Source organism: Eubalaena glacialis, chromosome 15, assembly GCF_028564815.1.
Source record: "Eubalaena glacialis isolate mEubGla1 chromosome 15, mEubGla1.1.hap2.+ XY, whole genome shotgun sequence".
NCBI classification, from domain to species: Eukaryota; Metazoa; Chordata; class Mammalia; order Artiodactyla; family Balaenidae; genus Eubalaena; species Eubalaena glacialis.
This window is the reverse complement of record NC_083730.1, coordinates 7741622-7813710: the sequence shown is the minus strand read 5'-3', so window position 1 is coordinate 7813710 and position 72089 is coordinate 7741622. Positions and strand designations below refer to the sequence as shown.

The 72089-nt window shown below is 40.6% G+C and overlaps 1 protein-coding gene across 4 annotated transcripts; it reads left to right on the top strand.

Annotated features, from left to right (window-relative positions):
• The first annotated feature begins 12462 nt into the window (after window positions 1-12462).
• SOCS6 (suppressor of cytokine signaling 6) lies at window positions 12463-44692 on the top strand. Of its 4 annotated transcripts, none has more exons than XR_009697325.1 (3): window positions 12463-12560; window positions 17644-17832; window positions 18609-18902. XR_009697325.1 is itself a non-coding variant. In XM_061169188.1 (3 exons), the coding sequence occupies exon 3, from the start codon at window positions 41641-41643 to the stop codon at window positions 43246-43248; it is 1608 nt and encodes a 535-aa protein (XP_061025171.1). In that variant the 5' UTR covers window positions 12463-12560; window positions 17644-17832; window positions 41512-41640; the 3' UTR covers window positions 43249-44692. The 4 variants fall into 4 exon arrangements, 3 of the variants coding, with proteins under 3 accessions (XP_061025171.1, XP_061025173.1, XP_061025172.1); XM_061169188.1 differs by lacking the exon at window positions 18609-18902 and adding an exon at window positions 41512-44692; XM_061169189.1 differs by lacking the exons at window positions 12463-12560; window positions 18609-18902 and adding exons at window positions 13092-13224; window positions 41512-44692.
• The last annotated feature ends 27397 nt before the right edge of the window (window positions 44693-72089 follow it).

Here is a 72089-nt window from a genome sequence, read left to right as displayed (position 1 = left end):
ATTTGAGTGGAAAGGAGAACAAGCAGCTCAAGTGATCCGTCTAAACCAAAATGGCCTCTTTCATGAGCAAATATCTACATCTATATCTATACAGATATTTGCTTATCCTACTGAAGTTACAACCCATAACAGACTTGTGTAAATATTACTAAGGTTGACAAATTCCTGGGAAATACTAAATTACTCAAAAGATGTTTGTTCCTAAGGGTCTGTTTCTCTACCATCATGGTGTTTTGTTTTTTTTTTTTAGTTTAATTTTTATTTATTTATTTATTTTTGGCTGTGTTGGGTCCTCGTTTCTGTGCGAGGGCTTTCTTTAGTTGTGGAAAGCGGGGGCCACTCTTCATCGCGGTGCGCGGGCCTCTCACTATCGCGGCCTCTCGTTGCGGAGCACAGGCTCCAGACGCGCAGGCTCAGTAGTTGTGGCTCACGGGCCCAGTTGCTCCGCGGCCTGTGGGATCTTCCCAGACCAGGGCTCGAACCCGTGTCCCCTGCATTGGCAGGCAGATTCTCAACCACTGCGCCACCAGGGAAGCCCAATGGTGTTTCTTATTTGCGCTTTGATGTTGTGCCCCCTCAGGTACTAGGACACTTGCAGAGCAAGTGCAGAGCAAGTGCAGACCCTCACGGTTGCCCCCTCCCCCTACTTGGTGCGAGTGTAAGTCACCGACTGTTGGGTCCCCGCTACCTCTCCAATCCCTCCACCCCTCACCCTCCACCATGTCAAACCAACGCGCCTCGCCCGCATTGCCGGGCAGTAGAGGCAGCATCTCTCCTGCCCGTGGGTCTGCTGCCTCTACCCAAGGCCAAGGGTATTGCAACTTCCGCTGAGGGACGCACTACGTACCTGGAAGGAAGGAGGGCAAGAGCGACGTCCTGCCTGTCATCCAGGACGAGACAAGGCGCTGCCGGCCCAAGGTGAGCCACGCCCCAGGCCGAGGCGGTGCGCATGCGCTTCTGGCCCGGTCCCTGACCGAATCAGCGCTCAGGTGGGCCCTAGGCAGGGACCAGGCGGGGGTGAGCCGGTGGGCCTGGAGCCGAGCTCATGGAGCAGGGGACTTAGAACCTGACGGGAAGGCAGGGGAGCTGGGCTACGTGTGAGCTGAGGCTCCAAGCCCCCAGAGCATGCTCCGCTTAACAAAACTCAAATTCCAAAAGAAAGCCATTCAGAATTCCACCGCAGAGCATTAACCCACAAAGCATTAAACCCTCTGCCTGTGGGACACCGAGCATCAGCGCTGGTCCCAAGCCCATGAAGCGAGCCCAGGGAGGGTTTTAGAGTATTTTTTTTCCTAGAAATTCTCTCAGGGATTTTAACCATGGTTCAAATGAAGCCAGTTTCCTGAAGCGATCTTGTGTGTCTGGAACATCTTGCAAAAATATTCATGAAGCGAGGCATAATTGTTGAATTGTTGAATGCCTTAGACCTTGAGGTAAAGTTTTTCTGTTCTTTTTTTCCCCCTAATTTGGTGATGGGGTTTTCTATTTATTAATTATTCATTAAGTGATGTTTTCTTATAATCTGGCTATATTTTCAGTAACAAGAAATTTTTAATACTGACGTAGGATGAAGAGAATTTTATTTTGAAAGACACTCAGGATTCTTTGAACCCAGGGTAGCTTTGATAAGCAGTTAGAAGATATTTTACAGAGCTACAATTTTAATTCCCACTTCTAAAAAAACTCACTATTTTGCTTCTTTCTAGATGTTAAGATTTTGGATTTTTTATTCTTTCACCGATAAAGTGCATTACTACTCTTGGACAAATATTTGAATCTTTTTTTATAGAAACACGAAAAATAGAAGATCTTGTGCAAGCATTTCTACAACCTACCTGAGTTTCTCAAAGCTGAGCTATTGGTATCAATTAATTTAATTAGAACTGAATGTCAGTTTCAGTGTCTGTTTCCACTGATTTGATAAACAGAAAGGAACTGTCAAAATTTTTCCTAGTGTTCTTCGATTTTTAGTTAGTTTAAAAAATTAACAGGAAATCTCTGATCTTGCCTTATAAAGTATGAATTAGCGTAAAATAATTTGAATTTTTTTCTTTCCTCTCTTGGAAATTACTTAGGAAATAAGTAATAATAACTATTACTTAGGAAATACTAAATAATTACTTAGGAAATACTTCATTCTTGTAATTCAGTCTTGAATTACAAGATTGGATTATATATATATATATATCTCAGGTAATTGATTTAAAAGCCTCTGATGTAGGAGACTAGAAGGTATAAATAAGATTAGAGAGGAAAATGCCTTTTGGATTCTTCTATACACATTTAAAATAAAACAAAATTAAAATTCAACCAAAATATTTTGAAACAATGAGTCATTCTAAATGGGCAGCATTCATGTTAAAATATTTTATCAGAGTATTTCTGAAAATTAGCTGTTATTTAAACCTGCATTTGTATTTCTTAATTTTTACTATATGGATCCTCACCTCCTCTTTCAAAATAAGAAGGTACACTAAAGTGGATAATCAACAAGAAGCAGTAAATAAGTTTAGAAAATATAAAGAGAATTTATTTCATCTCGTAGAAAATGTCTGAGTTTTGTATTGCTTTACAACTGTGTTGGGGTAAAAGTTTTTGCCATGTTAAAGCTTTGAACTATGGGGCTTCCGTTACTTGTCGGGATGACAGAGCAGAGGTAAGATTGTTAAGGGTTATTTTGACCCTGCCCTCAAGAAGGCCCTGGGACAACCTGGGGACCAACATAGGAAGAATCTTCTATTCAGCTCTATCCTCATTTGCTCCCTCAACTTTCCACTGTGTGTGTCTGGCCTGGCCTCAACATTTCCAAAAGTTAAGCCTATTTCTCTGCACCAGCAAGAAATAAAGACTTAAATACACGCCAGCCACTTGCTGGGAATAAAATCTGTATCCCGCTCCCTCTCAAGCTTAGCAGGAACTAAGTTGAGAGATGTATCTGTGGCGGTGACCTGTCAGGGCTCCAGTGAGTCCTCTGGAAAGGAGCGCTAATTAGTTGGACTGCTATTGTTTGCTGCACCATCCCAGGAGAATTGGTTCAAACAAAACTGAACCTGAAAATAGTCAGTGACAGAAGGAAGTGTGAGTCACACTGATGTTTCCTTAATAGCTCCCCAGGTCTTCTGTTGCTTTCTCTTTTCAAGTTAAATCCTGGAGGTGCCAGATTTTTCCTGAGTTTACGGACACTCAGCAGTATTTTAAAGAGAGAGTCTGTGAGGAAACTATTCCCAGAGATCTGTCAAAATTATTCATTGACTATTTTTTTAAAATTATTTATTTATTTATTTATTTTTTGGCTGAGTCGGGTGTTAGTTGCGGCAGGTGGGATCTTCGTTGCGGTGCGCAGGCTTTTTGTTGCGGCACTCGGGCTCTCTAGTTGAGGCGTGTGGGCTCAGCAGTTGTGGCGCGCAGGCGTAGTTGCCCCGTGGCACGTGGGATCTTGGTTTCCTGACCAGAGGTCAAACCTGCATCCCCTGCATTAGAAGGCGGATTCTTTACACTGGACCACAGGGGAAGTCCCTCATTGACTATTTTTAACAGACGTTAGTTTGCTACTATCATAAAGTACACACTATATGCTAATGAAAATATAATATTCAAATAGGTATTTATTGCTAGACATTTACGTAGTTCCTTACGTAATGAAGAATTTTTTGCCAAGTGCTTTTCTTAAGTGAGTGCACAGCCTTTTCTACTTCTGGGTTTCATTTGAAGTCATACTTTTTCATGATGACCACCAAAGAGTAAGAAAGGGAGAGAGGAAAGAAGTGCGCAGGTGGCTGACTTAGCATTTACCTTGTTGTGATCATTATTAATACATAACTACACGTTAACTCTCCTTTCCAGTTATTCCCAACTCCTCGTGATCAAAAGTTTACCAGTGAGATGACATTGAAACCTGGTTTTTTCGTATAATTGTTGCATCATTTCTTCCCTACAAAATATGGTTACCATGGGAACGGCAAGGGGATAATCCTGATGTCAAGAGTAAAGAGAAAACAGGGAGACAGATTAGAACAAGAACACGGTCAGGGTGTGCCTTTTTTCTTTCTTTTTTTTTTTTTAAATGAGAACATGCGGTTAAGTAAGCAGTTTATATATTTTGAATCCTCACGAGTGGATGTTGAATGCTATTTTCTTAAAATGTTCATATTTCATTGGGTTATTTAAATTAAACATCCAGTCTATTACAAATTAAATTTTATAACCCAGGTTCATATGAATGGAGAAGGGAGGTAAATCAGGGTAAAAGAAATATATTCCCTCCACAAAAAATTTTTTTCAATGAAAAGAGCACAGAAGAATCTTTATTATAAAATATTCAGTCATTATCAGCTTCTGAATATGTTCATATACATGCAAAGCCTTGATGGTTAAAAAATAATCAGTATTTTCTTCTCTAAAAAATAAAGTTTATTTAGAATTCTGAAAAACATCATATAATACAATAGTATCATTGGGATATTCAGGTACCTATTAGCCACTTAGAAATCCTATTCATCCCCATGGTGAACATCACACTTCACTTTCTTTCAGTGGCAGAGAGATTGTATGTAATGGTTAAGGAAGGGTGCTAAACCATATTATTAAACAAAAGAAACCCAGTTTCTTTGGGTCAAGGATTCAGAAACAGCTTAGCTGGGTGATTCTGGTTTGGGGTCTCTTATGAAGTTGCAGTCAAGGTGTGGGCAGGGCTGCAGTCATTCAAAGGCTTGTCTGGGACTAGGGTTCCCAATAAAGCTTGCTCATGTGGTGTTTGTTTTGGGCAGGAGGTCTCTGTTCCTGCCCAACTTGGGCTTCTTCTCCTTGGGTTGCTTGAGTCTCCTCACAAGATGGCGATGGTTTAGCAAGAATCCCTCTGCCCTTCATGATTCCTCTTAGTAATTTTCCATCCACTGACCCCCTTCACCCTGCTTGTTATAAATAAATCCCTATAAATCCCTGGCTGTCTTTACTGTTTCCAGAGTTAAGCCCCATCACTTTCCCCTATTGCTATAGTCTTGACCCTACCAAAATAAAGTCTTCTTTACCATGTTAACAAGTGTCAGAGTACTTTCTTCTTTAATACCCTTTAGGACAGGAAGAAGTCCTTCGTGAATTTCCTGGTTCCAGCTCGCATCTACAGGTCCACAAAGCCCACGGGTGGCTCCCTTGTCCTTGGCCTGCCATGCTTGGTTGGGGGGTGGTCTTGTCTCTTCTTTCTGCTGCTGGGTCAGGGCAGCTCTGGTCAGGCTATATTCTTCAGCATTTTCCTGTGAGAGTCTGACACCAGGTCTTCCACAGCTCAAATTCCAAGGGCATAGGTCAAACACTCTGGTTTTCTTGAAGCTTTCCATTACTTGGCTTAAAATGGGGAGGAAACAACTCCTTCCCTCCCTCATTGGAAGATGGGACACACAGCCTCTTCTCTTCTGTACCCTGAAGTTAGGTAGGTTGGCAAATTCAGGCAAAACAGGTTTTGAAGCCACTCCTTTTGCTAGTCTGGCATAGATTAGCCCTTAATGTCAGGGTATTTAGCATGTATGGTTCCCAATCTCTGCCAAAACTCAAGGTCAAGGGGGCATGAAAATGGATCCTGATGGAAAGCCATTCACTGGAAACACTTCTATGGCATGTACTGTTTCAAAAAGAGTGCCTTTTGGTCTCAAGTTCTTTGTCAGCCAGTGCTAAGATGTGACTCAGGATAAGAAATGTATGCATTACCAATTCCAGATATGTTCATTATTGTTTTGTGACATGGCATTTGAATAACAGATATTTTTTCTTGCCCTAGGAGAAATCTCACTTTTTAAATATGTCTGCTGTTAATTGAAGAGAGTAAAATTAGTTCAATATAAACTATAGGTGAATGGGGAAACACAGATATGAAAAGTTGAAAATGATGCAAGAATCAAGTAACAATGTGATAGCAATATATAGGTCACAGAGTAATAAACAACTGATGACGTCTAAAAGTGCTATTGCTTCTAGGGAGCTATTTGTGTTTTTTTTTTTTTTTCAGCATAGTGTCTAACCGCTGGACCACCAGGGAATTCCCAATATTTGTTCTTTAATAACTCCAAATCTAAAGGAACAAAGCTCTAATATAGAATTTTAATCCATGCCATAGAAGGCACAGTATTTTTTTCTTTTTTACAGATTGTCAGGTCTTCCTAATGCTTTAGAATCACAAACATGGGTAGACGTTTACTTTTCTGTAAAATCCTACTTTGGATTTCTAGCTATTGAATGCAGAGAGTTATCTTGCTGTAGAGAAGGGTTCTTTAAGACATGGGATTCTACCCAGCTAGAAGTCTCAAAGCGAGGGAAAGTAGTGATGGTATTTCAAGACCGCCCTGAACTTGGCCATAGGAGTTCTGACTCTCTGCCCATTAGGGAAGAATTCTGATTCCTTCTTCCATTGTTGGGTTCATTGTGAGGGTGGGGGTGTCTATCGTGTTATTCTCTACTACAGGACCTATGCATGCCATCAACTCCTCATAATAACGGCTATTTGCTAGATTTTTGTTTGCACTAAATCAACAGGGTTACCTTACAGAGTGAAAGACCCCCTAAGCAGTCAGCGGGGCTCTGGATCCTGGAAGTGGAAAGGGCAGGCATGAGTGAGGTATTTCTTTTAATTGTCTACAAGTAGGAATCTCTGATCTGAAATGGAGAATAATGGGAAGCTGAGCCTACGAGGGACTCTTACCATGTAGGAATGATATTTTGCTGAAGTGCTACCTTTCTCAGCAAAGAAACACGTACCCAAGTACCTTCTGCCAGGTCTTAAAAACCCTCAGAACCCCTTGTTCTGAGAGGTAGGCACCATTCCTTTGCTGTCAGCGTGTCCCCAGCGAGCAGAATCTAGCTGCTGATTGAAATAGCCCAGACATTTTCCCTTAATAATTGTCGACTGAAGAAAATTGCGCAACCTAAAAGTTGAGAATTATGTTTTATTCGGTGGCCTACTGAGGACTATAGCCTGAGGTTCAGCCTCTCAGATAGCTCTGAGGAACTGCAGCAAAGAGTTAAGGGAGGAGCCAGGATATGTAGGAGTTTTTGCTGCAAAAACCTGTAGTTGAACATCAAAATATTACTGCTAATCACACCGAAACACCCAGACATCCCAAGATACTGATTTTAGTGCCTTTCTGTATACGGGAAGATGCAAGTGGCTGGACGCATTGAAATTATTCCTTTGATATGCATCTTAACTATCTAGGGGCAGTACCTTGTTTTTCTCCAACCTGAATTTCCCTCAGGGTGCACCGTCAGGGCTGCAGCTGTGGGGGAAGGCTTGATGGTGGGTAACGTTCATTGTTTACTGAAGGGCCAGGCAACATTTTTTTGTCCACATAATTCTGCTCTGGAGATCAGGTATTTGTCACTTCCCAAAGGACAAACCAGCCACCCCTATATCTTAAAGTGGATCTTTTTTTTAAACAAAATAATTAAATAATTAATTAATTTTTGGCTGCGTTGGGTCTTCGTTGCTGCACACGGGCTTTCTCTAGTTTCGGCCAGCAGGGGCTACTCTTCGGTGCGGTGCACAGGCTTCTCATTGCGGTGGCTTGTCTTTGTTGCAGAGCACGGGTTCTAGGCGCATGGGCTCAGTAGTGTGGCACACAGGGTTAGCTGCTCCCCGGCATGTGGGATCTTCCTGGACCAGGGCTCGAACCCGTGTCCCCTGCATTGGCAGGCGGATTCTTAACCACTGCGCCACCAGGGAAGTCCTCAAAGTGCACCTTTAAGGACTATTCTCAGAGGGATGGAGAGAGGAATGAAATATTCATACTTATTTATCAAAGGTGTCTTGAGTCCCTATTGTATGAAAAAATCTCATTCAAGGTACTAGTAGCATAATACGAAGATGAATAAGACAAAGTATCTGCATTCAAAGGAGAAGAGAGAAGAATTGTTGCAATTCAGGGTAGATTATGACCTGTGCTGTAAAACCCAAGGTGGGGTTTCTGTATAGAGTGACATCGTTTCTGACGGGGTGGATCTGAACATTGACTGATGATGAGTAAGCTTCTCAATACATAGAAATAATCAGAGCGTGTGTGTGTGTGTGGTGTGGGGGGGGTGAGATGGAAGAACATTCTAGGCAGAGAGAAAAGCACGAGTTAAGGCACAGGGTGGGGACTGTCTGGAGATGGAGTTCCCCAGCTTGGCCGGGCAAAGTGTGATATGAGGAAGCAGTGGACTGCAGGGCTGGAGAAATGGGTTGGGTCCAACTCTCTCTTTGAATGCCAAGTAACTGAGTCACTCTTTTGTACTTTATGGGGGAGGCAGGGTGAACACAGAATTTGTTTTCTGAACAGGAACAACTTTGGGATGAAAGGTGGCACTATTCACATTTGTGCCGGAACAATAGTTATAACCTGGTACTGTCCTGGGCAAACTGGAACCATGGTGACTCTAGTAATTGGGGAACTCTATAAGGAGGAGCTTTGATTGGGAGGAGACTTCAGTGACTTCATTCCAGAGAACAGGCCCTCCGGGTGGGTGGGTGGGTGGATGGGAGGGATGGGAGGGGTGGGAGGGGTGGGGACGGAGGGGCGGGCAGGCCTAGGACTCCTGCACTAGTTCCCTGTGGCTGCCACAACAAAGCATCACAAGCTGGGTGTTTAACCCAATAGAAATATCTCCTTTCCTGGTCCTGGAGGCTAGAAGTACAACATCAGGGTGTGTGTAGGGCCATGCTCTCCCTGAAGGCTGTAGGGGAGGATCCTTCCTTGCCCGTTCCACCTCCAGGTGTTGGCAGCAATGCTGGCAATCCTTGGCTTGTGGGCACATCACTGCCATCTCTGCCCTCCTGGGGTTCTCCCTGATCGTCTTTACACGGTCTTCCCTCTGCATGCCTGTCTCTGTGTCTGTTCTCCTCTTATAAAGACAACAATCAAATTGGATGAAGGGCCCACCCTACTCCACTATGACCAACTTAACTACATTTGTGAAGATCCCACTTTCAAACAAGGTCACACTCTGAGATTCCAGGAAGGACATGAATCTCTGGGGGACACTCTTCAAGCCAGTACAAGTACCAAACAGGGAACCTCGAATGAGTGGAGGACTTCTCCTGATCCTCAAAGGCAGGAAGGCAGGAGGCAGCAGAATGGCAGCGGGAAGGTGAGAAGGATGTTGAGAGTGTGGAGGGTTGCTTACTTGGACAGCTTTCCCGCAGGGGCCTAGAGGGTGCTTTTAGCACCGAGGATGTACATGAAATATCAGGACAAGGTTGGAAGGCTGCCTGCCGTATCCCATCCTGCTTCCACCCAATTTTCTCCAGTCTGAGCTCCTCTTTTTCCCTCTTCTGGAAGAAGGAAGACGTTTAATACTAGAAATCAAACCAGACTTGAATTTGGGAGATGGCAGTTCAAGTCATGACTCAACTATTTTTAACTTTGTTGCTTGGGCAAGTCAGATGATTTCTGAGTCTGTTTTCTCCTCCATAAAATGAGGATGCTGAGGATGATCCAGAAAGTTCTTTCTGGCTCTACAAGCTATGACTTTAGGAGGAAGAGGTAGAACTATGCTCTTCTGCCCCTGTTAAGGGGATAGACTTTCAATAGGACCCTTTGCCATCACCATCTTTTTTTTTTTTTAATTTATTTTATTTTTGGCTGCATTAGGTCTTCGTTGCTGCGCGAGGGCTTTCTCTAGTTGCGGCGAGCAGGGACTACTCTTTGTTGCGGTGCGCGGGCTTCTCATTGCGGTGGCTGCTCTTGTTGCGGAGCACAGGCTCTGGGTGCACAGGTTTCAGTAGTTGTGGCTCGTGGGTTCTAGAGCTCAGGCTCAGTAGTTGTGGCGCACAGGCTTAGTTGCTCCGCAGCATGTGGGATCTTCTCGGACCAGGGCTCGAACCCATGTCCCCTGCATTAGCAGGTGGATTCTTAACCACTGTGCCACCAGGGAAGCCCACCATCTTTCAGCAAGTGTATCTATCAGACAGCGTTGTCTGCAGCCAAAGTATTGGAATTCAGCCAAGCATGGAGATTTTAATGGTATATTTAGCCACTAGTATCTCTACACTAAAGTTGTTATATTATTCATATAGTTATCACTATTATTTCAATTTAGTGGTTAAGAGCTCATATTGTGGAGTCAGAGAGATCTAAGTCTGAATTCCAGCTCTGCCCCATAGTAGCTGTGGGACTTTGATAAAGTTATTTACTACTTATACACAAGAAGCCACAGTTTCCTCACCTGTAATGTGGGGATGATGATAATACTGACCTTACAAATAGATTATTGTTAAAACAACGTAGATAATATACACCAAAAAATATTTAAATGCCTTGCCTGTAAAATACACATTACCTAGTAATAACAATCATTATGGACCAGGTTTTGTGCATTATCTCAAGTAATCTTCACAACTATTTCATATACTTAATATCAAAATATCAAAAACCCCTCCCCCACTCCCACCCCCCTCTTCAAAGACATTGAAGTTACAACTGAGAAACTTAAGGTCACATAACTATATGAATTGTCAAAGCTGAGATGCCAGACCAGCTCTGCCAGACTCAGAAGCCCGTGTCTTGATCCTGTCTCCTGGAAGAGTCAACTCAGCCCACTGCTAGCTTAGTGTTTACTAAGCCCTGCTGATGGCCCCCAGCTGGCCTTCTTTAGATCATATAAGGAGACACCAGCCCCCTGATACTCCAATCTGTCCCATGTCTTTTCCTTCTGAAGGGCTTACAACAAGGGTGGGTTGAAAAGTTTGCTTCTTTTCTAATTACCACTTATGATTATCACTGAGCTCTCGGACCATTCTACTTCAGTCAACATTCACTGTGATTAGATATTTGAGAATTGAGTTGTATCTAAATCAGGGTAACAATAATGGTAGGGGTTGAGTAATAAATTCAACTAAGAACTGAAGATGACAGAAGGTCTGGTGAATCACATATAAAAAATGACATCAACCTTATATATACTATTCAGTCATACAAACCAATTGAATCACCTGACAATCCAATTTTTAAATTATTAATCATTTTGTGTTTAGATGAGAATTATATATTCAACATTTATAGGAATTAAGATCAATTACTTGAACTTTTTTAAAGCTAACAGCTTAACTGCGGTATAATTCAGCTACAAATTCACCTTGGAACAACTTTAAGACTTTTTTCCCTAGCCTTGTTTCCTCCTTAAAAGGTCCATACTATTCAAGAAATACAAGTTTTAAAGCCAACAATTATTAAGTTAGATTTTTTTTTTTTCCAACAAAAGGTTTCACATATTTATTACTGAGCTACACAGTGAGCAGTGGTGAGGAAAGATCAAGAAAAGAGGAGAGAGCCATTCCATGTCTCCCATCAAACACAGGCAGCTGTTCCAGACACTAGTGATGTTCTGATACGGTAAGACGCAATTGACCTTGATAGCGTAAATGTGTGCCACTTCATATGTGAGGCTCCTTATAGACCCAGCTTGGTTCTTCTCCAATGCCTTCTCTTGGAGTTGTACCTGATTTTATTACCAGTTTTCATTGGAATCCACTGGAGAATGGGACGATTCTGCTTTTGTTTCTTGGCCAGGAATCGCTTGATCCTGAAGTCTTGTAAGAAGACATGGCGAGGAACAAATTCAACCGCACATAGGATGGCGGACAAGAGAAAAGAGCTTAAGTTAGATTTTAATGATACTTATCTTTAATCACTTTTCTTGGATGAAAAGAGAAATAAAAATGTTTCTGTTGCTTCTCATTGGCAAAAATCCAATCTGCTGTTATTGCTATATGTTGGGACGGTTCAGCCAATTTCCAAAGAAGTGAGTCAAGTCACCAACACGCAACTTTACGTCACACTACCTTGGAATTCGGCGGCGCAAACAATAGTGAACTATTCCTGCATAAAACCCCACTAACAAGGCCTAAATGGAAAAGCAGATGGCTTGAAACAAGGAATAAGTTTTCTTTTAATAAGCACATTCTACGGTTAAGCTAGACAAGGTGTGGGGAAGGGCTTCCCTCCCTGGCCCTGCTCGGGCGCGCGTGCTCGCCCGTCCCTCCGTCCCCGCGGGGACCGGGCCCGGGTCACCGCGCCAGGTGAGCGGACCTCGGCCGCGTGGAGGCCGCCGCCCGACCGCAGGGACAAGGGCAGGGCCGGCGGCCGAGGGCCGAGGACATCTTCCTTTCCGCGTCGGCCCGGCCGCCGAGGAGGGGAGGCTGCAAAGGCAGAGGCAGCACCGGACAAGCGGCCGGGCCAGCGGGCGCGGGCGGGGCGCGCCGGGCGGGCAGATGCCGGGACTCCGACTCCAGCGGGGGACCGGCCCCGCGGCCCCGCGGCGCCCCTGGCCCCGCCCCGCGCGCCCCCACCACCGCCCCCGCCGGCCCGCCCCCCGCGCCGACGCCCGCCGGCGCCGCGGGCCGAGTGGTGGGCGCGGAGCGGCCGGCTCGGCTACTCGGCTGCGGCTCCAGCTCGGGCCGGCGCCCGGCGCGCCCCTCCTGGAGGAGGAGGAGGAGGAGAAGGAGGAGGAAGGAGGCGGGAGGAGGAGTTGCGGGAAGGAGGGCCGAGCGCGGCAGTCGCGCCGGCGCTGGGCGAGGAAGCGGAGCGGGCGGCCGCCGGGTGAGCGTCTGCGGAGCCGAGTTGGAGGCTGGGTCCGGGCTCGGCTTCCCGCCCCCTCTCCTCGGGGGCCCGGGGAACCGGCCGCGGCGGTGCCCCTTCTCCTCCGGCCGGCGGGGCGGCTCCGGCGCGGAGGGGGTCGGGGAGGCCGCCCGGCGGGGAGCGGCGAGGGTCCCGGCGGCGTGAGGCCCTGCGCGCCTCCGCGGGTCCGCGGGCGGGGGCCGGGCCGGCGGGGAGCGGCGTCCGGGAAGCCGGGCCGGGGAGGGCCGAGGCCTGCTTCCGCCGCGCGCCGGCCGGACCCCTCGGCCTCTCGTCCGCCGCGCGCGCCGGGCCCGGGCCGCCGCCTTTGTTGCCCGCAGTCCGCCGGGGAGAGGCCGGGGCTCGGCAAGGCCTGGGGCGGCGGCGCGGGGCCTGCGCGCTCCGCAGCCCTTCGGCCGCGCTCGGACCCCCCGGGCTGGAGGCCGGCGGCCGCAGGGCGGGCTGGGGGCCGCAGGCCGCGCCCGTGTCGTCCCCGGGGGGTCGCGTCGGGCCGAGACGCCGGTCTGTTCCGCGCGTGGAGGCGCCGCCGGACCCTCGCGGGCTCGCGCGGGCGTGGGGACTGGGGATGTCAAGCCGCCCCCGAGACGGGCCTTGATTTTCAGTTTGCTTCAGGTGTTGACAACTTCAGGTACACCTTTGTGGTTCATTCTGGGTCAGAACTACTGACATTTCTCGGGGGCAGGTCCTGGCGCAGAACTTGGAATGTGTGCGGTCGTCTGTAGGCCACCGTAACATTTAGTCGGAATGTGGAATTTGGGGTTGCCATCCGTACTTTTTGGAATTCAGGGCCAGGTGGGAATATGTGGCAGAGCTCAGGCTTCCGGTAATGAAATATATAATGTTGAATTCAGTTCAGCAGATGTTTCTTGAACGTCTACCCCGGAAAAGGCGATATGCCGCTTTACTGGGTATGAGGACGGAGAACGTAGTAATCACAATTATAATGTGAATGGTTTCCGAATATGTTCTTCGTGGACCGTGTTCCTTGGAATAAAGATCTATGTGTATTCAAGCAAAAGTAAACTGCCATCTACTTCAAGATGAAATGTCTGAGGTTTTCTCAACTGTAGTAGGTGTACATTTATCCTATTTTTGTTAACCTAACAAATATCACAACATAAAATCTACTTAGCTTACTTGAATGAATGAATTTTAAGTGGACTGTTTAGTGCTGTGGGGAATCAGTTTTGTTTAGAAACACGAACGGCGGTTGTTTATCAAGTTTCACAGAGAAAACCCGAAAACATAGCCTGTGATCCGTTCCCCATGCTTTCTTATTTGTTTCTCAGTGCCGCATCAGGTAGCATGGATATGGTAAGTTTTGGAAGCCATTCCAGAATATACAGAACAGAATATGTGGCCTCAACCCTCTGGTTCCGCCATTGTCCCTAATGTTTCCTTGTTGTCTTTGGGGAAGCTGGCCCACTGACCTTGGGCTTAACTAGGATACTTAGAAGAACTCACCTGTGACTTGGCAAGTGCTTTCCACTGGTCTGGGTACGATCACCCAGATTATTCACCTGAACCTTTACCCTTTTTAGAGCTCCCTTCATCTCTTCTGAAACATTTTTTCCTTTTTTTTTTTTTTATGATCTTTAAATACCTCCTGAATTGATGGGAAGTACATGGCACTGCCCCTTTCCCTTCTTTTAGTGGGAAGATAGGCAGGCCTTAAACACGGCCTCTGCAGGACCCAGGGGCACACTCTTGGTGTCACCTGGCACCCTCCCCATAGCACCTTGCAGGGAGTGGCAGAGAAAGGGTTTGGGTGCCACTGACCTGGGCTGCAGCCAACCTGGGCTGTGCCATGACCTGGGAGGGAAACTCAGCTGTACTGAATGGATTCCTACTCATCTCATGGTCCTGAGTGCTCCTTTTAAAAAAAAATTTTTTTTTAATTTATTTACCTATTTGGTTGCACCGGGCCTTAGTTGCAGCAGGCGGGCTCCTTAGCGGCAACATGCGAACTCTTAGTTGTGGCGTGCATGCGGGATCTAGTTCCCTGACCAGGAATTGAACCCGGGCCCCCTGCACTGGGAGCACAGAGCCTTAACCACTGTGCAACCAGGGAAGTCCCTGAGTGCTCCTTTAATGGCCCTCTTCTTAGGGAACAGAAGGAAGCATCTTCTTAAGCCTGTCTTGTTGGGTAATGTCACTCTTCAGAGAAAACTCTGGTAGTTTTCTCCATTGTGGTCAGTTTTCAGGAAACTTTTGTGTTACTAACATTATCTCTTATTTTGCTCATAGAAGTGCCTATGTGATCTTATTTAAAAGTCATAACATACTCCAGAAAAGGGAATTGTTACGCCTATTTCTGAATTTGTGGCAGTTACTGTTATCACTCGCTTAAAAATACGCAGTCATGCAAAATGGATCAGTGCACACGCACATACACACACAAATATACTGAAGTATGAGGTCAAATACCCCACGTTATTTATAATCTCGAATAACTAATGGGTGTGTATGCATCTATTTTGATACTTAATAAGGGTAGGTAGGTAAATGACCTAGAGTTAAAAAGATCACCTTTTGCTGTTTTCTGCTTGTTGCATTTTATGGGAAATGAAGATTGTCTATTTCAGTTCTCTGTCCTCATCCCTGACCTCTTCCACTTTTGGAAATGACACGTCTGTGGCGCCTGGGTAATTCTGTAAAATTATTGCTTTTGCAAGGGAGAAATTTATAATATTAGTATGTGTCATAAAAAGGGGAAACTTTCTCGTATGACGCTTGATTGAAAGAGTTGTCCAGGTAGAGGAAGAGAGAAACAGCAGTGGGACATGTTTTAAAGTGTATTGAGGGCTTCCCTGGTGGCGCAGTGGTTGAGAATCTGCCTGCCAATGCAGGGGACACGGGTTCGAGCCCTGGTCTGGGAAGATCCCACATGCCGCGGAGCAACTAGGCCCGTGAGCCACAACTACTGAGCCTGCGCGTCTGGAGCCTGTGCTCCGCAACAAGAGAGGCCGCGATGGTGAGGGGCCCGCGCACCGCGATGAAGAGTGGCCCCCGCTTGCCGCAACTAGAGAAAGCCCTCGCACAGAAACGAAGACCCAGCACAGCTATAAATAAATAAATAAATAAATAATTAAAAAAAAAATCTTTAAAGTGTATTGAGAGTGAAATTGTCATTAATATTTTTATGGTTAATTTATTCTGCTGCACAACATGTTGGTTTAGCTAGTAAGTAGGGAAGGCTTTTGGACTGAGTGCACATTTTACCTTAAACCAACTTCCGAGTCATCTTTGATGATTCATACAAACACTACGTTTTACTTTGTTGTGACGTTTGTTTTGGGTGACCGTTGGTCTCGTTAATGTTTGAAGAATAGACAGACTTAGATAAAGTCATTTAAGACTTCCATTCTCCCTTTGCACACAGAGGACGTTTTAGAGGTGTTAGATCTTTAGGGAAGAGTGTACATTACTAGCTTTGTGACCTTGAACCCATTATATAACCCCTCTGAGTCTTATTCCTCATGTGGGGCTAAGGTGGGGATAATCTGTATCTGTCAGAGTTACTGTGAATACATGTATATTTGTTTAAAGTAAAATCCAAACTCTTTGCATCGACCACAAGACTTCTGCCTGGCTCTTCAGCGCACTTTGAACCACCTTCTCTCTGCCTTAGCACAAAGGTGTGCTCTAGCCTTTCTGTTCCTCAACATTCCAAGCTGCTTCTGGCTTCCTCCCCTTTGACACTTTTCCTGGACTGCTCTTCGGGGCTCCCCCTGTGGTTGGTTCATTCTCAGGGTCACCATCTCCGAGAAGCCTTCCCTGACCACCCTTCCTTCCAGCTCCTTCAGTAATCCCATTTTATCAATTCGTATGTTTCTGATACAACATTCATCACTAAGTTCCTTGTGGAGGGCGTGGGCTGTGGTCTTTCTCCTTTGTCTCCCTCGCACATGGCATGGAGCCTGGCCACTGAGTGGGGATGTGGTGTACAGAAAGCGCCTGTAGCTTTTACACGGTTGTCTGCATGTTAAAGGCAGAGATGTGCTGGCTGGATCTTAGACATCCGTTGGGTTTTTTGTGTTTTTTATTTATCCCTGGCTGAGTTGATCTGCTCGGCTGAATAAATCATAGCCCTGATAAGGCCAAAGTTCTTGAAACTACATGGCCCCAAATCCCCACACAGGGAGAACTGCATCTTCTTGTAGAACTGCGATGTGTGTCTGAATTCACTCACATACTCCACTGGCTGGTCGTGAAGGTGCACAGGCCTCTTGTCGCTTCTGGAAGCACGGTTAACTGGAGTGTGAGGAGAGTAACGGCCCCAGAGCACATTTCCCTTGATGTTGCCTTACAGAGCTTAGTAAGGTAAAACTTCAGTTGTCTGGAACCTCTGGCATCCTCAGAATTAAGCAGGAAGGAAGAACTCGTTAGGAATTAGACAAGCCAGAGACCTGGGCGACTCTGACTGCAGCTGGTGAAGGCAGTCTCTCATAGGGTTGCAGATCGAAGTTTGAATTTCAGCACTGTGATTTTATAGGGTAGGTTTTTAAAATAAAATCAAAGTCTTATTTGTCTTATCTGTAAAATAATCATGGTGCCTTCCTCAACATTGGTGTAATAATTGAGATAATGCATGTAAATGTATGAGTTCAGTGCCTGGCCTATAACAGATGCTAACAGTAATAATTAGTTTAAAAGGTACTGTGATTAGTTAAAAGGAGTATTCTGGTTAATCAGCAATATCTGCATAAGACTTGGTTTTTCTTGTTGAGGAAGCCCCGTGTGGGGAAGGGGTGTGAGACCAAAGAGACGAGAAAAATGGAAATAAAAGAGGAAGGAGAATGGGAGTCTACAGAAGTATGACTGGTGCAGCTACTAGAATTGTGAGGATTGCACACAGGTGCAGTGTAAGTAGCGGTGGGTTGACTGGCTCTGGGTCAGGGAAGTCAGGTGGTGGGAAATCTAGACCAGAACGGCATGTGGCCACCTGCAAGGCCCTGGGCGCTTGTTCTCCTACTGATTGTTTTAATATTGTCTTACAACTCTCAACAGCCATCACACTGAAATTTTTTCTTAAAATTATTAAAAGGGCATCACACTTGGAGACTATGTTTGGGGAGCGGTGGCTATCCCATTGTCCTTGGGAGCCGACTCTTGAGTAGTAGAGAAGAAGGAAAGAAGACAAGACCACATCTCTCTGAAGGCCTGGGAGACCAAGTTTCCTGAGCATCAGTAAACCCTGCAAGCGTCGCTATGCCGTCCTGAAATCTTCCAACAGGTAAATTTGATCATGTGAAGAGGTGTCTGTCTGTATACAGCATGAGATTATATTTAATGTACACACTTGTGTTTAAAGTGTCTCTTTTAAGAAGGCAGAGGACTATATGGCTCCTATTAGATAAAATTTCTATCAAAAACAATTTTAAGACTTTAATGTTACTCTTTAGAACGATTTAGAAAAGATGTATTCAGCATGTGCTCCAGATCACCTATTATTCAGTACTTACCGTGATAGACATTATTCTGGCCACACCAATGACACACTGGGTGGTGGAAGCAACAGGGTTAACACACTTTTAAAGTAAGATGAATTCTTACTGGTAGACTTGTTATTTCGTATGAGTTTCCTTTTGTTTTGATGTTTATAATAATGAAGGTGTTTGTTTTTAAACCTGAGTTTGGGTTTTAAAGGAAATATCATCATCCCTCTGACAGTAGTCATTTTTGTCTGTTGACATTGCTTTTAAAGTAAAAAATATATATATATTTAGGGAATAACATTATTACCAAATATCACTGACTGTCAGAATATGTAAGCATGTACCAAACATAGAATTGTATTAGGATTTAGTGGTTTTGTACATTGGCAGAACTACTGCCTTTTAGAATTAGAAGGAACCTTCTGATAACCTCATCCTTATGCAGATGATGAGGAAATTGAGCCTAAGAGTGGTTACGTAATTTACCCGAGTCACAAACCACATTGCTAACAGATTTTAGAATGCAGCTCTTTTCTTGCTATTGATGCAAGATGTTTTCATTTACTTCTGGTAGCCAGGAAATTTGGATTTCTGTCTTCATGGAGGACGTCACCGTTGAGCTGACTCTTGGAGGGTGTTTGGGAAGAGCTACAGACGGCAAGGACAGTATCCCAAACAGGCTGAGCTGTAGGAGCTATACCATCAGCCGAGAGATTCTTTTCTCTCCTCTCCTAAGTAGGGTTACCTGTTCTCGATTTCTTGGTTTACTTCCTTGATTTGATGGAACTTAACCTCCTAGTAGCTTCCTAGTAAGGTGATGGTGTGTGTGTGTGTGTGTTTGTGTGTGTGTGTGTGTGCGCGCGCATGTTTGAGACCTTGCATGTCAGAAAATGTCTATGTTCTAAATATTTGCTTTATAGCCTGACTGTATAGAATTCTAGGTTACTGTTTTAGTCAGCATGGAATAGGTTATGCTGCAATGGCAGATTAACTCTGAAATCTCAGTGCGTAGATAAATGCTTATTGCTTGGTTTCACCAAGTCTGCTGGGGGCCTGGGGCTTCTCTGGCATCTTCCTGCAGTTCCCCATCGTATCACCCCATGGCTCCGGGTTACCGCAGCAGGTGCAAAAGAGAGCTGACGGGTCACAAGCTGGCACTAAATATTTGGCCCAGAAGTGACACATGTCACGTGTGCTCACACTGCATTGGCCAGAACCGGTCATATGGCCCTGCAGGGGTGCGGGGAAACGTGGGGTGCTCAGAAGAGTTGTTGACGTGTGCCACATTGGAAGCAGCCTTCCTCCTGGAATTTCGAAGACATTGCTCCACTAACTTCCAGCTTTCAGTGTTATCACTGTGTCAGTTGCCATCTCTTTCCCAATCATTTGTATGTAAATTTTTTCTCTTTCTGGAAGCTTTATAGTATCTTTCTGTTATTGTCTAAATCTTAAAATTTCACCATGATGTGCCTGATTATTATTTTTTCTTCTTTGGGTGTACTGAGCATTCCATGGATTCTTCAGTGTGTAAACTTGTGTTCTTCAGTTCAGGGGAAAATTTAAAATTTTCTTTTGTAATGCTTTCCCCTTCATTTTCTTTCTTTTCCTGACTAAAGCTCTTTTTTTTGTTGGATGTGGGACCTCCTGGATTGATATATTAATTTTTTTTAGCCTTTTCTCAAATATTTAAGTCAGTTAATTTTCTGGTTCTTTTTTGGGGGGAGGAGTTTTTCAGTTTTTCTTCTGTTGAAGTTTTATTTTGGTTTATAGGAGTTTTTGTTTTCTAACTGTTCTACCCCCACTTTTTAATAAATAGCATCTGACTCTTGTTTCAGATTTGCGATATTTTTTCTTAGGCTTGTTTCTGTTGCCTTCCCTTCCAATAGGCTTAGATTTCAGCTTTCTCTCATTTGTTTAAGCCAGTTAACTCTGTTGTCATTTGTTTTCCAGTTTTCATTGTCCGTGTGTTTTTGTGTGCGTGTGTGTGGAGATAAAAAAGTATATGTTTCATTAGAAGCTCATCCAAAGTTTTTTTGTTCTTTTTAATAGTTTTTGTTTGTTTTGCTAGGATCAGTGAATATTAAAGTCTTTTACTTTGGGGGAAACCCAAATCTAATTTTTCTTTAAATAAAGGTTTTCAGTGTGTTTTCAGTTAGTGCTGTCATGAAGCCACACCTATGTCACTGAACTTTGTGTAACTTAATTTATGAAATGCCTGCTGATCTATGGTGGGTAACATGAATTATTTTTAAGTTGGATCATTTTAAAAGCGTCAAGAGATCCCCTGTTTGGCAGCCTATAATAAGTGATTACTTTTGACAATTAAGTTATCATTTTACAGTGTGTATAACCTTTTCCATTTTGTAAGATTTTTATATTTGCTTAATAGGGCTGTATCGTTCATTTGAATAATTATTGCACTGCAGGATGCCCTTTATCGCTAATGATCAGTGAATGTGGTTTACATTCACTCTTACTATACATTTAATAAATCTTCTGTGGATTACTTTTTGTACCCCAAATCTGCTCTTCTTTATTAGGTATACTTATATAAAATGAAGAAAAGATTGTTTTAACTAAAATCTCTTATTCTCTAATGCAGATTGAATGAAAAACTCTTACATATTCTATGCAAAAGCATTTGAACACATAATTGACACATTACATTTTAAATTGGAGCTTTGTGTTAAGACCTAAAGGCTGAAAGCAGTCAAAGCAATTGCTTTACTTTTCAATTATTTTTATGTGCATGTTGCCATTAGGAGTTAAAATTTTTTGCTTTAGTAGTTCATTATATTTAAGAGACTTTATGTATGAACAAATTTTGAAGAAAGAAAAGTAGAGAAGGAACTCCATCATTATACTGTTTGGTACAGTACCCCTGTCCCAGAATAAAAATAAACAGCAAACAGATATTTGGGCTCTACTTAATTGTCAACAGTTTGTCAAAAAATTCTCAAAGGATCTTACCTACTTCGTAGTTTAACCAATAGTTTAATACTTTCTTATAGGCAGTGGAAGTGGTGAGACTAGGGATTTACTATGGTTTTAGCTAAAATATTGGTAAGTTCCTGGAAAGGTGTAAAAATGTATACATTTAAAAAATTAGCATGTATATACATAAAGACAGTAATGAATTGGTAATAGGTGTACTACTTTTTAAATACAACATGTTAAAATCTGAATCAAAAAATTGAGAGTGAGTTTATTTCATTAATCAAATCTTATAAGCCAGCTCCATTAACAGTTTAAATGATTGAATTTATGAACATTTGTTTTATATTCAATTTAATAGGAATGTGTTGAACACAGTTATAGGAAAAGATACTTAGAAGTGCTCACAAAGAAGTTCTCTACAGGTTAAATTTCTAAGTCTCTGCATATTTTTGTTTTCATTGAATCAGATAATTTTAGAGCTTGATGTGTTTTAGAGATCAACCTCTTTATTTTATATGGGGAATCTGAGACTCACTCAGTGTCACATAGCACACTTAGTGCTACATTGTATTTTTGTATCTAGCCCACAAAGTGGGATTTGAATCACTTGAAAATTTATTAGGCCTAGAGTCTGTCATACAGAGTGAAGTAAGTCAGAAAGAGAAAAACAAATACCATATGCTAACACATATATATGGAATCTAAAAAAAAATGGTTTTGATGAACCTAGGGGCAGGACAGGAATAAAGACGCAGATGTAGAAAGTGGACTTGAGGACACGGGGAGGGGGAAGGGTAAGCTGGGACGAAGTGAAAGAGTAGCACTGACATATATACATTACCAAATGTAAAATGGATAGCTAGTAGGAAGCAGCCACATAGCACAGGGAGATCAGCTTGGTGCTTTGTGACCACCTAGAGGGGTGGGATAGGGAGGGTGGGAGGGAGACGCAAGAGGGGGGAGATATGGGGATGTATGTATATGTATAACTGATTCACTTTGTTATACAGCAGAAACTAACACACCATTGTAAAGCAATTATACTCCAATAAAGATGTTAAAAAAAGAAAATTTATTAGAGCGTTTGCTGTAATTATAAATTCATTCTTAATTTTAAATTGTATGGCAACTTTAAGTCCACTTTTCTTAACTTAATTATGTTTAAATGTCTCTATCTACCTTTGTAGCCATGCAAATATTCATATTGCTTTTTTAAAAAATAAATTTATTTATTTTAAATTTATTTTTGGCTGTGTTGGGTCTGTTGCTGCGCGTGGGCTTTCTCTAGTTGCGGTGGTTTCTCTTGTTGTGGTGCGCGGGCTTCTCACTGCGGTGGCTTCTCTTGTTACGGTGGCTTCTCTTGTTGCAGAGCACGGGCTCTAGGTGTGTGGGCTTCAGGAGTCGTGGTACGTGGGCTCAGTAGTTGTGGCTCGCGGGCTCTAGAGCGCAGGCTCAGTAGTTGTGGCGCACGGGCTTAGTTGCTTCGCGGCATGTGGGGTCTTCCCGGACCAGGGCTCGAACCCGTGTCCCCTGCATTGGCAGGCGGATGCTTAACCACTGTGCCACCAGGGAAGTCCCCATATTGCTTTTTAAAATAAAGCTTATTGTGTGAAGATCCAGAGGATCTAAAAAAAGTGAAAGCAATTCTATTACATTTAGTACATTTCAGTTATTTAGCGAGGAGTTGGAGATTTTACCCTCCTTGCAAGCTATCAAGTTAGCCAGGAACAGTTTCATGGTTGCTGCCAGAAGACATGAGACTCCTGGGTCAGAGATAAAGGACTTTGTTACTCAGGATAGTGACAGGCATGTCATGCCAGTTCCCTGAGCACCAGTGCAGTGTTGAGAGAAGACTGGGGTGGGGGCGGGGACAGAGGGGAAAACAGGGAACTAATTAGAAGGCCGTTGCAGTGATGCAGGCAAGGTAGGACAGCAGCTTGGTCCAGTGTGGTGATTGGACCCCAAAGTGATTGGATTTTGCGTATATTCTGAAGATAGGAATTGAGATTTTGTGACCTATTGCAGCGGTCCCCAACCTTTTTGGCACCAGGGACCGGCTTCATGGAAGGCAGTTTTTCCACGGACGCGGGGCTGGGGCTGGCGGTGTGGGAGGTGTTACGGTTCAGGCGGTGACGCGAGCGACGATGACGGGCAGCGGCAGATGAAGTGAAGGCAGATGAAGCTTCGCTCGCTCGCCCACCGCTTACCTCCTGCTGTGCGGCCCGGTTCCTAAGAGGCTGAGGACCGGTATCAGTCCGAGGCCCGGGGGTTGGGAACCCCTGAGCTATTGGATGTGGAGTGAGAGAAAGAAAAGCCATGGGTGATTCTGAAGGTTTTGATCTGAGCAGTTGGTAGAACGGAGTAACCATAAATGAAAGTGGGAAAAACTGCAGGTAGAGCAGGTTTGGGGGTGGGATGGGAAAAATCCAGAGTTTAGTTTTGAACATGCTAAGTCTCAGATATCTGTAAGATAGCGCAGCAGCGAAGTCGAGAGGGGAGTTGACTATGACTGGGCTAAATAAAGAGATAAAAGTTTGGGAGTGGATGACGCATCGTTATTCCGTGCATGAGAATGCGTGACGTTGCTGAGGGACGTGAGTGTAGATGGAGAAGAAATGACCGGGGTCTGAGTGCAGGGTGCCCCAACATTAAGAGATCAGAGGCTGAGTGTCTGAGGGGTGACCAGCTGTGTCAGATGCTGCTGGTAGAGTGTGTAAGATCAGGACTGAGAGCCGGTGCTGGATTTGCAGTGGAGACGTTATGAGTGACCTTGGCAAAAGCAGGTTCTGTGTAATGGTGGTGTACTAGGTCTCTGGCTTGGGTTTAAGAGAAAATGGGAGAAAAGGAATTGTAGGTCTCAAGTATGCATGATTTTCCCAAGGCATTTTGCTGCAGGGGGGATTGAAGAGGTAGAACCATAGATTGTGGGGAAAGTGGGGTCAGGACAAGTTTATTTGTATCCGTGAGAAGTGACATTTTTAGGAGTGATCCCGTAGAGGGAAAGTTTTGGAAGGGGAGGGAGACCAAGCGCACCAGTGGAGGGGGCCCTGTAGAAAGGTGCGTGGATGTATATAATCAAAGGATGGATATGGGATGATGTGGTGTTGGAGTCTGCAGTTTTCTTCTGAAGTTCTTCATTTTCTCTGTGAAATAGGACACAGGGCCACCCGCTGAGCTTGAAGATGGGGGAGTAGGTGTTGGAGGTATGAGGAAAGATGTGACTTGGTCGGCAAGGAAAGCGAGAGGTGAATGGACCAGGGGAACGTGGTTTGCTTTCCAGGCGGCATTAAGGCTCCCTCTGAGGTTCATGGTGATGACTACAAAGTGAGACCAGCCAGAGTGGTCACGTGTTTCTCCAGCCATGTTCCCTGTAAGGGTGCAGGCGTGGCGCAGGGAGAGTCGGATTTAACGGGAGTTGTGGTTTTGCCAGGGGAGTTTTTCAGAGTGAGAATGGGGGAAGGGAATTGAAGGGACGAGCTGGGGAATGATGGTTATTAATCATGGGATATAAGCTGAAGTAGGGAGGGAGGAGGGTCGTTGAAGAGCCTGGTGGGGTTATCACTCTTAGCATTTAAACTTTGACTATTTCATACACCAAATAAAAAGTAGCGTCAGATTTGCAGAAAGTTATCTTAAGTGGGCTGAGGAGGAGGGGGCTGTCTAGTTTGTAATAAAACAAAAATAACGCAGTATTCTTATCTATTGATTTACTTCTCTGTTTGGTGGTCATGCCATGTACGAAAGCCAAGAAAAGACCTTGCATTCTGCTCTGACCTGATGGATCTACTCAGCCATTCCCTTTTAAAAAGTACCTTAAGAACAAACAAATATACAGACTTTATTCTTATAAAAACACTCCATGTTTATTATAGAATATTTTGAAAATAAGGTATTGAAAATAATATTTACAGAGTCTTCTATGATCCAGTTGACAGTTATGCTGTATTTCTTTCTGGTCTGATTTTCCTCCCTATTCTTTCTACATAATCGAGGCCACACTTTACATAAGATTTTGTTTCCTGTGTTTTTGCACTTAACAAATGAACAATATGAACTTTTCCCCCATGTTATTTTTAACTGTATAAGTATCAATTTTAGTGGTTCCCTAAAGTTCCATTGTGTAGATGTGTAAGAATTTTGTTTACGGTTCTCATAATGTTGGAAATTAGAACGTTTCTGGTTTTTTAAATTTAAATTTATTTTTCACCACATAATCAGGGGACATTGTTATGTTTTGTTTTCATAGTCAAGATTTATAAAAGTAGCATTATTGGGTCAAAGAGTATGAATATTCTTAAGAGTTGCATATAGCCAAGTGATTTTTTACAACTATATTAAGACATTTTTAAGTAGGAAATATCATCATTTAGAAAAATCTTTGCTGATTTGACTTGTGAAAAATCACTACTATTTTAATTTGCATTTCTTTGATTCTTATGAGGGTCAGTGTTTTTCTGTGAATGTGTTGAGCCAATTGGTTATCCCTGTGGAAAATGCAAATTAATCCCTACCTCACACGTAAGTCAGTACTAACCAAGTATTAACCAAGGACTTACATGTGAAAGGCAGAACTTTTAATACTTTTTTATAGGAAATAACAGGAGATACATGCTTTCATTGTTGGCAGAATTTCTTAAGACAATAGAAGCGGCCTACAATGAGGGAAGACTTACAAATTCGACTAAAATACAGTGAGAAACTTAAGTTCTTCAAGACACCACAAAAAGAATAAAACGTCAATGCACAAGTACTATACAGCGGTAGAAAGAAGAAAGTAGATGATCTGTATAAACTGATATGGAGTGATTCCTAGGGGTCTGAAATTACCTGCCTTTTCATAAATCTTTGTTTTCTGTATATCTAGTCAAGCATTTTAATCATTCTTTCCTGTAATAAGGAAAAAAGAAAAATGTTTAAAAGCCAACTCATTTTACGTTGCCACCAGTGATGTAGGAGGGTTCCAGTTTCTCTACATTCTTGCTAAGGCTGGGTCTTGTCCTTCTAGTGGGTGGGTGGTGGTATCTCATTGTGGTTTTCATTTACATTGTCCTCATGACCAGTAGTGTTAAGCACCTTTTCATGTGCTTACTGGCCATTTGTATGTCTTTGGTAAAAGGTCTTATTTAAGTCTTTTGCCCATTTAAAAACAGGTTATTTATCTTTCATTCAGTCTTAAAGAGTTCTTTATGTATTTGTTTTGGGTACAAGTCCTTTATCAGATATATGGTATGCAAATATTTCCTCCCAGTCTGTGGCTTTTCTTTCCTCTTAATGATGCATTTTGCAACACAAAAGTCTATAATTTTAATGAAGTCCCAATGTTCACTGGTTTTTATGAATAAGCTTCTCAGTTGTATGCTGTTAGTTTATCTCCAAAATGCTGAAATGGTTGCTTTTGACAGTTTGGCCCAGCTTTATAGTTGCTTTTTACAGAGGGGATTTATTAGCTTCCCTTTCCATCATGCCAGAAGTGGATCCCCCTTGGTATATACTTTTTAATTCCTCTTTTCAGATGAGGAAACTGAGGCATGGATGCCCAAGATCATTGGGCAGTGGTGGCTGTGATTTGAACTCGGGCAGGATGGCTGCAGGGTCTCTGCTCAGAACCACAAGGCTCTGTCCTCCCAGGCTCCATATTGTGTTAACACAGATAAAGTGACACGTGACAGGAAACTGCCAACGGTCAGCTCTTGTGTCTATTGCTTGGCAACTTCCTTTGTGACTTTGGGCCAATTGTTAAACATTCTAAGGTTTCCTTTACTCTTCTATAAAATGGAGATAAAGATAGGACCTTCGAAATAGAGTTCTTGTGAGGATTCAAGGAGATTAGTGTGCATTTTAGCGCATAGTAACCTCCTAGTGGGTGGTGCTTGTGGTGGTGTTAGTAGCCGTAGTGACAGGACACCTCCCCTCTTCCTCCTGGTGTGAGTTAGGTCTCTCTGAATGATGGATGCATCCTAAATGTGTTCCTTTTACAACCCTTCTGCAAATGCTTGCTTACTTAAATTCTCTACTAGAATCTAAGGGCCTGGAGGGTAAGGACTTTATCTTTCATCCCTGTGTTTTTACTGTGGTTTGTAGCTATCTCCTTATACTGTTCAAGGAAGTGCAGTGTTTTATCAGTGTCAAGACAAGTATGTGAGCTGGAGTGATAAATACTGTAGGAGAGGGAGGCAAAGAGGTGGGCATAGTTAAGGAAGCATACAGAAATTGTAGTGAATGATGAGAACCACTTGTATGGAGTGAACTCAGTGGTACCGAGGTTGTTTGATGTCAGGGATTTGGCTGGATCAGGTGTTCATTCCTGGTGTTCGTAGGGATCAGAGCTGCTGGGAGAGTCTGGGTTGTGAACAGGAAGCAAAAGACTGAAAGAAGAGAGTGCGGTATATGGAATGAGACAAGGCAAGGTGCAAAGGGGAAGTTGGATCAGGAGATTAGAAGCTGGGGAGAATTGGGAACAGTTTAAGCAGGTTTAGAGAGATGGATGATTAAGGAAAGCTGTTGAGACCTTACCTTTGACCCTGAGGGCATCAGAGTCCCGCTTTTCATGACACCAGGTGGCTGAAACACACAGGCACACATTCCTTTACACAGGCTGCAGATTTTCTTTTGTAAGGGGAGAGGGTGGCCATTGTTCTGTCGTAAAGTGAAACCTGCTCCATTGCTACAGGAAGATCTACTGTAGAAAATGTATGTCTTGCATGTAGGGCTTCCTGATCCCATTTCCTATTCACTAGAAGTGTAATCACTGATACTTGGGTATTCTTTGAGACATTTACTGTACATATTTAGGCATATAAATAAATACACAGGGCTTCCCTGGTGACGCAGTGGTTGAGAATCTGCCTGCCAATGCAGGGGACACGGGTTCGAGCCCTGGTCTGGGAAGATCCCACATGCCGCGGAGCAGCTAGGCCCGTGAGCCACAACTACTGAGCCTGCGCGTCTGGAGCCTGTGCTCCGCAACAAGAGAGGCCGCGATGGTGAGAGGCCCGTGCACCGCGATGAAGAGTGGCCCCCACTTGCCGCAACTAGAGAAAGCCCTTGCACAGAAACGAAGACCCAACACAGCCATAAATAAATAAATAAATAAATAAATAAATTAAAACTTAAAATAAATAAATACACAAATGGGATCATATTTGCATTTTATTTTGTAACTTGCCTTTTTCCAACAATATATCTTAGACCCCTTTCTTTATATAATATTCCGTCGTATTGATAGATTAAATTTATTATACTAGTCCACTGATTTTTGATGTGTATTTTTATTGTTGCTCCCTGATATTTAGATTAATTCCACATTTTTACCAAAATGAATTATGCAGCAAAAGTCTTGTGTAGTGATTAAGTGGACTCGTTCTGTAGAATCAGTTGTGTGATCTTAGGCAAGTGCTGTGATCTCTGCCTCAGCGTCCCCATTTATGCAATGGGAATGTTACTATTGTTACGACTGCCTTTAGCTGCAAGCACCTGTATAGCTTACTGTGTGGTAAGCATTTTTTAAGGACATCACATTTATGAACACATTTAAATCTCACAACTAACTTGCATGATTGATACTGTTATTTCTAAGATAACACACTGATAAAAGGTGGACCTGGGATATACGTGAACTCGTGCATTCTGGTTTCAGAGGAGTGCTTCCCACTGTGCTATACTTCTTGTGCCTAGTACCAAACTCACTGGGTTATCAGGATTAAACGAGATGCAATGTATTCCAAAGGCTTAACCCAAGGCCTGGCACATATTAGGCCAATATGCGGCCTATATTTACCAATAGTAGGCCATTACTAGGTAAATGATCAAGTAATATTAGTTTTTTTTTTTTTTAATTCTGTAGAGAACATTGTTTTCCATATGTTCCTGTTTTTGGCATGAATATGGATCCAAAAGACAAATTCCTAATAGCATAATTATTGGTTAAAGCATATGTGAATTTTAAAATTTTGATAAATATTTTCAAATAATCCTCCACAAGTTGTACCAATTTGCACTTCAACAATTAGTTATCAGTGCTAGTTTCCCACACCTTTGCCAACGTTGTTATTTAGTCTTTTCAAACTCATTGGTGAAAGATATTATCTTGTTTTGCTTTGAATTTCCTTTTTAGTGAATTTTTAAGGTTGATATACAGTTTACGTACAGTGAAACTCACCCTTTATAGTGTACAGTCTGTTGAGTTTATACAAATGCATTCCGTCATGTAACCACCATCACAATCTCATTGTAGAACAGTTCCCATCACGCCCAAATTCCTTTAATTTCTTTGTGGTGAATGAGTTGAGAATCTTCTAGGGTGTTGATTGGCCACTTGAATTCATTTTCTCCCTCTCTTGCTTGCTTGATTTCTCTCTTGTTTTCTTGACTTCTTTTCTTCCATCGTTCTTTTTGTGTGAACTGTTCCTTTGTATATTTTGCCCGTTTGCTTATAGGATTGTGTGCCTTTCTCTTACTGATTTCTAAGAGTATGGTCTATGTGACAGAAATTAATCCTTGGTCATATGTGTTGGCAGTTTTCCTCCAGTTTGTTTTTTGGCTTTATTTATGCCATTTTTTGGCTATCCAGAAATTTATACATTTTGCATTGTTACATTTGTCGATCTTTTTCTTTATGGAGTCAAGGTTTTATGTTGTGCATAGAAAGTCTTTCTTGCAGTGCAGGTTTTTTAAGAGTTTCCTTCAACTTTCATTTATTTATTTATTTTGTTTGCATATTTGATCCTTCTGGAATTTATTTTTACGTAAGAAATAAAGTCAGAGTCTTGCTTTCCCCATCACTCCCAAATGGTTTTCCAACCTACTCTCATCGTTTCTTTAATAACCCACCTTTCCTCCGGTAGTTCAACCTGCCTTCTTAGTTACAGAGCCTTTCCTATGTGTCTGGTCTGTTTCTTGACTTCTAGTCTTTGTCTCTCCAGGTTTAAGCGCTCACAGTGTGTTCTGACATCCAGTGAAGCTCATCCTCCTTCATTTGTCCTTTAGGATTTTCCTTACTCTTTTCATTGTTTATATGTCAGAGTTAACTTCAATATCATTTTGTCAGGTTTCTTGCAAAGACATCGTTGATGTTTTCATGGGATCTTGAATTAATATTTTGACAGAATTGAATTGTTTTATTGAAGAACAAGATAAGTCTTTCTATATATTTAGATCTCTTATGATCCTCTGAGGAGTTTTAGAGTTTTTCATGAAGTTCTGGACATTTAAAAAATTAATTTCATCTTTTTAAAAACTGTTATAAGTAGAATCTAGTCTTTTATTATATTTTCTTACCAGCTTTTAAAAAATATAGAATTACTAGTGATTTTTACATGTACATTTTGTAAGCAGTTACTTAACTGAGTTTTCTTCTTTCCCCCCTAATAGTTTCTCAGCTGCATCTGTTGTATTTCCAGATATTCATTCAATCATGTCACTTGTAAATAATGACAATTTGTCTCCTCCTCTCCAATATTTATACTTATTTCTTACTCTTGTCTAATTAATTGGCTAATATGTTAAAAATAATGCTAATTAATAGTATTGATAATTGGCATCCTTGTTGCTGGCTTTCAGCATTTCTTCATTATTCATCATGGCTCATAGTTTTGTTATATGTATCATGTTAAATGTCCATCTATTTCTACTAATAAATTTACAAATATACAGCCATGCTAGCCATCCTGGGATGTACCTTATCTAGTTGAATTGTTTCCCCCCACTACTCTGAATGTTTGCGGATGTTTAAGATCTCTGTTTCGGTGTTCATAAGTGAGATTGGTGTTTTGGATTTTTAGAATTTGTTGCCTTTGTCCAGTTTCTGTATCAATGTTCTTTTGACTTCAAAAATAAATTTGGGAGCCTTTTTTTTTTCCTTGCTATGCCCTGAAGTAGTTTAGTGAGTATTGGACATATATCTTTAGTGACTTGTCACTTTTTCTCCCCAAGGGAAGAGAGGGCCATGGTAGTTCTTGGATAGCTTTCTCAGGTTCTTTGACAACTGTTAGCCTCTTTTGGATTCCTACCTCTTCTGATACAAATTTTGGTAATATATATTTGCCATAAAATTATCCATTTCATCTGAGTTTCAGGTTAATTTTCATAGCATTTCAAAGTACTCTTATATATTTTGATTTCTCACAGATCCATAGTTATTGCTCTTTCTATTTCTAATTTTGTGTAAATACATTTTCCCTTTTTTCTTGATTATGACAGCCAGTTGTTGTTAGCTTATGCCTTTTTTCATTCTTTTCTTTTTTTTTTTTTTTAATCAGTCATCAATTTTATACACATCATTGTATACATGTCAATCCCAATCTCCCAATTCAGCACACCACCATCCTCATTCTTTTCTATTAGAGGATTTTTTCCCAAACAATTAGGATTGGTATTTATCAGTTAATGGAAAAACTGCACTGAAACATACACTCATGTACTTTTAAACATTTTATTTTAAATTAAAAGAAGTAAATATGCACTCTCATTCATTTCCAAGTGTAGGACCAATGTCTTTTCTTTAAATAATCAGTGACTAAAAACTCTATCAGTTTGAATTATGTCATCTCTAACCTTCCATAATGCATCATCTATGATTTCCAGTTTGGCACTTCTTTTAAGTAAAATTATAATCACACTTGCAAAGCAACCTTCGTACAAAGGCCGAGATATTTTTTGAAGTAACGTTTTCATAGTCCTTTAGAGTGGTTCTGCTTACACCTAATTCCACAGAAAATTTTTTTAGCCGTCTGCATTTATTTAGTGTTTACAAATAGATTAACTTTTTTTTGTAGAAAGAACTTTAAAAAAAAAAGACTCTAAGTTCAGAAAAGTTTGGATGAGCATCAGCAGTGCCCAGGAACTATTTCAGTTACTGGGGTCTAACAAGTGACCAAGTGATAGTGTTCCTGATCTCAAATAGAATACAAGTAGATATAATTCAGCTGATAGAATAAGAAAATCACAGGAATGCTGAAGAAGAGGAGAATCGGAAAGAGGTGGCTAATAGAAATTTTATGATGTTTTGAAACTTTATGAGGCAGTTGGTTTTAGTGTGTTGTTTTTATGTAACATATGATTGGATTTTAAAAACCAGATCTGAAAGTCTTTTTCTTTTTATAGTTGGGTGTATCCCATTCATATTTATTGGCATAACAAACATTGGGACCTAAATTTCATCTCCTGTTATATTGGCCATTGACCTTATTTTCTTTTTTTATATGGTCTGTTTCTTTCCCTCATTTCTACTTCTCCCTTTATAGAAAGGCTTTAGTATCTCTTTTTTATTTTTCCTTTTTTATAAAGGTAATGGCAGGTAGTGATCTGACAGATTCAGGAGCAGTGGAGTAGAATCCAAGGAGCTGACCTGGAAGGGCATGAGCCATGTCATGCTCAGAAACTGGCTGGAAATTGAAATGCAGAGAGATGGTTACAACAGTGAACCTCCTATCTTGCTGACTTTTAATGTGGATGCTTTGCTTACATTAAAAGTCTTTCTTTGTTCTTTTAAACTGTCTTCACAGATAGTTTAAGCTATCAGTTCTCAAAGTATGGTTTGTGGATCCCCTTTCATAATAATGCTAAAACATTATTTGCCTTTTTCACTGTATCGCCGTTTTTGCCCAGGGTACAAAAGCAATGTGAATAAAATTGATGGTGCCTTACCACGAACAAGGCAATGGCACTAACTGTGTAATAGTATTAAACTTTCATAGGAGTCATATGTTCTTCACCTCCAAGCACTTGTAGTAAGAAGAAAATTCCAGTTACATTTAAGAATGTCATTGATGAAGCTATAAAAATTATTAATTTTATTACATTTTGACCTTGAGTATACACCTTTTCAAAATCCTTATGATGAAATGGAAGTGCATAGGAAGCACTTGTACCACATACTAATGAAGGTGTCTTGAGCGAAGCCTTGTGCCATTGTTTGAGTTACTTACTGAACTAGCTGCTCTTTCATGACACGCCACTTTTACCTAAAAGAACAATTGACAGACAAACTATGGTTAATCAACTTGAGTGTTTAGTCGATATTTTCTCATAAATGGTCAAAGTAAAGCCTTTCTCTTCACTGACAATATCGTTGCCCACGTTAAAATTCAAGCAAAAATTAGAACTGTGGAAAACTTCTATCTACCACTGTTTGCTTAACTGCTTCCCAGTACTTACAGACTTTCCTGATGAGGTCATTGGTGATATTAAATGTAATTTTTTGATATTGTGTAATGAAGTAACTAATACATGATGTTAAAAAATCATGCATGCATAAAAGATTCATTCAAAATGTCACCGAGACCAATGGATTTAAATATAGTAGAATAAAAAAATTCTTGATATGGCTGTAGATTTCTTAGCACTACTAACTTTTAAGAAACTAGCACTTGATTTTGTTCTAGTATCACAAGAAGACTATCCACAGTTATATGAAGAGGTTATTAAATAAAATATCCTCCCCTTTCCAGTTCTATATCTGTAGGAGGTTGGATTTTTTCTTACACTTTAACTGAAACAACATATTGTAACAGATTGAATGCAAACAGAGACGAGTGCAGTTGTCTTGTCAGACAGAGAAAAGATTTATAATAACGTAAAACAGTACTACTTCTCTCACTGAATTTTTATTTTATTTATTTTTCTTGAAAAGTTATTTATGTTAACATGTAATGAGTAAATTGTTTAAAAATGAATTAATATTTTTATTAAATCTCTAATTTCTAATAGGGATTAAATGTAATAGAGTAAAAAAATTCTTGATATGGTTTCAGATTTCCCAGGGCAACTAACTTTTTTTTTTTTTTTTTTTTTTTTTTTTTTTTGCTGTGTTGGGTCTTCATTGCGGTGCGCAGGCTTCTCATTGAGGTGGCTTCTCTTGTGGAGCACGGGCTCTAGGTGTGCGGGCTTCAGTAGTTGTGGCTCAGGCTCTAGAGCGCAGGCTCAGTAGTTGCGGCACACGGGCTTAGTTGCTCCGTGACATGTGGGATCTTCCCGGACCGGGGCTCGAACCCGTGTCCTCTGCATTGGCAGGTGGATTCTTAACCACTGCGCCACCAGGGAAGCCCAGGGTAACTAACTTTTAAGAAACGATTTCAGTAGGTATAACCCGCAAAGACAGAGCTTTTTGTGGTCTTCAATAATTTTTAAAAGGACAAAAAGGTCCCGAGACAGGAAAGTTTGGGAACCGCTGAATTAAGCACTAGCATGACCAACAGGGCAGCTTGTTATAGGGGAAACGTGAGCTTTGGCGTCAGCAGCCAGGTTCAAATTCTGGATCTGCTAGTTTTCCTAGTGGCAAATTATTTAACTTATTTGGGCAAGTTCTAATCTCTCTGAGACTCAGTTTCCTCACTTGTAAAATGGCAATAATAACACTATTTTGTTTGTTGAAGGTTAGGTAGTTGTTTTGATGTTGTCCTTTTTTTTCATTAGGTGTTACAATGGCAAGCATGACTACCTCCAATCATTCCTTAAAAAAGAGATTGTGAAATTATTTGAAGATATTTATCTTCTGCCAGTATGGATAAAGTATTCATGTCTAAAACTTCCCCTTGAACCTTTATACACATTTTCAAGTATATGTGTAAACTTAAAATTTTACAATTAGAAAAGCAGTGAAACTAATTCAGAACATTTACTTCGGCATGATGAGACAGATGGTAATCCTATAAAAAGATGGCATATATTTTTAGAAGTGCAAACAGAAAAACAGATACTCTTAAAAATTCCAGAGTAATCTTTGCCTAGAAAATGAAGGGAAGAGATAAAAGACCATATGGCCTACTAGAACTTTTTGTAGTTTCTAATGTTTAGGATTGAATTTTGTTTATTGAATGTTATATTAAGTTGCATATGGGTTGGTAGTTGAAAAAGGAATAATTATCAAGTAGATAATTACCAAGTACTTTTACTGTGGTTATCAGTCTTGTTTTCTATGAAATGGATGTGATAGTGGGAAGTGGAACCATTTGAACCCCAGATCTACTAAGGGTAACTTAAGTGTAATACTTACCACATCAGAGGCAGTTACCGATTCTGCTCTTGAGGCAGTTATATACATCAGCATCAAGTCTGTCATTGTGGACCAGTGTTCTCATTCATTTTACTTTGTTGTTTATTCAGCAAATATTTATTGAGCGCCTTCTTTGGTCCAGATACAAGCTAGGTGCTGCGATAACATGCTGGGAAAAAAAATGGACATAGTCTCTGCTTTTGTGTCAATCATAGTCTGATGGGGTGATAGGTATTAATCAAATAATCATACAAACAGATGTAAGCATACATCCCAGATAAAAATCATAGGCCAGAGAGGTATGCAGTACTCTGAGATCATGTAATTGGGGGATTTCACCTAATCAGGAAGAGTAAGGTATGTTCCCTGAGGAACTGACAGATGAGCTGACATGTGAAGGAATTAGTCAAAGAGGAGAATGGAAAAAAACAAACAAAAAAAACACAGTTCAAATCAAAGGAGCAGTATGTTAAAAAGTTGTGTGTTGAGTGAAAATATGGTGAATATGAATGGAGCAGAAATCAACCAAAATAGCCAGATTGTGTAGAACGTTATTGACCATGTTAAGGAGTTTTGTAACTTTTTCCTAAATGATGGTAAATTATTGCTTGAGGTGGGGAGTGAGGAAGGTGGAGATGGGCAGGGTATCTGTTCACCATACCTGATTAGGTTTGCATGTCTAAAATTTATTGACTCATAGTTACTGAGCACCTCCTGTGCCCGTGCTATGGTCCTGGATGCTTGGGACACATCAGTGAGTAAGGCAGAGTTAATATCCCTACTTTTGTGAAGCTTATGTTCTTTAAAGAGGGGGGAGAGTGACAGAGAACCTACTAAGACAGTTCTGTTGTCTGCCAGAGAAAATGAATGAGCATGGTAAGAGGGTTGTGTTGCAGCCTAAATGGCACGATCAGGGCAGGTCTCATTGAGAAAGTGACAGTCGTGAAGACTTGAAAGAAGTGGCGGGGGAGGAGTTGTTTGGGTAATGTTTGCAGCCAGCACCCAGGCCCTAAATGGCAGCATGTTTGTAGTATCCTTAGAGCATCAGGAGGCGAGTGCAGAGGGCAAGGGAAGAGTGGTATAGGAATGGGAGCGTCACATCATGTGCGGCCTTACAGCCCACTGTAAAGACTTCTGTTTTTCACTGGGTGAGATGGAAAGCTCTTTCGGGTTTTACTCTCCCTGCAGTTTGGCAGTTGGATTCGAGGAAGACCAGAGTGTATGTGGGCAGATTAGGCTGTTGCCTTCTTATAGGCTGCCTGGATCCTGCAGTGTGTTCTTTCTTCTTCAGGCCTCCTTTCCACTTCATGTTCTGAATCTTTCTTCGTCTTCTGAACCTACTTTTCAGAACTTACCTAGTTATGAATCCCTAAAGCTTGGGCACGTGCTGCAGATGTTTTCCACGCAACCTGGGGATGAGTCTGTATGTGTTCCTAGCTGCATTAACTGTGTCTACACACCTACACACACACACCTACACACACACACACACACCCCTACACACACACACGTACATGCACACACCCCTACACACACCCCTACACACACCTACACACACATCCCTACACACACCTACACACACACCACACCCCTACACACACACCCCTACACACACACCTACACACACCCCTACACACACCTACACACACATCCCTACACACACCTACACACACACCACACCCCTACACACACACACCTACACACATACCTACACACACACACCACACACACACCTACACACACACCCCCTACACACACCTACACGCACCGACACACACCTACACACCTACACACACCCCTACACCCCTACACACACCCTTACACACCTACACACACAGACACACACCTACATACACACACCTACACACACACGCCTACACACACACACCTACACACACACACACACATTTCTGATGACTGGTATATCCATAACTGGTGGACCCTGAAGGGTTTGCAACTACAACTATTTCCTACCAGAATTGAAATTGAATGTAATTCACTAAAATTATATCACAAAATTGGGGCATTATGAAGAATTGCTTGCAAATGGAAACTAGCTATGAATAAAACCTTTATATGCAGTTGACTCATGTTTGAGTCTCTCCAGTGCTTTATGTTGAACTTGAACTCTCCCCACCCATCCATTGTTAGAAAAATTTAAGAGGCATGTAGCCTGTTAGGAAAACTTGGATAGTCCTCCCCTACATCTCCAAATGGCTTCAAATGATTAACATCTTACATTTTATTCAGAAACTGTTCATCTGTTTTTCAGATGAGGCAGTTTGAGACCCCCTGGGTTCTTTGTGGGCTTTTTTGGTTTGTTTTATCAACAAAGTTACACTCCTGATGGGTTTGTGTCTGTGTTGGAGAGGATGATGTGTGGTCTTAAAACTGGGAAGTGCATATATAAACTAGACCATGTTCATATTTGAAACCTTTTAGTTCTCATTGCACTTCGAACCAGACCCAGGTACCTTTCTGTGCCTGTCTTGTGCCCACTCTTCCTTCACGCCTTGGACTTCGGGCACACTGGGCTTCTCAGTTTTGCATCTGCAGTTTCCCACCTCAGGGCCTTTGCACATGCTCTTCCCTCAATCTAGAAAGTTGTTCACTCAGCCTTCCTTTGCATGACTGGCTCCTTCTCATCATTCCAGCCTTAGCCTAAATATTTGGCTGTCAGAGAGGCCTTGGATACGTGTCTTATGTGTTTATGGAGCCTAAAGTAGGAACCCTCATGTTCTCTGATAGCCTCCCTTTCCTTCATGGTATCTGTCACAGTTACCAACGATCGTGTCCTCCTTGCTTTACTTGGTTTGTGTCTGTACTGCCCAGGCAGCCTCTCCCAGGAGATGGTGAGCACCGGGACCTTAGGGCCACTGGCTCTGTTACCACTAAGGTGCATTCTTCCCACTTACAGAGTTTTCTCTGAAGACAGAAGACCTTTTTTGTAGGTCAGGACTCCTTTGAGGGTGTGAGGAAAGTGACAGGTAGAGAAAGGAACATAGAGTATTTGGTCTGTGAGTTCAGGGGTTGGCAGAACCAGTTAAGACCCACTCGTGGATTTTACCCACACCCTAGCATGCAGCAGGTTAGGGTGCAGCTAGGAAGCAAAATCAGGAATCACTCTACCCTCCCCTGTGTCTCTGTGTACAGTCTAGTCTGACTTAGAGCTTTTAATCGTTGGTCATGTTCATAGTTGACTGCTTAAAGATTCTCTATCAGATTGTGTCTGTCCAGTCTCTTCCTATCGTTTTTTTTTCTTTTTTTGAATTTTATTTTATTTTTTATACAGCAGGTTCTTATTAGTTATCGATTTTATACATATTGGTATTCCTGTCGTTTTCTTTCACCCATCTTGGAGCTCACAGATTTCATCTCTTAGTTTTGAATCACACATCTTAACTCCTCTTGGATCCAGTAGAGTATCTTACAAATGGGAGGGGGAAAGGGCAGTAGAGGACTTTATGAAAAGCAGCTTACAAGCAGAAAGGACAGTCTGTAGCACCTACTGTAATATTCTGAGACTGAGGACAACCTTATGTTTCTTTTGGATCCTGATGACAGCATAGTACTTATATAGGTAATGCCATTGTTACGCTACTTTTCACCCAGCCTCCACTTGTGAGATCAAAGATACTTTTTATTTTTAGATGTACTTATACAACTTCATGGTACTAAGTATTGGGGGGGGGTGTTATTTAGTATATTTACTTCCTTCTCTTTACTAGTATTTATTTGGTGGAATTTTTTCAGTAGTTTTTACATGCCTGAACACATACCATGTGAAGTATGGGAGTAGATACCCGTTACCCGTATGGTAGAGCTTGCTAACAGACAGACACATGTTTTTCTGTGTGGCTTTTTTTACGTGGAATTGCCAATCCTTGATCATTTGTAATAATGACTTTTGATTCTCATAGGAGATAGAGTGCTTTATTTTTTATTTTTTTATTAGATCTTTATTGGAGTATAATTGCTTCACAATACTGTGTTAGTTTCTGTTGCACAACAAAGCGAATCAGCCATATGGAGTGCTTTATTTTGATAAGAGGAGATTTAGCCAGTTTTGCACAGTGTGGATTTTTCTATCCATTTACTTGACAGCTAAGGAATATTTATTTGGTATCAAAGAGTTTAAGCAGTGTATATTAAGTATCTAATGATAGTTCCTGGTTAAGAATATAAAAAATGAATAAGACATGGTCTCTATTTTTTAGTACTACAATCTGGTTGGAGAGATAAGACATGAATAGAATACAAGCAGTTCTAAGTCACTATGTGACATTACTATTAAAGAGGTACAGGTTGAGTATTTGGAGTCCAGAAAAGGGAGGGAACTCCTTTCTGGCTGGGTGATCAGAGAATATTTAAGGAGGAAGTATATTTTTTTAAGGAATTCCCTGAAAGGTGGATTAGGAAAGAAGAAGAGAACATTTATCAGGAGCAGGAAAATAGCATAAACGAGGCACAGCAGTAGAAAAACAAAAGACTTCATAATTAAGGTTGAAACTGAACTAACTTTTTTTTTCTTTTCTTTTTTTATTGAAGTACAGCTGATTTACAATGCATTAATTTCTGCTGCACAGCAAAGTGATTCAGTTATACATATATACATTCTTTAACATTTTTTTTCCATTATGGTTTACCATAGGATATTAAATATAGATCCCTATGCTATATAGCAGGACCTTGTTGTTTATCCATTCTATATATAATGGTTTGCATCTGCTAATCCCAACCTCCCACTCGATCCCTCCCCCAACTCTCTCCCCCTTGGCAACCACAAGTCTGTTCTCTGTGTTCATGAGTCTGTTTCTGTTTTGTAGATAGGTTCATTTGTGTCATATTTTATATTCCATGTATAAGTGATATCATATGGTATTTGTCTTTCTCTTTATGACTTACTTTACTTAGTATGATAATCTCAAGTTGCATCCATGTTGCTGTAAATGACATTATTTTGTGCTTTTTTATGGCTGAGTACTATTCCATTGCATCTATGTACCACATCTTCTTTATCCATTCATCTGTTGATGGACATTTAGGTTGCTTCCATGTCTTGGCTATTGTAAACAGTGCTGCTATGAACATAAGGGTGCATGTGTCTTTTTGAATTAGAGTTTTGTCTGGATATATGCTCAGGAGTGGGATTACTGGGTCATATGGTAATTCTATTTTTAGTATTTTGAGGACCCTCCATACTGTTCTCCACAGTGGCTGCACCAACTTACATTCCCACCAACAGTGCAGGAGGGTTTCCCTTTTCTCCACACCCTCTCCAGCATTTTTTATTTGTAGACTTTTTAGTGTTGGCCGTTGTGACACATGTGAGGTGGTACCTCAATGTAGTTTTGATTTGCACTTCTCTAATAATTAGAAATCTTAATTAACATTTTATATCATTCCTAGAAAGTCAGCTGGGCCTGACCCTCTACATCGAGCTTTAAATAGATTTACATGCTTGGATTTGGGAGGCGGTGGGGTGATGCTCCAGACAGACCAGATACAAGCCATTTTGGATACTGATCCATTGATCTCGTTTATCGAGAATTTGCTGATTTTCGGTTATTATTGTAAACGTTGCTTCCTTTGCAACGTCCCTGTTGTTGCGGCAAAGCATGTTTGTTTTGTCTGGTTTTCACAGCCTTTGGTTTTATGGATATTGGTAGTTAAGTTTTCTTAATATCTGTGTGAACTGATGCCCAGTTTTTTGGTGGACAAGATTGGGTACATTGCTAGTGAGCCAGAAAATTATCACTTAACACAGGGAGGCTTTTATTAGTCTTCAGGTCACCAATTTCTACCTGTTAAGACAAGTAAATGCAGTTTCTACTACCATGATGAATTGTACTTATCTAGTTGTTAGGAGTGTTCCCTGCAGATGAAAGTGTTGAAGCTGCAAGTACCCCTCTCGGGGCGCTCTTGGCTTTGCAGGGTACTGGCAACACGAAGGTGGATGGGCCCTGTTCTCGCTGAACTCATGGCTATAGAGGGACATTTCTAGGCTTTTCCTAGATAACTCATCACAGATTATGGAACTCTTTTAATTCATTTTTACAGCTGTTTAAATATTTAAAAATACATACAGTTTGTTGTAGAATCGATTAGGCTTGCTGTGGACGTGGGGCCTTCTTTGTTGAGTGCTGGCCGTTTGCAGGGCACAGGCTGGTGGCTGGAGAGGCCGGGGACGGTGTGGATCAGTGTGCAGAGGATGAGTGGCTCTGTTAGAGCTGTGTTAGGAGGTAAGGAACACGAACCATAATTAGGGTAAAGTCAAAGTAAGGTGCAGAAAGGAAAGAGGTAGAGTCGGCTTTGCTCTTTAAGCATTATCAAGTATTTGTCGAGTGCTGATTATGTAGTAGGCAGTGATGGATGCATTGTGCTATGTGAAATGGAAAAAATATGTCTTAATGGAGCTTACCTTCTTATAAACATATGCAGGCATCCTTGTTCAGAAGCTAAAGGATTAAAAGTGACTAAAATAAAACTTTTTGTGGAAATATTTTTTAATGTGACCTTTTAACATTTTTTATTTTTTGCATTTTTTTAGAAAATGGCTCCAAAGGGTAAATGAAGCGGGAAAAATACATAGATGCAGCATTGCGTGCAGCCTCTCCAGATGTTCGAGGATAATATTTCAGAGAGAAATTGATTCCCTTGGATTAGGTAACTAGTCAGAATGAAGAAGATTAGTCTTAAAACCTTCCGGAAATCTTTCAACTTGAATAAAAGTAAAGAAGAAGCGGATTTTATGGTTGTACAACAACCATCACTAGCCAGTGACTTTGGAAAAGAGGATTCCTTATTTGGTAGCTGCTATGGGAAGGATATAGCCAGCTGTGATCTCAACAGTGAAGATGAAAAAGGCGGGAAGAGTAGATCAAAAAGTGAAAGCCTAATGGGTACGTTGAAAAGACGGCTCTCTGCGAAACAGAAGCCGAAGGGCAAGGGCGGCGCGCCCCCCGGGGGCTCCGCGGACGAGGACACCTTCTCCTCCTCCTCGGCCCCCATCGTCTTCAAGGATGTGAGGGCGCAGAGGCCCATGAGGTCCACCTCCCTGCGCAGCCACCACTACAGCCCCACACCGTGGCCCCTGCGCCCCACCACGTCGGAGGAGACGTGCATCAAGATGGAGGTGAGGGTCAAGGCCCTGGTCCACTCGCCCGGCCCGGGCCCGGCCCTGAACGGCGTGCGCAAGGACTTCCACGACCTCCAGGCCGACACCGCGTGCCAAGAACAGACGAACTCGCTCAAGAGTTCCGAGTCTCAGGATGGGGACCTGCATCTCCACCTGGAAGAACATGTGCCTGTCGTTATCGGACTCGTGCCTCAGGACTACATTCAGTACACTGTGCCTTTGGAGGAGGGGATGTACCCTCTGGAAGGACCGCGCGGCTATTGTCTGGACGGCTCCTCCCCCATGGAGGTCTCCGCGGTCCCTCCTCCAGGGGGAGGGAGCTCCTTCCCCGAAGACGAGAATCAGGTAGACCCGGATCTCGTGGTGGCCCCAGAGATCTTCGTGGACCAGTCGGTGAACGGCTTGCTGATCGGCACCACGGGAGTCGTGCTGCAGAGCCCGAGGGCGAGTCCCGACGACGCCCCGCCACTCTCACCGTTGCTACCTCCCCTGCAGACGAATCAGATCCAAAGGAACTTCGGCGGGCTCGCCGGCTCGGATGCCCACGTGGCCGAAAGTATGCGCTGTCACTTGAATTTCGATCCTAACTCTGCCCCCGGGGTTGCCAGAGTTTATGACTCGGTGCAGAGTAGTGGTCCCATGGTCGTGACAAGCCTTACAGAGGAGCTGAAGAAACTTGCGAAACAGGGATGGTACTGGGGCCCCATCACTCGCTGGGAGGCAGAAGGGAAGCTGGCCAATGTGCCGGATGGTTCTTTCCTTGTTCGGGACAGTTCTGACGACCGTTACCTTTTAAGCTTGAGCTTTCGCTCGCATGGCAAGACCCTTCACACTAGAATCGAACATTCAAATGGTAGGTTTAGCTTTTATGAACAGCCGGACGTGGAAGGACACACGTCTATCGTGGACCTGATCGAGCACTCGGTCAGGGACTCCGAGAACGGGGCCTTCTGTTACTCCAGGTCTCGCCTGCCGGGCTCGGCCACCTACCCCGTCAGGCTGACCAACCCGGTGTCGCGCTTCATGCAGGTGCGCTCCCTGCAGTACCTGTGCCGGTTCGTCATCCGCCAGTACACCAGGATAGACCTGATTCAGAAGCTGCCTCTGCCAAACAAAATGAAGGACTATTTGCAGGAGAAGCACTACTGAGAGACTGTGAGAACCCTGCGTCTTGCACTTGGGGAGGAAGAAAAAGATTGAAATACCGTTTACAGACTTTCCATTGCTATCAAAATCTTTTGCTGCCATACTGTTTCAGATTTACGTGTAAAAGAGTAACCAGTTCGTTTAGGGGTGGGGAAGTGTCCGCAAGGTGTCTTGGGTTTATTTTGGTTCTTTAAAAAGGGAAGCCTTGAGGTTTTAGAAGAGTGAGCTATCTTCCATCAGTGTGCAGAATAATCACAATGTGAATTACCAGATTCTCCGTACCCACCCCGCCCCCAGTCCTTTGCTGCTATCCACTGTGATTTTTATGCATTAAAAGCACATTTCATGTGTATTCAATCCTAAGTAAAGTTAAATGAAACTTATAGAATGAACATTGTTATGTCTCTTTCAATGGCCCGTTTTCAAAGATAGTGTGGAGTAAACATAGCCGTGTGATAAATCACAGCATTCACACCTACACTGAAAATGATTTTTAATTTCATACTTTAGAAAGATTTATTTAGAATTATGAACGGACATAATCTTGGGTAATGGAACAGAGATCTGCTACATATCTTTTACAACATTCATTTCTAAATTATTTTTAAGGTTGTGCTGTTATTTTGGTTGTGAGAAGTTGGACCTTTCTGTTGCCTTCATTTTCATCTTGTGGTTTGTCTGTTTTAATAAATGGCCTTACAGAATTGTAAAGAAATGTATACCACCAATTTAGAAATTGTTGCCTTTTCTGTCATTAAACTCTGGTACAAATTGGCGTAACATATAAAGACCTAATGGAACTAGAACTATTAAAGAAATACTAGATGATCATAGTTTCCGGTGTTAAGCAGTTTTTTTGTTATCTATACTTTCCTTTGGTAAAATGTTTTATCTGTGATTTCTTTAGCTTAGTCAACATTTTCTTGGGTGAACTTGATGTAGAAATGATTTTCAAAAATGGACTAGATCCTCTTGCAACATAAAGTTTATATAAAGTTTTAAATTGATTTGAATAGAAAGAAAACATTGTTTTAAAGTTGGGTTTATATTTTTCTTCTATGCAGTCACTATTAAGATGTGCTAGATTTGACCCTTCCTTCCCCCCACCAAAAAAACAAAAACAAAAAACCAAAAAAACCCAGCGACTTTAGTTGAAAAATTGTGGAGATTGTGGAGCACCATGTAAGAAAAATATTAAAACCGAATCAGGTGTATGGAAGTGTTTGCCTACTATATATACTGCCCTTTAAAAATAGGTTTTCTATTTGTTTCTTTTTAAGTCGTAAGTAAATTGACATCATTAGTTTTTTCATCTCTTTTGAGTCAGTCCTTTGGGCGGGGGTGCAGTTTGTCACCTCCAATACTTTTTAGTTATTTTGAAATGCAGTGTTTATTTACTGCATGATTCTTTAGTATTTCGGAGTTGCTCCATCCAGAAGACGTTTCTAGCTACCTAACTTTAAAGGAAATGTTTCCCTCTCAGATGAAACATGTAATTTAAGACATTTCTTCTTTTGTCCCTCGGTTTTCCTATCTCTTACCCCCATTTAAAAACAAGAGTAAAGGTCTTAGGTCAAATTTAATAGCGTTGTCATTCAGACATAAGCAGTATCCCCATTTTTTTTTCCTCTATTTGTTTTTTAGAGTCAACTGAGAATTACCAAGAAAAGGCACAATGCCATAATATCTGTTATGATATTTTGACTTAAAGGGGAAAAGGTACTTAATTTTGGTGGAATGTTTGATTGTACCTTATTACAAAGACTCCTCTTTCATTTTCTGATATGTTTTCACCTAATAAGATGGAATATGGAGTATACTGTAATAATATAATTTAAGTGTTCATTGTAAGCTATTTGGATTAAGAACTATTACAGAGTTGTAAACTTGTTATCAAATTAATGCAAGACATTTAAACTATTTTTTTGCAAAACTATTTATTTTTAAACAATTTAAAATATATCTAGGGTGAGTTAAAAGTCCCTGTGCATCTATATTAGATGGCAGGTATTGTCACAGAGTCACTGTGTATTAATAATAAATGTTGAGATGGCTTCTCCATGTTTCTAGAAGCATTTACATGTACTCTTTGTGAGATCATGGTGCACAGAGGTCTTTGGACTGCCCTGAACCCCGTCTTAATGTGGGCATAGCCTGTTCCCCACGCCTTCCTCATGATACCATGTGTTTAAGATCTAGCCGTTTGGTTTCAAGTTAAAATCATTCTGATTTCCATATAAATGGTTTTAAAATTGTATTTTGTGTTTTTATGGAGGGCAAGTCTTGATACTGTTCTAATTCAGAAAGCCAATCTTTAATGTGCTTTTTTATGTTCATAATATAAAACACTTTTAAGTAAAATGCCCTATTCTAATCCAATTTCAAATTGCTAGGGTCTGATAGTGTATCAGTAAAGATATTTGCCAAGAAGTTATTTACAAACAGAGAAAGGAGCGTTGCAATATTTTCTGCTTTTGTTTAAAGAGAACCATTTGGCATATAGGCAGTACAACATAATGTGAAAGACTGGCTTTGTAGGGTAGTAAAACAGTCTGGTTAAAATTGGAAAGGGGAAAAAGAGAAATCTTCATCCTGTAGTTTTGTCTAGGTAGCATTTGGGTTTCTGGATTCTGTTGAATGGTAGCTTAGATGACATGGGCACTACCTGTAAGTGATTTCTTAAATATGTGTTTCTGAAAATCTGAGCTCAATGCAAGAAAAAGAAAACAAGAAAGCTGTATCTTTCTGCCATAATAAATTAATCAGAGTTGCTTTTTATCAAATATCTCATCACAGAAACATGATGGAGGCCAGAAGCTATTTCCAGTGTTACTAGGACACTATTATGCAATTTTACAAATAATAAGAAAGCATAGAAAGTACTTGAAAAAGTCTCTTTCTCTTTCTAAGGAAAACTGTTCTCTGGTGCAATAATGTGAAAATTTTGGAAGGTCAAAAAATATCACAGGAAACGATCATAGAACTAAAAATAGTTTTTAAGGAAACCAGCTACACAGGGCAACCATCTTGCTGTTAAAGAAAATCGTGTGCCAAAAGGCTAAATCACTGGCATATAGGAAATAAAACCCAAGTATATACACACGATAATTTCTGAGCCAGTATTACTGAAACAGGATAAAAGTTACTGAAATCTTAAGTAGGTTATATGCAGTGTCTCTGCTAGCGCTACCAGTCTGAATATCTTTCTTCACAATGCTTTCAGAAATGCCAGTTTTGATCATTGTACATTTCACATTGTATATGAGAGATACTTGCTTTATGAATGATTCAAAGTAATCTATTCTAAATCATCATGGCTTTTCATCGAATGCGAAGTCTTAATTTGAAAATGAAATCATACTACCAGCAATAGATGGTTTTGTTGAAAACTCTAATAAGGAACAGTCGCCAGTTCCGTAAATAACTTTAAAATTCTAAAATAAAGTATTGGTACGCTAGTAATCACAAATTCGGTTTCTTTTAATAGTTTTTTAATCCTGTAAAGATTTTTTATAAACATCCTTTTTTATTAATCAGTTATAACATGGCGAATGTGTAGCTGCCGTTTCTGAAAAGTGATCCAAACTCTACATCCAGAGATGATGAAAAATTCTTATAGAATTTTGTAATAAGTATACATGTTGGGTTAAAGAAATTTTGTAATCGTTGGAGTGCCATGGAATTAATACTTGCAATCCAGATTGCTGTAGTTTACACTTTTCTGTATGTTTCGAATCAGGTGTGTACCATTTGTACTGAGAACACCACAGAATGAATTATCCAAAGTCCATTGATTTTAATACGTGTTTTGGTTTGTAAACAAATTAGAGTAATTTCTTGCACATTTTTGGAAATTAATCGTATAAAGAATTTATGTATCTGCTTCTAGATACAGTGTGTAAATAAAAATTTCGTTCACAAGGTCTGCCTTGCAGTCTATTTAATAACCAGATGCAGAGTTGGACTTTAATTAGTATAGGGTTAACTAGATAATTTCTGGATGTCCCATAAACTGGGCAGATACTGGAGGGTAGGTACCAACAAATTTTAGTAAAACAGCAAAAGTGAAATGGTGACATAGGAGACATCAAACAAATTAAGAATCAGCCAATGTTGCTGATATCCTAGAGCCTTCAATACAAAGGCTGGAGTGAGTTAGCAGAACATTTGCAAAGTGAAGACTAATTAAAATTAACACAGTAATAAAACCTCACTAAAAGAATGTTAGGCCGAATGGTAAAATGTTTGGATTGTGACATTTAAAAAAATATGTCCCTTATTACTTAATGGTATTTCATAGAAATAGAACCAGGTTATCAAAATAGTGCTTTGTGTAGAAGTCATTTAGAAATCCCTTCATAGGCAAGAATGATTTCTCATAGCCGCTGAATTTCATTATATGCTTTTAAAGTTCTTAAACACCACATTGGGTTAAATGTTCTTTCGCGTTTTGTTGTTCTATTTTTTTTTTTTTTTTTTACATTTTATTTATTTTATTATTTTTGGCTGTGTTGGGTCTTCGTTTCTGTTCTATTACTTTTTAACAAGTCTTCTATCACAGCTGATACAAAGATTAATTTTTAAATGACCTTGTTCAGAATATATCACAAATTTTGACTCTCATAGATTCCAAATAATGTCACGTTCTAACCACATTTTCCAGAACTGGTATCAATTGACAGCATTGATTCTAATGTCAGACTTGGCTGATGGTGGTGCTAATGAAATATGAAATTAAGGAAAGAGAATGGTCAGGCCTCAAGAACTATGTAGAAGTATAGACTTCACAAACTTAGACCCTAGCCAAATAAACAGATTCTTACTCATTCAACAAGAGAGCAAGACTTGCTGTCCAGTGTGAGATAACTTACTGAGAACATTGGGTCCACCTCAGAGCGTCCTAATTGATTATCATGCTGACCATAGTCAATTTCTTGTACTCCCTGCCACCTCACCTTTACATTCTTTTTTTTTTAACCTCACAGATCTTACTTATTCTTTTACTAGACCTTCAACTTTCTGAATCAAAAATATTTTAACCTTTATTTCACTTGAATTTAGTCCTTATTGTCTGCTATTTTAACCTCCAGTCTAGTTTTCTTTTTTTCTTTCAACTCTTTAGCTTCATTTAAACTTCATTATTTTTAAAAAAATTTCCTTTAATTCTTTTAGCTTATTCGTATTCCAGTCTCCAGTTTTAAGGGCTTCCCAACCTTCTGAAACATCTTTTTTAAAAAGTCGACTAGTGTTCTTCCTGCTCTTTTTGCATGACTTGTCTTGCGAATGGATGTTTCTGCCTCAGCTTCTTTGTTCCCAGCATCCCCGTCCCACTTCCCCAAGCCTTCCCAGAGTCCAGGGCCTCCTGTTAACACCAGGGCCTGACGCTGACAAAGAACCCAGTAGGAGTGGGTGTCTGCATTAAGCATCCATTTCTGAGCACAGCTGAATTTTGTAGCCGGACTCCTGGAGTTTTGTTTTAAATTGCATTTTCCCTACTTAATACCAGGCAGCCTCACCACCTCTCCCAGAAGGGTTGGAGGAGGGTCCTCTTGGGAAAGGCTCCTTCAGACTGTAAAAGCCAAGGAGAAGCTGGCCAGAGCTGGGATTATTTTTACAGGGTTTATGAACAGGGCCAGTTGCCTTTGCCTAGAGGTCATTTTGGGCCATCAAATTGTCCTTGGTAACTTGCTTGCAAATAAAGGGCCCGTCTTAAGTTGAAAAGAAGACTCTTTTTGATCATGAGCCATGGATTTCCCCACACCAAGGAAGTTTTAGGAAGCACAGATTCTTTTAGGAAGCTAGCTTTTTCTGGTCTCTCACTTTGTTCTGTAAGTCTAATAGACACTAGCTTTTGATAACACCAGCCTAGGTCACAAGTGAAGTTGTATAATGTTCTCTTAAATATATGGAATTCCATCCTAGAATCCCGATAAAGAGAACCTCCCTTCCTTTGTGTAAATAATCTGGCCTCTGGCGCCGTTCCACCCCAGCAGAGATCGGTGTCTCTGGTCCTCTCCACTGAGAACTGTCACTCTGAAGCCACCCGCTCACCTAATGCCTTTGTCACAGCCCACTTCTCCTCACTGTGGTCCTAGACACACTGTTCTCTTGTGGCTGGCAACTGGTGAGCGCCATTTGGCCCTAAGTATTACCAGCCTAACAGTGACTATTCGGTGTGACACTTGCCTGGAAAACCGATAGATGTATATCTTTAAATGCAGAAGAATCCATTTCGCTGCAAAAACCGGGGGTTCTCCTGGAGTCTACTTAGTAGAATTGACGGATGAAACCAGAGAGCTGGATTTTACACCATTCATTTCTTAATTATAATAGCGAATACGTTGTGCAAATATATTTACTGCTAATACCTAACATATATTTCACATCCTCATAACAGCCCTATGCAAGGCAGGCACTTGAGGGTCATAAAAAAGGAAACTGAGGCAGAGGTAAACTTCCCCAGGGCCACAAAGAACCCAGGTTTAAACTCATATGGTCGGGCTCCGAAATCTATGTTCTCATCCCATGTGATATACTTCCTTTCTTCAGGGTTTTCTATTATTTAGAGCGTTTCTATCTGTGATTGTCAGGGGAAAGAACTGTAGCAGAAGCAAGTGACCTATTATCTTCTCCTCTAGGGGACTACTCTGTAGTTTAAACAACTTATGGAGGCCTAACTGGTGGTGTATCTGGGGGGCTTCATATTCTATTGCTGAGGAAGGGGACCACTGCTTTCCCTTGTATGGCCTCGTCAAGTTTTCTTAAAACTACCTAATATACTAATATAGGAACAAGATTCAGTGAAATTGAACTCTTCGGAGGACTTCTCCACATGTTTGGTGCATGAGGAAAAGTGTTAATTCTGCTTTTTTTTTGCTACTGTATTTGATCAGATTGCCTGAGACATTCATTGTGCCCTGTTGTACTAGGAGCCATGGTTTTTTGCTTTATAGCAGAAAAAAGACTCCATCCACCCTTTCTCTTTCATTTCCTATACCCATGCTTAGCCAACTCTCTTCCACACCCTAAGCAAGAACTTCCTTCCAAAAGAAGTTCTAACTATACTTACACCCTATGTTCAGCTTCTCTGCCCGTACCTAAATGAGTAGAAAAATTAACCACCCGTGTTCATATGATAATTATGATCAATCTAAGGGAAATTCCCCTCCATACTTCTGGGAAATAGTGATTCATATTATACATAGCTCAGTACCATTAAAACAAATACTCTTTTCATTATAGACTTGGAATCATCCTAAACTCTATCAGCACATATGATTAGCCTGAAAAGTTTAGAGAATTAGGTGAAACTGAAAGTAGCTAAATTCTATTTAAAATGAATTTTAGTGTTTCTCATAGTGCAAGTCTGAGAGCAATGAATTCTCTCATTTTTTGTTTAACTGAAATATCTTTATTTTACCCCTTTTTTGAAAAATATTTCCACTAGATATAGAATTCTGGGCTGACTGTATTTTTCTCCTTACACACTTTAAAAATACCATTCCATTGTCTTCAGGGCCCCAATGTTGCTGATGAGAAATTAGCCATCATTTGTATTATTGTTCCTCTGTCAATTTTGTGTAATCCTCTCACCCAAGCAGCTTTTAAGATTTTTCTTTCTCTTTATTATTTTTTATTTTATCTTTTTGATTTTTCTCTGTATCTTTATTTTTCAGTAGTCTGATTACGATGTACTGAGTTGTGTGTTTCTCTTTGTATTTATCCTGCTCGGGATTTATTGTGCTTCTTGGATCTGTAAGTCATGTCTTTCACCAACTTTAGGAAATTTTTGTTAAATTATTTATTTAAATACTTTCTGTCCCTTTCTTGCTGTCCTCTCCCTGTAGGATTCCAATTTCATGTGTGTTAGACTGCTTGATATTTTCCGAAATATCATTGAGGCTCTTTATTTGCTCAACCATTTTTCTCTCAGTGCTTCAGATTGTATAATTTCTCTTGATGGAGCTTTAAATTAATTAATCCTTACATCTGCAATCTCCAGGTTATTGTTAAGCCCATCATTTATTTATTTGGTTGCGCCGGGTCTTAGTTGCGGCATGCGGGATCTTTGCTGCGGCATGTGGGATCTAGTTCCCTGATCAGGGATTGAACCCGGGCCCCCTGCATTGGGTGTGTGGAGTCTTAACCACTGGACCACCAGGGAAGTCCCTACATTGAGGTTTTTTTTTTTTAAACATCTTTATTGGAGTATAATTGCTTTACAATGTGTTAGTTTCTGCTGTATAACAAAGTGAATCAGCTATATGTATACATATATCCCCATATCCCCTCCCTCTTGCGTCTCCCTCCCACCCTCCCTATCCCACCCGTCTAGGTGGTCACAAAGCACCGAGCTGATCTCCCTATGCTATGCGGCTGCTTTCCACTAGCTAGCTATTTTACATTTGGTAATGTATATATGTCAGTGCTACTCTCTCACTTCGTCCCAGCTTACCCTTCCCCCTCCCCGTGTCCTCAAGTCCACTCTCTACATCTGCGTCTTTATTCCTGTCCTGCCCCTAGGTTCATTAGAACCTTTTTTTTTTTTTAGATTCCATATATATGTGTTGGCATATGGTATGTGTTTTTCTCTTTCTGACTTACTTCACTCTGTATGACAGACTCTAGGTCCATCCACCTCACTGCAGATAACTCAATTTCGTTTCTTTTTATGGCTGAGTAATATTCCGTTATATATATGTGCCACATCTTCTTTATCCATTCATCTGTCGATGGACACTTAGGTTGCTTCCAGCTACACTGAGTTTTGATAGAGATCAAAGAAAATGTGAAAATCCTCTCAGAATAAAGCCACCTCATTAAGATGAGAACAGAGAGGAGGTTATCAGAATTTTACTACTGGTTTTACTACATTTTAACTTTAATAAATATTGCCTAAACTAAAACACCTTAAAAATTCTGAAGTATCTTAATTAAAAATAACTTTAATCTTTTGATAGTTAATAATTTTTTAAAATAAATTTATTTATTTATTTTTTGCTGCATTGGGTCTTCGTTGCTGCACGCAGGCTTTCTCTAGTTGCAGCGAGCAGGGGCTACTCTTCGTTGTGGTACACGGACTTCTCATTGCGGTGGCTTCTCTTGTTGTGGAGCATGGGCTCTAGGTGCGCGGGCTTCAGTAGTTGTGGCACATGGGCTTCAGTAGTTGTGGCTCTTGGGCTCTAGAGCACAGGCTCAGTAGTTGTGGCACACAGGTTTAGTTGCTCCGTGGCATGTGGGATCTTCCCGGACCAGGGCTCGAACCCGTGTCCCCTGCATTGGCATGTGGATTTTTAACCAGTGTGCCACCAGGGAAGCCCATTGCTAGTTAATAATTTTCAGATATATGAATTGCAGAGTAGATACAAGATTCCCTGGGCATGAAATTTCCTACATTCCCTACATTTCTCATTTTCTTCTTTTTCCTAAAAAATAGTGTGCCGTGGTATGAAGACTCTGCTGTGCCCAGAACATTTACTCCATAGAACATCAGGTATTGCATGCACCTTTCAACCCATCTATGGAAATAAAGAAAAGTCTTTGTCTTACTGAACTGTTTGAAGGGGCAGCTTTTATTATAACAAGGTTAAGAACTTAGTATTGCCTAACTGGCAGAACTTAATTTCTTTCCCATTTAGTTAAATGTTTAGTTGTAATGATAGTTCTCATGGTACGTATGACCTATAATGGTGTTTTTGGTTGTTTAAAAGTTCTAGACAAACCCAATCCATAACCAAGAGAACTATTTCTGCCTTTCATCGTCAGCAGATGAATTTGCTCTGGATGAAAAACATCCTGGAATTAATTTGCTTTTACTCTGCTCTTGCTACCCCCATCCCTGGAGTCTTCCAACCCTAACTCAGCCTTTTTGCCTTTCCAGAAACAGCATTTTTATTCATTCTATATTGACTTGTGCATGATGTACAGTATCTAAATTCCCTTTCGAAAACGAGAATTGATTTTGGGAAGAGGTAGAGATTCATTTCTAAAATATTTCCTCCATGTGAAAAGATTAAAGGTAAAAGAAAATCTCAGTTGCTGAAATGATTCCATGAAAGGTTAAAATCTACACCCTCTTTTCCTTCCTTTGGTACAGCACTGCCTTTCCTTATAGGTCTCCAAACAAAGCCATTTTAATGAAAAAAACATGACAAAGCACAAGGCAAAAATATACATCAATACTTTTCTCTGCTGTGACCTCGGGGCTCTCAATAAAGTGTGCTTGCATGTCCCTCAGTAACTTTCAAAACGATTTTTTCATGGCTTTGATCACTTTCTGAACTGGTTTCTTGATTTCAGATGATGGTCTCATTTTCACATGAGAATGCTTCTTCAAGAAGTAACAAGGTTGAGAAACCAAACTTTGATCTATATCCTTTGATTATGGAAAAAATACGAATGTAATTCACTTATTGGAAACCATGTAATTTTTAGAGCCTTCAGTTGAGAAGCACAGCTAAGGCGTGGTATGTAGAAGTTTATATTTATGCCTTCAAGGTCTCACTCAAATCCTGACTGCTTATTTCCCCAGTAATGATGGTTGATGGTTGGTTTTGATTGCTTTAAAAGTGATTTCATTTTCTTTCTTTTTTTGGTCTGCTTCTGAGGAAGTAGTTTTTCACTGTTTAGAACTTAAAGACAATTGGTGGAATCCAGAAATTTGGCAAATGCCAACTAGAAAGGGAAGTCTGAACTTGAGTTTTTAGAACAATTTGAACCAGATATTGATTTTTTTTCTTCTTTACATATTGAAATACCTACACATTTATATTATTTCTAGTCATTTGAGGCTTTTCAAGCTATGTGCATTTGCCGTGTGCTGGGAAGATACGTTTGCCGTGGGATGAGAAGATTAAATGTTAATTCTGCATTTAACTAAATTAATAATTTAATTAATATGAGTTATTAGCTCAAGGGCACGAAAGAGTTCATCTAAGTACATTAAATATGTAACATTTATCAACTATTAAATTGCTAACCTTCATCATTAATTGATAGCATCTTGGATTTAACCTTTTTGTTAAACTGCTTCAGTTGAAAGGATTTCTCTATAGGAACTGGGTGATAAAACTGTAACAGGGTGGGAATATATTTCTATTGTTTTCAGAGGAAGTTGAAGTGTAAGAGGTCTAAATGTTCAAATAAATCAAAACGCTTAGTAAAAGTCTGGGTAAAAGAAATAAATGTACTGTACTTATGTTTTTCAGTTTTCATTTCCATGTTAGCCTTAGGCTAAAAATTCAGTTTTAGTAGCATAATGTTTGTTCCTATTCAGAGCTTGTGGTAGAAATGAATATGCTTAGACCCAGAGGTTGAATATACATTAAGGTAATCTGTTAGAATTTTAGTATAAATTTTTCAGTTACATTTCTCAGCAATTTACAGCTTAGTAAATTTTATTTTTCATCTAAATAAATTACAGAATAAAGTTCTGGAGCAAATTTCCTAATAGTCTAGGTCTTACATCATACTGAATCAGATATTATATGTTCATAGCTCTCATTTTAGCAATTAATCATAGACTGCTTAACTGTTCACTGTATAACTGTCTGGGCTCCACAAAGAGATTATAAAAACCCAGAAATTAAGGTTATAACATTGCCATACTATTCAGCATCTAGGACATGATGACTTTCATTAAAATTTTACTAAAATTAATAATAATTTTCTTTAGTAGGCATGTATGCCAAAATTGTTCACAATAAAGAGAAGGGTGATTAGAAAATTATTGAAGTCTTTCTTTTCTTCATTATCTTGAATCCTTAAAATCATCTTTATCTTAAAATCCTTAAATATCATGAATCTTTTCTATCTATAATGTACATATAAATCTTAAATTTTTCATATCTTGCAAACAGGACCATATATGTTTCCAATATAAATTTTAAAATGAAAAATAAGAAAGGAAAATTGTAATCATGGATGATTATATTTGAGTATTCTAGGATCTAGAGAAATTTAGGTTATTGAACATCAGAATCACAAAGAGGCCATTGAACCACTTTTCCTACTGTTCTATTAGGTGGAAGGAGGAGGTGTCACAGGAGAAAGAAATAGCTAAAGCTCTTTGTTTCTATAAAAAGTAAATAAAGGGTGAAAAGTAAAAAATAAGGAGAGAGTAAGAAAGCTAGGGTTTTTATTTCTCTTTACGTTTTGGGTCCCACATTTCCAGAAAGAGTTAATTCTTTAAAACAGTAGTCCTCAAATGGGGTTAAGTATATAAAAGTCTAGAGGTTAAGTACATGAAAACTATTTTAAAATATGGAGGCATAGATATTTCAGGGAGTCATTTCCCAGATTGTCAAGTACTATGTCTGTTGTTTTCTAAAACTGATCTTCTTGAGAGCATGCTGTGGTGGAGGTGTCATTCTGGGTAACTCCTTCACAACTGTCCTTCTCTGTTACTCCATAACTACAAGATGCCATATAGACCACTCTCCACATGATTGTCTCTCAAATCTCAATGTCATTTTGGAGACAGGGAGGAAGATTTACAACCCAGTGTACTATATAGAGCCTAAACACTAAACAAATATGAGGGTAGAATAAAAATATTTTAAGACATGCAAGCTAAGCAAAATCATGCACCTTTTCTCAGAGAGCTACTGGTGCATGTGCTCTAACAAAAAGAGGGAGTAAAGAAGACAGTTAATCATCAACATAGGAGAAATGTGAAGGGAATCCTGGAAGTGATACCAAAAGAATATCTCCAGGTCATTAGCTATAATAGATTCAAGAACAATCAATCTAAATGAAAGGGCATAAGGCCAAGGAGACGTATTTTCAAGAAAAGAAAAAAAATTACTAGATTTTCTGCTGTGTTTGAATGTACTGAGAAATGATTTCCAATTTTGATGAGAACCTCAAAGATGATTGATACATAGAAAATTAAGTGAATGAAAGAAATGACATATATGTAAGAAAGAAAAAATAATCATAGCATATCTATTTTAGTTATAAAAATATTTACATGCTTATAATAATGTAAACACCTGGATAATGATTTAACCAAAAATTGGATAGAATATTTGGTTAACTCATTGGGAAATTTGTAGAATGGGGAAGGGAGGAGGGTGTATGTATGTGAATGTGTGGGCACATGAAAGAGTTAAATCTTTATCTTAATGTTAAGGCTCAAACAAGAAATTCAGAAATAATAGTATACACTCGTAAAATAATTTTAAAAAGACTTTGGAATTGGGATGGGGAGTAGTGAGTGTGATAGGTAGATGCCCCAAAGATGTTCAGGTCCTAATCCCCAGAACATGTGAATATGTTAAGTAACATGACAAGAGAGACTTTCTCTTGTGTGTTTCTTTTCTTTTCTTTTCTTTCTTTCTTTTTTTTAATGCTTTGGGGGAAGCTCTGTTTTTTTGTTTTATTTATTTATTTATTTATTTAGGCTGTACCTGGTCTTAGTTGCGGCACGTGGGATCTTCATTGCAGCATGCGGGATCTTTAGTTGCAAGTGCAGACTTCTTAGTTGCGGCATGCAACTCTTAGTTGTGGCATGCATGCGGGATCTGGTTCCCCGACCAGGGATCGAACCCAGGCCCCCTGCTTTGGGAGCACGGAGTCTTACCCACTGGACCACCAGGGAAGTCCCTGCAAACGTGTTTCAATTAAGGATTTTGAGATTGGGACATTATCCTTGATTATCTAAGTGGATCCAATCTAATCATATGAACCTTTGACAAGAGAGAACTGTTCCTGGCTGAAGTCAGAGGGAGGAGAGAGAAAGAGAGAGAGAGAGGGAGAGAGATGTGACCACAGTGGAGGTGGGAGAGATGCAAGACATGAGAGGGGACTGACCAATCATTTCTGGCTTTGAAGATGAAGGGAGGGGGCCATGACCCTAGGAATATGGGCAGCCCCTAGAAGTTGGGAATAGCCTTTGGTGTTGCAAAGATCTGGGTAAGGTTTACTGCCTAAGATGGCACGTAGGTCCTGCCACTTTCCAAAAATGGTTGAGAGCCATGGCCCCCAGCTCTGGCTGCACAGCACAGTTACCTGGGGAGCTGTTAGTCTCATGGCCAGACCTCACCCCAGACCTGCTGGATCACGGTGGGGAGGCTCATGCATGTGATTATCACCAGCATTAAAATAATCGAACCTAAGGATGTAAGACTGATCTTGAGTGGCACATTAACTCACCTTGAAAATTCCTCTTAAAAGTTTCATAAATCAGTCTAAGCAACTGTGACAAAACAGCCAGTTCTTCCTTCTTCCATGCTCTTCCTTTCTTTATGTAGATAAAAGTTTTTGACCTATATCATATTCCTTCTCTCTAAAGAACTTCTTTTAACATTTCTTACAAGGATGGTCTGCTGACAACAAAGTCTCTCAATATATGTTTGTCTGAGAAGTACTTTATTTCTCCTTTACTTTTAAAGGATAATTTCATAGGGTACAGAATTCTGGGTTGGTGAGGTTTTTTCCTCTCAACGCTTTAAATATTTCACTCCACTTTCTCCTTGTTTGCATGGTTTCTGAGGAGAAGTTAGATGTAATTCTTATCTTTGTTTCCCTGTAGGTGAGGTGTTTTTCCCTTCTGGCTGCTTTCAGGACTTTCTTGGTTTTTCTTAATCTGTGATTTTCTGTAATTTGAAAATGATATACCTAGGTGTAGTATTTTGGGCATTTATCCTGCTTGGTGTTCTCTGAGCTTCCTCAGATAAATTAACTTAGATGAGGTAAGAATGCTTTGAGGTTGTTGCTATTACTGCTCCCACAGTAAACTCTATCAGTTAGCTTAAGGCAGTGAGCAGTTAAATCACGTGGTTGGTATGTGACAAGGCAAGGGTTTGCACTCAGGCAGTACTATTGATATTCTAAAGGCCCTATGGTTCATGTAGACTTTATTCCCAGCCACCTCACATTATCTTGAAAGAGTTGTGGCATGCCTTATTAACACATGAAAACATAATGCTCACTTAACCTCAGTTACCTCTCAAATAGTACTTAATATATATCTAAACTATCTCTTCCCTCTCTGCTACTGCTAGTTGCTCTATTGTTGCTTATTTTGTAGACATTATTTGCAAATATCTCTGACTTTTAAGCATTCCTTTGTATCGGTGCTTTCCTTATATTGTTTTTTCTTTTTTTTATTCCAAATGTTTAGGAGACAAAAAATGACTATGGTGCCTTAATTACAATGATTTCAGTGAGCTGGTTTGACTTGCCTTTTTGTCTGTGTTCCCTCTGAACCCTGTCCTAGTTTCTGGGAGGTGTAAGGAACTGAGTGATTCATTTGGATCATCTGCTGTCATCAGGAAAGAGTGCTTGAGGGACAGAGGCTAGACTGGGATTTAAGATAACTAGAATCTAATCTCTGCTGGCTTACTGGCTGTCTTTACGTGGGGCTACATGTTGATTGTGATGTATAGGTGATCACTTAATTTCCTGTTCTTTGTATCTTTTCCCTCTAAAATGGCAGTAATTATTCTTTATCCCTTCTCCTCCACCACAAGGATATTGCAAAGATTAATTATTATTAAAAACAAAATGATCAAGAGATAATTTGCTATATAAATATAAGAAATGATTCTCAGGATTTCCTTGATCTTTACCTGTGCCTGTAGGGTAAATAAGCACGTTCTCAATGAAGAGGGAGTGGTGAAATTCCTTCCGGAGAAGTCTGGCACTCATTCTAAATTGCCCTGGAGGCTCAGGAACCCTGGAATTGTTCCAGCTGGTTCTTACTCTGCCAGGTAAATATTTCCATGAACTAACAAGCTGTTTAAATTGATTATTCATGGATTCGGCCGTAACTGTTGCCAGTTCTTGAGTTATTTTTGTGTTATATTTTTAGAACCCCTATAATTTTGTAGGTCCCAATGCTGAATCTGAGTCAGTATTGTTCTTTTAGGTGTCCTGTTAAAAAAGGACATTTATTGCGAACTTAATAAGATATTTAGAGGGGGGTGTTTCCAGATTGGTTTGTGACTTAGTATCATGGGGGTCCCATGTTCTTTCTTTCCTTATGCTTCAACATCTGTAGCCTGTTTAGTTTTTATCCTTAGGTGTCAGGCTTCGTGGTCACCAGGTGGTTGCCACACCTACAGACAGCAAGTCTTTATGCGGCCGAGTATGACTGCAGAAGGAGGAGAGCTGTCAAGGTGGCAAGAGGCAGCTCTTCTCACATACCTGTTTCCTTTTATCCAGGAACAAAAGTCTTTCCCAGAAGTCCCTCTACCTTACATCTCTTTGGGCAGAAGAGGGTCTCATGGCCTCTCTGAGCTACAAAAGTGGCTAGAAAAGGAAGGATCTCGCTTTTTTAGCATCTACATTAGGAGGTGGGCAAGGAGAAAGGATGAGGAATCGCCAACCAAAGTGTTTGTTGCAACTAACAAGCTGCTTTTCTTTCTTTCCCTTCTACTCCATTTACAGACAGCAGTGTCTGCCAACAGCCTCCCTCACTCTTGGAAATGGACTCTGACAAAGTTACCGCCGAGGCAGTTGACACTTCCCATCGAGCATGGAAGATTGGGGTTCCGAACTTCGTTACACTATTTTTGAAAGGTAATCAGCTCCTGTACGTGAGTGGATGGAACAGGTCCATTTAAATCGCTTTGAAGTTTACCTAGTAAAGCACCACAAAACTGTGCAAGCTGAAGAATTGAGGGGGAAAGTTGTACTCGCATTGATCTGTTTCTCATAACTGCCTTGGAAGGAGACAGATGACCATTAATCCTACTGATTTTATAAATGAGGATGAACTATTAAAGGGGTAGCAGTTTGAAATCTAAAAACTAGGCGTGAACAATTTCATTTCTAGGCTCCGAATGACCAAAGGTGCCAGGACAATAAGTTTTCTGTCCAAAACATGTTTGATATATGTCCATTGACAGCTGGAATTCATCTGAAATTCATGGATCTCTCCTTTTAAATCATTGTTTCTTGGAATTCCATATTTTTACATTGAAATTTGTATTTTGTTTGCCCTAAATAGTCGGAGAATGCATAGGATGACCTTGTCGTTAGGCAGTATACAATACAATCAACTCTATGTGTTAATTCTAGAATAGTTCCCCATCGATAGGAATGTAGGAAACGTACACTGGCATCATTATCCTGGACATTTCTCTTTGTTTTTACTGTATTCAATAAAATATTGACTTCAGTAGCTCACCTTGGAAGAGAAGTGTGATGGAGTTTGACTGTCCTTTAGTTTTACCTTAATTGCCAAAATGCCAGGACCCCAAACCTGTCTTCCTCCTAGTGAGGTCAGGTTGGAGACAACGAGCACATCTTTCTGAAGGTGATCTCCTTGATCTGAAAATGAAGAGAACCACTTGATGTGAATAAAACCCAAAGAATTTTGGGAAATGTTGGTGTTTCTTGATCCACACTCTTTACTTGGGATAGATTTAGCTGAGAGGGGCAGGAACTTTGATACTGCTTAAACAAATAAGGAGTTTCATTTTTCTTGCAAAAAGTATGGAGGTGGTCATTTCAGGGTCCAGTGCAGCTGTTCTAGGGCCGGGCTCATTTCACCCTTTTACTTCACTGTCCTTCATGCATAATGGCTGAGCATCTAAGAATTATGTTAGCATTCCAGAAACAAAGAAGAAAGATGAATGAGGAAGAATAAGTGGCTAGATCAGGACTTGGAACATTTCCAGAAACCCCAGTAAATGTACATCTTCTTGCCCTGAACCGTGTCCCACAGTGACCTTAGCTGCAGTAGGGTCTGATGCCTGTTTTGTTCTCTGGGCCCAGTGCCATTCCTGTCAGAATTGAAATTCTCTAAATGAGGATGAAACAGGGAAGTGATATTGCCTCAGCAACTCGCAGTGGACACCACACCCATCAGAGTCAGGCAGGTTATGGTATCTGTGTTTCATTTGTTGGTCATTATTCTCAATATCTATCGCCATAGCTAATGTAAGTCACAACGATTAGATGTCAAAAATGAATCTACCATTTTCTTTTCTTTTTCAAGTAAGCAATAGTAGCCTTCCTATGCGTGTTTACTTTTGTGCAGAGTGGAAGTTTGTTTTCTAGTTTTATGTGTGTCGTTTTACATATATTCCCAATTTTGGTGAGGAAGTGAAGGTTCATTTGGATGATAAAGTGAATCTTGGAGGGGCAAATTCATTCAGTTGTCAGATGGGTCTGGGCCTCATCTGGTCACTTCTGTGCCCCCTGTATGGTGCCTGGGCACCTGGCCTCCCCTTGGAACCAGGGCCCCCTCAACCCTGCCCGACCTGCAGAGGATCTGAGCTAAAGGCTGAGGAGCAGCTTCTGAGTCACGAGGTGGCTCACTTTGTGCTGTGCTGACCTGGCTGGCCAGCTGGGTCTGTGGGGACACTGCTGACGGTGTCAGGCAGTAGGTCAACAGGGTATTTAAACAGAGCCAGGGGGCTGCTGCATGCACAGCCTGACTGCATCATGAGCAGGGATCTTTCCCTAGGGACCTAAAGTGTGACAGGCATTCCAAGCCGATGTACTCATGGGGTTGGCCTTTTGCAACCATGATACTAATCAGAACATTATACTAATAGAAACCTTTTTAGAAGACTCTAGAAGTCACTTTTCTAATTTCCCACCTGTAGGAATCTCAGAGGACCTCACCTAGTTCTTTGTGAAGACATCTACAGACACACACACAACATTTCACAAGTCAGCCAGTTCTGAAGAGCGTGTCAGAAGGGTGTTGATTGTATTAGGTGGATATCTCCTATTAGATTTCAAAATATCTTACTAACAGTGAAACTCCAAAATCCTATTGGATAAAATGACAAAAAGGACTGTTGCACGACTGGGTATTACACTGCTAGGTCTTCCCTTTTGCGTTAGGCTTTGTTGATTCAGAAGTGAGCGATAGTAAGTCTCTGTCAGAAAATTTGGAGGGGAACTATATATGAAGCACAGCAACAATTCTGAAAAATGTGATGCAGTATAAAACAGAAAGAAATGAATGGTGTTTTTTGCCCTTGTGACTGGCATCTTTAAAATTAAAATGTTGAGGATATATCCTTGCAAGGAACTTTGATCATATTCCTCTCCGTGTTCGGAGAGATGGTAAAATAGGGTTATCTTCTTCCTCTTTCCTTCCTCCCTCCCTCCCTCCCTGTCTTCCTTTCCTTCATGCCTTCTTTCCAGGGCTTATAACTATGAACGTTTCAAGGAAGAGAGCTTAATCACTTTGGTTTGAAATCATGAGAAGAGACATCAGGAGTGACTTATTTGAGTGTTTGGTCAGATGGGATGGGAGATATTGAATCAAAACATGTGGACCAATGCCATGCTTTTTATTGAGTCTCCTAGAGTGACTCAGTCATGATTATTCAGGCCACTGTTTCACAAAGCAAATATGCAGCCCACAGGCAGCCATCAGTGTTGACGCTTCCTTATCCTTTACTTTGGGGAGGGCAAAGCATTTAGGAGCACACTGATGAATACTCAGCTATTTTCAACAAGTTTCCCCAAGAGGCAGATGACCTTCTCAAGTAACAGGCTCTCAAGGAGGTACCTTGGGTTATGTGCCACTCTGGGCAAGCAACCTGTAACTGTATCACCATCTCTCTTAACAGCAGACTGCAATCCAAGGAGAGTGGAAACACAGGGGGAAACAAATACAGGTGCCCTATGTGTTTTTAGAGGGTTGTCACAACTGATTTTAACGAAGCACATCGATGATGGTAGTTGAGGACAATCAAATGGTTGAAGACCACCTGTAGACGTCATCAGAGTCTGTTTATTCAGAGTTTCCTGTAGTGAGGGAGTCAGCTATTATATCACTCCTTCTGCTAGAGACACAAAGGGATTCGAAAGGATAGTTTTATAGAGTGAAAGGAGGAAATTCAAACAGCTTTTGGTCCATGTCCAATTTGGGAGGGATTTTTTCCCCTTAGGGTGGGATTTTGGGAAGTGGTATGGAGGTGGTGGGAGTGGGTTGTGGGCCAGGAGTTTTCTGATTGACTTGCAAATGTATGTGACAGTCTTTGATTGGGTCACTGTCAGCAGGCACATGACTGGGGCCTTCTCAGGCTGGGTAGGCCATGGGGGTTTTCCTGCTTCAACTGAAAGAATATCTGGTCCTCGGCTTTGGGCTCCAAGTCTAGCCCATGCCAATGCTGCAGGACGGTTGCATTAAACCCTAAGCTCCTTGTTCAGCATATACCATGCCTGGTATATAGTAGGGAGTCAATAAGTATTTGTAGAATATACAATACATATTTTATAAGAGGGACTTTTCTCCCAACATTTTATTGTAAAACTTTCAAATATAAAAGTTGAAAGAGCTGTACAGTAAGTATCCATATTGCCACCACCTAGATTCCATAATTAAAATATTACTATATTTGCTTCGTCACATATCTATCCATATATTTGCTCCACAAGAGGGATTTTCCTATGACACATTTGATTAAGCTAAAAAGAAAACAGTTTATAGCCTTACATATTTACGTGAGGAGTGATCCTAGTCCCAAGAGAATGTTGAGCGATGGTTCCAGAAATGTCTTAATTGCCCTTATAAACCACTATTTTTTGCCAAACATGGGAGGGGCTCAGATCCCGTATGAGGCTTTTAGTGTCCACCAACTTTAGGCAGTTAAAGTGCTAAAGGTTCATTTGTCGATAGTATTATTGAGCCAGGATTTACCCACACTTAAAAAAGATTATTATTAAACGTGTAGGGAGAAATGCCAATTTTAAAAAACTATATGGGATTTTAAGCTTAATGGAGCTACTACAGTCAGTGTTTGTCATATGATTTTTTTGAAGATTCCATGGAAGTCAGCTTAATTCACAAATGAAAGTTTATTCTGTAGGTGGAATGAGGCAGGTAAAAGTTGAATATGCCTCCTGCATCACATACTGGTAAGAGGCTTGTCATCAAAATATGTTTGCTTGGTTTCTCCTCTGTTCTGAATTTTTTCTGGAGAGTTAATATATTTCTGCACTATTACTCTCTACTGCTAGATATCTGTGTGCTGTGAAAAGTCTAGCATATGGCCAGGGGAGGACTTGTGGGTACAACTGGGAGTCAGTGCAGCCTTTGAGTACAGAGCCAGATGCCTTGAGTTTGCGTTCAGCCTCCATCCTTCATAGTTGGGGCAAGTTACTTAGCTGCCCTGAGTCTCAATTTCTGCACCATGGAATTAATTTACTCCACAATGAAGTTACCTCCCAAGGTTGTGATAAAGATGAAATGAGATACTGTGTGTAAAATGCCTGGCGCATAGTGACAACCAGTAAATACTAGTTGTCATCAGTTAAAATGTGGTAAAAGTCATATACTTAGGAGAAAAATTAAAATATACTTATATCGGTAGAATAGAATTCTAGTTTTGAGCTGGAAGGGGCTTCAAAAGTCCTCTCCCTCAGCTCCTCATCTGACAAATAAGAAACTGAAATCCAGAGACATTAAATAATTTCCTCACAATAACAGTTGAATTTATTCTGGAAGAGGATGAAAACCAAGATTTTTTTATTCCCTTAGTAAAAAGCTCTTTCCACTATTCCAGGTGATCCTGTTTTGAGGATGCTGAGGATGGCCGACTACATCAATAAAGACCACAATCCTTGGAGGCCTGCAGACCTGGATCCACATCCAGACTTCACCTCTTATTATGTGGCCTGGGTAGGTTACGCCTTGGTTTTCTCTCTGTAAATAGGTTTTGTAATCCTACCAGCTGAGGCTGTTCTGAGGTTAAGTGAGATAATAGAATAAGGCACATCGCACAGCGCGCTGGCATATAATAGAATAAGGCACGTCGCACAGCGCTCTGGCGTATAATAGAATAAGGCGCATTGCACAGCGCTCTGGCATATAATAGGTTCGCTGTTATGGCAGCTGCTCTCAGTGAAAAGCAGGAAAAGGAGGTGGAGAAAGAGAAGGAGGAGGGGTTTTAAAGGAAGAACACATTCCCTAATTCTCATAATAAATTGTGAAAGACTTGGATCCTGAGAAGACTGTGGCACTTTCAGAGGGAGTTAGAAGAAAAGCAGAAATGAAGTAGGAGAATGAGAGAAGGAAAGAAGAGTAGAGAGAAAAGATGTTGATGGAAAACGACTGATGGTCATCAATCATTTCTGTTACTTTGGGGGCTCTTGACTTTGGTCAGGAATAGACAATCACAGACATGGTGCAATTTGACTCCACTGCAAGATTCGCACCAACGGCGCTCCACGTCACCCTCTGCATGTGATTTGTTTTTCTTGACTCCTATCTGAGCTTAATTTTTGGATTACATGGATGCAAAATCATTGTCTCAGAAGGTTGCTTTGCACCCTTTGATGTGTTCTATTGAGTAGCTGTGTAAAATGTAGGCCCTGAGTAAGCTGTTTTCTCAATAAGAGAACGAGATAACCTAAATATGTTTTGAATTCAAGTGTAACCATTAAGATGGCCGGGTAGAGCGGGCGGACTGCTGGAGTCCACGACGCAGTGAAGTGTCATGGTCAGGAGCGCAGGACTGTAAGAGACGTATCTGTGATGATGGAAATGTTCTCCATCAGCTCTGCCCAATGGAAGCCATGGGCCACGTGTGGCTATGGAGCACTTGAACTGTGGCTAGTCCCATTGAAGAACTGAATTTGTAATATTATTTAATTTTAATTAGGTTAATTAATTAATTTATTTAAAAAAATTTATTTTATTGAAGTATAGGTGATTTACATGTTGTGTTAATTTCTGCTGTACAGCACAGTGATTCTTTTCCATTATAGTGTATCAGAGGATATTGAATATAGTTCCCGGTGATATAGAGTAGGACCTTGTTGTTTATCCATTATATATATAATAGTTTGTATCTGCTAATTCCAAACTCCCAATCCATCCCTCCCCCTCCCCCCTCCCTCCCCCTTGGCATAATTAGGTTAATTTAAAATTTAAATATGGCTGCAGGACATATTGGGCTGTGTAGGACATAGAGTGTAATGGTAGGACGCAGACACTGAGGCACGTGGCCAGGGTTTGCATCCCAACCTTGCCCCTGCTGGTCGCTCCACTGCTGAGTTCCATGGTGTCCTCGTCTGTCAGAGCTGTCGTGAAGACCATGAGTCAATAGATGGGGTCAATATATGGAAAGTCATGTATTGAGCCACTATATGGAAAGAGTCACTATATGAAAATGAATCAATGTATGGAAAGTACTTAGAACAATACCTGGAAATATCACGTATATATATACATATATATTCATGTATATATATATATATATGAGCTTGTTATTATTATTACTTTTATGAGGAGGCCATGAGATCTATTTTAATTAACTAGATCATTAAATAGTTATTTGGCCTGATTTTTGCCCTCCTTGACTGCCTAGGCCTGGGTAGTTCTATCAGATAAACAAGGGGGTTAGTCAGTGCATCCTCTTCTGGTTCTGAGAGTTAGTGTCTCTGTGCATTGGCCGTTTTCACTTGTATAGATGATTGACAGGAGGAAATTTTGATTTTGCTACAGATTTATTGGTATGTTGTCTTCTATCCTCAGTGTTTGCATCTAATGGATGAGGAAAGCGCTACCTCATTTCTCAGATGTCTACATTTTAGAGCCACATGAGGGATATTAAATAACATTTAAGTAAATAGTTGATTTCAGGTGTTTGGAACAGATTTCCCGTGAATTATCATAATTATAACATAACAAATATTGAGTGATTTTTCTAGGCACTGGGCTAAGTGGTTTATGGGCATTATTTCCATTGGTCTCCAGTGCAACCCTATTAGGGAGATATTGTCCCAGTTATTTCAAGGAGACAAGACAGAGAGTTTAAGCAGTGTGTTCCAGGTCACATAGCCAATGGACAGCAGAGACAGGCTATGTTCTCTTTGACTCTGAAACGTGTATCCCGAAGTTTGCTGAGTGGCCTTCTCTTACTATCTGAGAACACACTTGTTAAGTCAATGTGTTTGCCCACGTGCTTCAAAAAGTTCAATGATTGAGAAATCAGTTTTAAATCTGGAAAAATTTTAGAAACAGGAAGCAAGATAGCTTTACAGAATGAGGAGAGAAAATGTTGGTTGTTTATGCCCCTTTTGTTGGTGAACTTTCAGTCATTTGGAATTTACTCTGCACAATTTTCCTTCAGAAAGTCTCTTGCTCTGGGGTTTCTTATGCTGTTGCCAACACAAAGAATCCGATGAAAATAAACTCCCAATTACCCCCGTTAGCAAATAAAGAAATATCTCACTGCCTGACAGCATTTCAATAAATTTTTTTAACTTGCAAATCTGTAAATGTAGAAAGGGTGGGGAGGGACATGAGTGGATAAATTACTTAAGGTAACATTGGCACATTTTTTGGTTGTCTCTTGTCTAGAAAACCATCTCCAAGAGGTCTAGGGATCCCTACACAACCCCAGTCCTATCATTGTGTACTTGTCTTCCTTTGTGCATGGCTGTCAAGGTCATCCTTACTGTCTTGTTGTCTTTCTTATTCATTCAGTGAGTGAATTCAGAGAATACAGGGCACCTGATTTCCTCTTCAACAATCGTCTCTTCATTCATGTTGGTGGGATTGACCCCACCCAACATCCAGGGATGGCCCCTCATTGGTTTCAAACAATAAGTGCTTACCATTTTTGTTTGTTTGTTTGTTTGTTTTTGGCCAAGGGATCTTAGTTCCCCCACCAGAGATCGAACCCGAGCCCTCAGCAGTGAAAGCACGGAGTCCTTACCACTGGACCGCCAGGGAATTTCCTTACCATTGTTTTTTTTTTTAACATATTTATTGGAGTATAATTGCTTTACAATGGTGTGTTAGTTTCTGCTGTATAACAAAGTGAATCAGCTATATGTATACATATATCCCCATATCTCCTCCCTCTTGCGTCTCCCTCCCACCCTCCCTATCCCACTCCTCTAGGGGGACACAAAGCACCGAGCTGATCTCCCTGTGCTATGCAGCTGCTTCCCACTAGCTATCTATTTTACATTTGGTAGTGTATATATGTCCATGCCACTCTCACTTCGTCCCAGCTTACCCTTCCCCCTCCCTGTGTCCTCAAGTCAATTCTCTACATCTGCGTCTTTATTCCTGTCCTGCCTCTAAGTTCTTCAGAACCATTTTTTTTTTTTTTTAAGATTCCATATATATGTGTTAGCATACGGTATTTGTTTTTCTCTTTCTGACTTACTTCACTTTGTATGACAGTCTTTAGGTCCATCCACCTCACTGCAGATAACTCAATTTCATTTCTTTTTATGGCTGAGTAATATTCCATTGTATATATGTGCCACATCTTCTTTATCCATTCATCTGTCCATGGACACTTAGGTTGCTTCCATGTCCTGGCCATTGTAAATGGAGCTGCAATGAACATTGTGGTACATGACTCTTTTTGAATTATGGTTTTCTCAGGGTATATGCCCAGTAGTGGGATTGCTGGGTCGTATGTTAGTTCTATTTTTTGTTTTTTAAGGAATCTCCATACTGTTCTCCATAGTGGCAGTATCAATTTACATTCCCACCAACAGTGCAAGAGGGTTCCCTTTTCTCCACACCCTCTCCAGGATTTATTATTTGTAGATTTTTTGATGATGGCCATTCTGACCAATGTGAGGTGATACCTCATTGTAGTTTTGATTTGCATTTCTCTAATGATTAGTGATGTTGAGCATCCTTTCATGTGTTTGTTGGCAATCTGTGTATCTTATTTGGAGAAATGACTGTTTAGGTCTTCGGCCCATTTTTGGATTGGGTTGTTTGTTTTTTGATATTGAGCTGCATGAGCTGCTTGTACATTTTGGAGATTAATCCTTTGTCAGTTACTTCGTTTGCAAATATTTTCTCCCATTCTGAGGGTTGTCTTTTTGTCTTGTTTATGGTTTCCTTTGCTGTGCAAAAGCTTTTAAGTTTCATTAGGTCCCATTTGTTTATTTTTGTTTTTATTTCCATTTCTCTAGGAGGTGGGTCAAAAAGGATCTTGCTGTGATTTATGTCATAGAGTGTTCTGCCTATGTTTTCCTCTAAGAGTTTTCTAGTGTCTGGCCTTACGTTTAGGTCTTTAATCCATTTTGAGTTTATTTTTGTGTATGGTGTTAGGGAGTGTTCTAATTTCGTTCTTTTCCATGTAGCTGTCCAGTTTTCCCAGGACCACTTATTGAAGAGGCTGTCTTTTCTCCATTGTGTATTCTTGCCTCGTTTATCAAAGGTAAGGTGACCATATGTGCGTGGGTTTATCTCTGGGCTTTCTATCCTGTTCCACTGATCTATATTTCTGTTTTTGTGCCAGTACCATACTGTCTTGATTAGTGCAGGTTTGTAGTATAGTCTGAAGTCTGGGGGCCTGATTCCTCCCGCTCCGTTTTTCTTTCTCAAGATTGCTTTGGCTATTCGGGGTCTTTTGTGTTTCCATACAAATTGTGAAATTTTTTGTTCTAGTTCTGTGAAAAATGCCATTTTACCATTGTTTTATAAAAAATACATAATTGCCAAGCCCTATGCTTGCCCATAAAGTGCCTGCTGCAAGAACCGGATGGACCCTCAAGTGTCTCACTTGGGATCTCTTGGAAAACCATGCCTGCACTTTGTCTCATAAACTTAAAAAATTATCCACCAAAAGGAGGAATTTTCAGCCTCCCTCCCTCCTCAAAATAATCAGCACTTAAAGCCTAGAATCCCTGCTAATATGAAATAAATGCCTCTTTATTCCTATATGTCTATCACTTTTTCTTTTAGTTGGTTTCTGAGTGAGAGGCTCTCTTCTTCTCAGCAAGAAAATGAACTTAGCTTTGCTTCTTGCTCTGGGCCTCTTTCCTTTATTCTCTGACACTGTCCTGCTGAATTCAGGGATTCCTTTTGTTATGGTGCAAGACCTAAGTCAGCCCGATAAAGACCATCTGGACTTTCAGTAAGCTGCCAGGGACTTAAATGAGGAAGCTTGTAGCTCTAGAAACTACCAGGTGCCATCTTAGGAGGAAGAAGATATCTGGTCAGAGGTCAAAGTTGTACAAAGCGCAGAATTGAGTTATAGAAGGAAATTGGATCCTTGATGATCAAGCCTTACCTGAAGTCTAAATCTGAACTTTTCAGTCAAATGGGCCAATAAGTCCTCATTATTTAGATGAGTTTGCATTTTCCTTAACTGATAATGCGAAACATCTTAACTTGTGCAGAGGGTATAGTATACAGGCTAGGAAGCATAGTAGCTCCTGGGCTCACACTGATGGATAAGATAAAATCCTTGCCCTTAAAATTCAGGAGTTCAAAAGAGGCTGAAGAATTATTTCATATTTAGACCAAAGTGACATGAGAACTAAGTGCAACGCATGATTGTAGACTGGTTCCTGGGCTGAAAAAGTTAGCCATTAAGGATGTTACTGGAATAAGTGGCAAAATTTGACTATGGACGGTAGATCAGTCAACAGTATCAATGTTAAATTTCTGACTTAGACCACTGTGCTGTGGTTTGGTAAGAAAATGTTGTTGCTCTTAGGAAGTAATCACTATTTACAGGGAAAAGGGCACAATGTCTCCTTACCTTTAAGGGGTTCAGGAGAAAAAAACATGTATATATGGAAAGACAGTGAATGCCAAAGCAAATAAAGCTAAATATTAATAATTGGTGAATCTAAAAAAAAAAATTCAGGAGTTCATAATTCAAAAACCTTCTTTCCCCCATTTAATTTTTTCCTCCTTGTAATGCAATAGGCAGAACTATTCTTTTGTGATACCGTTAAAATTTTTTAAATATATATTTTGAATTGAGATATAGTTCACATGCCATAATATTCACCCTTTTAAGATGAACAATTCAGTGGCTTTTGTATATTCACAAGGTTCTGCAATCATTGCTGTCTAATTTCAGAACCTTTTCATCAGCCCCCAAAGAAACCCCATATCCCTAGAAACCCCGTATTCACATCCATCTTCCCCTCAAGCCTGGCAGCCACTCATCTCCTTTCTTTCTCTATATGTTCTGGACACTCCATATAAGTGGAATCATAATATGTGGCCTTTGGTGATTGCCTTCTTTCACTTGGCATAATGTTTTCAAGGTTCATTCATGTTATGGCATGTCTCAGTCCGTCATTCCTTTTTCAGGTATAATTAACATACAACACTATATTAGTTTTAGGTGTACAACATAATGATTTGATATTTGTATATATTGTGAAATTATCACCACAATACATCTAGTTAACATTCATCCCCATACATAGTTACAGAATTTCTTTTTCTTGTGAAGAGATCTTTTAAGATTTACTAACTTAGCAACTTTCATATATGCAGTATAGTATTATTAACTATAGTCACCCTGCTGTATATTACATCCCCATGACTTATTTATTTTATAACTGGAAGTTTGTACCTTTTGACTCCCTTCCCCCATTTTGCACCCCAGTGCCTTCTTATGACAACCACTAATCTGTTCTCTGTATCTGTGAACTTGTTTTTTTTAAATTTATTTTTGGTTTTGTTTTTTAGATTCTACATATAAGTGAGATCATACAGTATTTATCTTTCTCTCTCAGACATATTACATTTAGCATAATGCCCTCAAGGTCCATCCGTGTTGTCACAAATGGTAAGATTTTATTCTTTTTAAGGCTGAATAATATTCCAGTGAGTGTGTGTGTGTGTGTGTATGTATGCCACATTGTCTTTACCCAATCATCCATCAATGAACACTTAGGTTGCTGTCATATATTGGCTATTATAAGTAGTGCTGCTATGAATATAGGTATGTATATATCTTTTCAAGTTAGTGTTTTCATTTTCTTTGAATAAATACCTAGCAATGGCATTGCTGGATCATATGGTAGTTCTATTTTTAATTTTTGGAGGAACCTCCATACTGTCTTCCACAATGGCTGCACCAATTTACATTCCCACCAATAGTGCACAATGGTTCCCTTTTCTCCACATCCCTGTCAACACT

What these genes read in the sequence shown, in the direction of transcription:
- SOCS6 (XM_061169188.1), top strand. Translation starts at nt 41,641, where the DNA reads ATGAAGAAGATTAGTCTTAAAACCTTCCGGAAATCTTTCAACTTGAAT.